Below are 71334 nucleotides of genomic sequence, written 5' to 3'. Positions count from 1 at the left end.
TTAATTTTGTTATAAATTTTGGCCAAAATGTATTCCGCTCCGTGTCTTAAAAAAAAAAAAATCGATAATTTAGAGAAAAAAAATATTTTGGACTTTTTGCTATTAAACACGTTCAGTAAAAAAATTATAAAAATTAAAATTTCGTTATAAATTGCGGCCAAAATGTATTCCGCTCCGTGTCTTCGCTAAAAAAAAAAATCCCAATACGTGTCAATTAATTGGCTTACGTGAAAGTTATAGCGTCTACAAATGGCGGTGGAGATACTGGAATTTTTAAAAACTTTTTTTGCTAGTAATGGCAGCAATCAGCGACTTAAAAAAAAAAATTGATAATTTGGAGAAAAAAAAATATTTTGGACTTTTTGCTATTAAACGTGTTGAGTAAAAAAATTTTAAAAATTCAAATTTCGTTATAAATTTCGGCCAAAATGTATTCCGCTCCGTGTCTTCGCTAAAAAAAAAAAATCCTGATACGTGGAAATTAATTGGCTTACGTGAATGTTATAGCGCCTACAAATGGCGGTATAGATACTGGAATTTTTAAAAACATTTTTTACTAGTAATGGCAGCGATCAGGGACTTAAAAAAAAAAATCGATAATTTGGAGAAAAAAAAATATTTTTCACTTTTTGCTATTAAACGTGTCCAGTAAAAAAATAAAAAAAATTTCATTATAAATTTCAGCCAAAATGTATTCTGCTCTGTGTTTTCATTAAAAAAATCCCAATCTGTGTAAATTAATTGGTTTACGTGAAAGTTATAGCGTTTACAAATGGTGGTATAGATACTGGAATTTGTAAAAAAAAAAAAATTTTTCACTTTTTGCTATTAAATGTGTCCAGTAAAAAATTTTTCAAAATTTTAATTTTGTTATAAATTTTGGCCAAAATGTATTCCGCTCCGTGTCTTAAAAAAAAAAAAATCGATAATTTAGAGAAAAAAAATATTTTGGACTTTTTGCTATTAAACACGTTCAGTAAAAAAATTATAAAAATTAAAATTTCGTTATAAATTGCGGCCAAAATGTATTCCGCTCCGTGTCTTCGCTAAAAAAAAAAATCCCAATACGTGTCAATTAATTGGCTTACGTGAAAGTTATAGCGTCTACAAATGGCGGTGGAGATACTGGAATTTTTAAAAACTTTTTTTACTAGTAATGGCGGCGATCAGCGACTTAAAAAAAAAAATTGATAATTTGGAGAAAAAAAAATATTTTGGACTTTTTGCTATTAAACGTGTTGAGTAAAAAAATTTTAAAAATTCAAATTTCGTTATAAATTTCGGCCAAAATGTATTCCGCTCCGTGTCTTCGCTAAAAAAAAAAAATCCTGATACGTGGAAATTAATTGGCTTACGTGAATGTTATAGCACCTACAAATGGCGGTATAGATACTGGAATTTTTAAAAACATTTTTTACTAGTAATGGCAGCGATCAGGGACTTAAAAAAAAAAATCGATAATTTGGAGAAAAAAAATATATTTTGGACTTTTTGCTATTAAACGTGTCCAGTGAAAAAATTTTAAAAATTCAAATTTTTAATTTGAAAAAAAATCCCAATACGTGTAAATTAATTGGCTTACATGAAAATTATAGTGTCTACAAATGGCGGAATATATACTGGAATTTTTTTTTTTTAATTTTTATTAGTAATGGCAGCGACCAGCGACTTAAAAAAAAAAAATCGATAATTTGTAGCAAAAAAATTTTTTTTCACTTTTTACTATTAAACGTGTCAAGTAAACAAATTTTAAAAATTAAAATTTTGTTATAAATTTTGGCCAAAATGGATTCCGCTCCGTGTTTTCGCTAAAAAAAAAAAATCCCAATCTGTGTAAATTAGTTGGTTTACGTGAAAGTTATAGCACCTACAAATGGCGGTATAGATATTGGGATTTTTAAAAACATTTTTTTACTAGTAATGGCAGCGATCAGCGACTTAAAAAAAAAAAATCGATAATTTGGAGAAAAAAAATATATTTTGGACCTTTTGCTATTAAACGTGTCCAGTGAAAAAATTTTAAAAATTCAAATTTTTAATTTGAAAAAAAATCCCAATACGTGTAAATTATTTGGCTTACATGAAAATTATAGTGTCTACAAATGGCGGAATATATACTGGAATTTTTTATTTTTTTATTTTTTATTAGTAATGGAAACAATCAGCGACTTAAAAAAAAAATCGATAATTTGGATAAAAAAATTTTTTTTTTCACTTTTTGCTATTAAACTGTAATTAATATTTTATTGGATGGAAGGTCACCTTCGGATTTCTCAAAAGCTAAATATCACCGGCAAGGAAATCAAAGGGGATTTCCTCCCACAAAATAGTTCCTCTGCAATGAATTTAGAAACCACTTCTGATATCTCAGCAGGAAGCGAGCAGATTATCAGCAAAGCCACGGGGGGGATCCACGGAATTATTCGATGGAGCGGTGTGAGGACGATGGATGCCAGCCGAGGTCTGAGTTCTTCTGCTGAGATAGGAGGGCGTACATCAGATTATTGAGGTCGGGTTCCTCGCTGGGAGGTGATGTTTAGGTGGTGAGGAGCCGGGAGGTCCAAGGTCTTTGTGTCTTCACACCTCACAGGATTCCTTGTTGAGGAGCAATGAATTTTCCCGTATTGCAGACCTTGCCTGGACTTGTCCGTGAAGGTTCTCATTTATCCAGGACATGGAAGGTCCACTGCTAGCTGGTCCAATTTCTCCAGGTCATGGAAGGTCCACTGCTAGCTGGTCCCATTTCTCCAGGTCATGGAAGGTCCACTGCTAGCAGGTCCCATTTCTCCAGGTCATGGAAGGTCCACTACTAGCTGGTATCCTTTATCCAGGTCATGGAAGGTCCACGACTAGCTGGTCCCATTTCTCCAGGTCATGGAAGGTCCACTACTAGCTGGTCTCCTTTATCCAGGTCATGGAAGGTCCACGACTAGCTGGTCCCATTTATCCAGGTCATGGAAGGTCCACTACTAGCTGGTCCCATTTATCCAGGTCATGGAAGGTCCACTATTAGCTGGTCCAATTTATCCAGGTCATGGAAGGTCCAGTACTAGCTGGTCCCATTTATCCAGGTCATGGAAGGTCCACTATTAGCTGGTCCAATTTATCCAGGTCATGGAAGGTCCAGTACTAGCTGGTCCCATTTCTCCAGGTCATGGAAGGTCCACTACTAGCTGGTCCCATTTCTCCAGGTCATGGAAGGTCCACTACTAGCTGGTCCCATTTCTCCAGGTCATGGAAGGTCCACTACTAGCTGGTCTCATTTCTCCAGGTCATGGAAGGTCCAGTACTAGGTGGCCCCATTTATCCAGGTCACGGAAGGTCCAGTACTAGCTGGTTCCATTTATCCAGGTCAGGGAAGATCCAGTACTAGCTGGTCCCATTTCTCCAGGTCATGGAAGGTCCACGACTAGCTGGTCCCATTTATCCAGGTCATAGAAGATCCAGTAATAGCTGGTCCTATTTCTCCAGGTCATGGAAGGTCCACAACTAGCTGGTCCCATTTATCCAGGTCATGGAAGGTCCACTACTAGCTGGTCCCATTTCTCCAGGTCATGGAAGGTCCACTACTAGCTGGTCTCCTTTATCCAGGTCATGGAAGGTCCAGTACTACGAGGTCCCATTTCTCCAGGTCATGGAAGGTCCAGTACTAGCTGGTCCCATTTATCCAGGTCATGGAAGGTCCACTATTAGCTGGTCCAATTTATCCAGGTCATGGAAGGTCCAGTACTAGCTGGTCCCATTTATCCAGGTCATGGAAGGTCCACTATTAGCTGGTCCAATTTATCCAGGTCATGGAAGGTCCAGTACTAGCTGGTCCCATTTCTCCAGGTCATGGAAGGTCCACTACTAGCTGGTCCCATTTCTCCAGGTCATGGAAGGTCCACTACTAGCTGGTCCCATTTCTCCAGGCTGGTCCCATTTATCCAGGTCATGGAGGGTCCGCTACTAGCTGGTCCCATTTATCCAGGTCATGGAAGGTCCACTACTAGCTGGTCCCATTTCTCCAGGTCATGGAAGGTCCACTACTAGCTGGTCCCATTTCTCCAGGCTGGTCCCATTTATCCAGGTCATGGAAGGTCCAGTACTAGCTGGTCCCATTTATCCAGGTCAGGGAAGATCCAGTACTAGCTGGTCCCATTTCTCCAGGTCATGGAAGGTCCACGACTAGCTGGTCCCATTTATCCAGGTCATAGAAGATCCAGTAATAGCTGGTCCTATTTCTCCAGGTCATGGAAGGTCCACAACTAGCTGGTCCCATTTATCCAGGTCATGGAAGGTCCAGTACTAGCTGGTCCCATTTCTCCAGGACATGGAAGGTCCACTACTAGCTGGTCCCATTTCTCCAGGTCATGGAAGGTCCACTACTAGCTGGTCTCCTTTATCCAGGTCATGGAAGGTCCAGTACTACGAGGTCCCATTTCTCCAGGTCATGGAAGGTCCAGTACTAGCTGGTCCCCTTTATCCAGGTCATGGAAGATCCAGTACTAGCTGGTCCCCTTTATCCAGGTCCAGGAAGGTCCACTATTAGCTGGTCTCATTTATCCAGGTCAAAGAAGATCCAGTACTAGCTGGTCCCATTTCTCCAGGTCACGGAAGATCCTCTACTAGCCGGTCCCATTTATCCGGGTCATGGAAGGTCCAGTACTAGCTGGCCCCATTTATCCGGGTCATGGAAGATCCACTACTAGCTGGTCCCATTTATCCAGGTCCAGGAAGGTCCAGTACTAGCTGGTCCCATTTATCCAGGTCCAGGAAGGTCCAGTACTAGCTGGTCTCATTTATCCAGGTCAAAGAAGATCCAGTACTAGCTGGTCCCATTTCTCCAGGCTGGTCCGATTCATCCAGGTCACGGAAGATCCTCTACTAGCCGGTCCCATTTATCCGGGTCATGGAAGATCCACTACTAGCTGGTCCCATTTATCCAGGTCATGGAAGGTCCGCTACTAGCTGGTCCCATTTATCCAGGTCATGGAAGATCCAGTACTAGCTGGTCTCATTTCTCCAGGTCATGGAAGGTCCAGTACTAGCTGGTTCCATTTATCCAGGTCATGGAAGGTCCACTACTAGCTGGTCTCATTTCTCCAGGTCATGGAAGGTCCAGTACTAGCTGGTTCCATTTATCCAGGTCACGGAAGATCCAGTACTAGCTGGTCCCATTTCTCCAGGTCATGGAAGGTCCACGACTAGCTGGTCCCATTTATCCAGGTCATAGAAGATCCAGTAATAGCTGGTCCTATTTCTCCAGGTCATGGAAGGTCCAGTACTAGCTGGACCCATTTATCCAGGTCATGGAAGGTCCAGTACTAGCTGGTCCCATTTATCCAGGTCCAAGAAGGTCCAGTACTAGCTGGACCCATTTATCCAGGTCCAGGAAGGTCCAGTACTAGCTGGTCTCATTTATCCAGGTCAAAGAAGATCCAGTACTAGCTGGTCCCATTTCTCCAGGCTGGTCCGATTCATCCAGGTCACGGAAGATCCTCTACTAGCCGGTCCCATTTATCCGGGTCATGGAAGATCCACTACTAGCTGGTCCCATTTATCCAGGTCATGGAAGGTCCGCTACTAGCTGGTCCCATTTATCCAGGTCATGGAAGATCCAGTACTAGCTGGTCTCATTTCTCCAGGTCATGGAAGGTCCAGTACTAGCTGGTTCCATTTATCCAGGTCATGGAAGGTCCACTACTAGCTGGTCTCATTTCTCCAGGTCATGGAAGGTCCAGTACTAGCTGGTTCCATTTATCCAGGTCACGGAAGATCCAGTACTAGCTGGTTCCATTTATCCAGGTCACGGAAGATCCAGTACTAGCTGGTCCCATTTCTCCAGGTCATGGAAGGTCCACGACTAGCTGGTCCCATTTATCCAGGTCATAGAAGATCCAGTAATAGCTGGTCCTATTTCTCCAGGTCATGGAAGGTCCAGTACTAGCTGGACCCATTTATCCAGGTCATGGAAGGTCCAGTACTAGCTGGTCCCATTTCTCCAGGACATGGAAGGTCCACTACTAGCTGGTCCCATTTCTCCAGGTCATGGAAGGTCCACTACTAGCTGGTCTCCTTTATCCAGGTCATGGAAGGTCCAGTACTACGAGGTCCCATTTCTCCAGGTCATGGAAGGTCCAGTACTAGCTGGTCTCATTTATCTAGGTCATGGAAGGTCCAGTACTAGCTGGTCCCATTTATCTAGGTCATGGAAGGTCCAGTACTAGCTGGTCCCATTTATCCAGGTCATGGAAGATCCAGTACTAGCTGGTCCCCTTTATCCAGGTCCAGGAAGGTCCACTATTAGCTGGTCTCATTTATCCAGGTCAAAGAAGATCCAGTACTAGCTGGTCCCATTTCTCCAGGTCACGGAAGATCCTCTACTAGCCGGTCCCATTTATCCGGGTCGTGGAAGGTCCAGTACCAGCTGGCCCCATTTATCCGGGTCATGGAAGATCCACTACTAGCTGGTCCCATTTATCCAGGTCATGGAAGGTCCAGTACTAGCTGGACCCATTTATCCAGGTCCAGGAAGGTCCAGTACTAGCTGGTCTCATTTATCCAGGTCAAAGAAGATCCAGTACTAGCTGGTCCCATTTCTCCAGGCTGGTCCGATTCATCCAGGTCACGGAAGATCCTCTACTAGCCGGTCCCATTTATCCGGGTCATGGAAGATCCACTACTAGCTGGTCCCATTTATCCAGGTCATGGAAGGTCCAGTACTAGCTGGACCCATTTATCCAGGTCATGGAAGGTCCACGACTAGCTGGTCCCATTTATCCAGGTCATGGAAGGTCCACGACTAGCTGGTCCCATTTATCCAGGTCATGGAAGGTCCAGTACTAGCTGGTCTCATTTATCCAGGTCATGGAAGATCCAGTAGTAGCTGGTCCCATTTCTCCAGGTCATGGAAGGTCCACTACTAGCTGGTCCCATTTCACCAGGTCATGGAAGATCCAGTACTAGCTGGTCCCATTTATCCAGGTCATGGAAGGTCCAGTACTACAAGGTCCCATTTCTCCAGGTCATGGAAGGTCCAGTACTAGCTGGTCCCATTTCTCCAGGTCATGGAAGGTCCAGTACTAGCTGGTCCCATTTATCCAGGTCATGGAAGGTCCACGACTAGCTGGTCCCATTTCTCCAGGTCATGGAAGGTCCAGTACTAGCTGGTCCCATTTCTCCAGGTCATGGAAGGTCCACTACTAGCTGGTCTCCTTTATCCAGGTCATGGAAGGTCCAGTACTACGAGGTCCCATTTCTCCAGGTCATGGAAGGTCCAGTACTAGCTGGTCCCATTTATCCAGGTCATGGAAGATCCAGTACTAGCTGGTCCCCTTTATCCAGGTCCAGGAAGGTCCACTATTAGCTGGTCTCATTTATCCAGGTCAAAGAAGATCCAGTACTAGCTGGTCCCATTTCTCCAGGCTGGTCCCATTCATCCAGGTCACGGAAGATCCTCTACTAGCTGGTCCCATTTTTCCAGGTCATGGAAGGTCCACTACTAGCTGGTCTCCTTTATCCAGGTCATGGAAGGTCCAGTACTACGAGGTCCCATTTCTCCAGGTCATGGAAGGTCCAGTACTAGCTGGTCCCATTTATCCGGGTCATGGAAGGTCCAGTACTAGCTGGCCCCATTTATCCGGGTCATGGAAGATCCACTACTAGCTGGTCCCATTTATCCAGGTCATGGAAGGTCCAGTACTAGCTGGTCCCATTTCTCCAGGCTGGTCCCATTCATCCAGGTCACGGAAGATCCTCTACTAGCCGGTCCCATTTATCCGGGTCATGGAAGATCCACTACTAGCTGGTCCCCTTTATCCAGGTCCAGGAAGGTCCACTATTAGCTGGTCTCATTTATCCAGGTCAAAGAAGATCCAGTACTAGCTGGTCCCATTTATCCAGGCTGGTCCCATTCATCCAGGTCACGGAAGATCCTCTACTAGCCGGTCCCATTTATCCAGGTCCAGGAAGGTCCACTATTAGCTGGTCTCATTTATCCAGGTCATGGAACATCAAGTACTATTTGGACCGATTTACCCAGGACATGAAATATCTAGTACCGATTGGTTTCTTTTTAACCGCCCGTCAGGGCGGGCCTGCGTGCAATACATCCTGCCCATCAAGTCATTTTCATATTTGCATAACTCCTCCCACTGCTTGTGTTAGGGCTGACAGCTGAAGGCTCTTTCTTCCCCAGCCCGACTCTCCTTGGCCCGCCCCTTTTCATTGATTGGATTTCAATTCTTTCAATCATGGAAGCGCAGCATGTTGGCCGCTACTCAGGGCGGGCCAGCATGCAATAAATCCTGCCTATCAAGGCATTTTAATATTTGCATACCCCCCTCCCACTGCTTGCATCAGGGCTGAGGGCTCTTGAGAAGAGTACTGAGGCGGGGTGCTGTGATGTTTTCAGGAAGCTATGTACAGCGCCCAGCCAGCCCCTCCCACCAGCCATGATCTGCCTGCATTGCATAGAGAAGCACAGAGACCTAGCTTTATTTAAAAATATTGATGGACGGGGGGAGGAGTCATGTGCAGGGAAAGGGCGGGGACAACTCAATATTCAACCCTACGGACGAAGACTGGGTGGCCATTAAAGGTCATGTGCGTGGGAAGGGTGGGGCCAACTCAATATTGAACCCTACGGACGAAGACTGGGAGGCCATTAAAGGTCATGTGCGTGGAAAGGGCGGGGCCAACTCAATATTGAACCCTACGGACTAAGACTGGGAGGCCATCAAAGGTCATGTGTGTGGGAAGGGCGGGGCCAACTCAATATTGAACCCTACGGACTAAGACTGGGGGGCCATTACAGGTCATGTGCGTGGAAAGGGCGGGGCCAACTCAATATTGAACCCTACGGACTAAGACTGGGTGGCCATTAAAGGTCATGTGCGTGGAAAGGGCGGGGCAAACTCAATATTGAACCCTACGGACTAAGACTGGGTGGCCATTAAAGGTCATGTGCGTGGAAAGGGCGGGGCCAACTCAATATTGAACCCTACGGACTAAGACTGGGTGGCCATTAAAGGTCATGTGTGTGGAAAGGCCAGGGGACCAATATTGAACCCTACGGACGAAGACTGGGAGGCCATTAAAGGTCATGTGTGTGGAAAGGGTGGGGCCAACTCAATATTGAACCCTACGGACTAAGACTGGGGGGCCATTAAAGGTCATTTGGGTTTCTTGGCAGATTGGGGACAAACTCCTGGTCAGCCAAGAGAGGGGCCCCGTGTGATGGGTTTAAGTGAGGTCTCTGTTCTTGTTGGAAGCCACAAACATCTGACATTCCAGAGAACTTCCAAGCCCCCGAATGTATATACAACAAATGTGATGTGTGGACTTTGCAGAAAGCAGTCTGGAGCCCGGCAAGGTAAATAGTGAATAGAGGGGAGGAGTTAAAGAGCAAACAAAAGCTAAATTTAACAAGAAAAGAGCAAAACAGACACCTTTCCGATGTACTATACATCGCAATATCCAACGTGGAGCACCACAGCAGTGTGACCACGGGCCAGATAAATGTCCAAACCAGCACACCCTCCATGTTCTCCCATTGGAGGGCGATCCATTGTGCTCCTCCTCCAGAATTGTATCAGCGCAGCTGTCATGGAAAACAAAATCCTTTATTGGAACCCCTTTAGAAAACAATGTAAGGCCGTCCAAAAAACACTCCTCTGTAGGACCCCATCCAACCCCTCACTGTACGACCTTGCACTGTGGTCTCCTCTGTTATAGGACCCTAGTGGTCTCTTCTGTAATAGGAACCTGGTGGTCTCTTCTGTCATAAGATCCTAGTGGTCTCTTCTGTCATAGGACCCTAGTGGTCTCTTCTGTCATAGGAACCTAGTGGTCTCTTCTGTCATAGGAACCTAGTGGTCTCTTCTGTCATAGGAACCTAGTGGTCTCTTCTGTCATAGGAACCTGGTGGTCTCTTCTGTCAGAGGAACCTGGTGGTCTCTTCTGTCAGAGGAACCTGGTGGTCTCTTCTGTCAGAGGAACCTGGTGGTCTCTTCTGTCAGAGGAACCTGGTGGTCTCTTCTGTCAGAGGAACCTGGTGGTCTCTTCTGTCAGAGGAACCTGGTGGTCTCTTCTGTCAGAGGAACCTGGTGGTCTCTTCTGTCATAGGAACCTGGTGGTCTCTTCTGTCATAGGACCCTAGTGGTCTCTTCTGTCATAGGACCCTAGTGGTCTCTTCTGTCATAAGATCCTAGTGGTCTCTTCTTTCATAGGTACCTGGTGGTCTCTGTCATAGGAACCTGGTGGTCTCTTCTGTCATAGGAACCTGGTGGTCTCTTCTGTCATAGGAACCTGGTGGTCTCTTCTGTCATAGGAACCTGGTGGTCTCTTCTGTCATAGGAACCTGGTGGTCTCTTCTGTCATAGGAACCTGGTGGTCTCTTCTGTCATAGGAACCTGGTGGTCTCTTCTGTCATAGGAACCTGGTGGTCTCTTCTGTCATAGGAACCTGGTGGTCTCTTCTGTCATAGGAACCTGGTGGTCTCTTCTGTCATAGGAACCTGGTGGTCTCTTCTGTCATAAGATCCTAGTGGTCTCTTCTTTCATAGGTACCTGGTGGTCACTTCTGTCATAGGAACCTAGTGGTCTCTTCTGTCATAGGACTGGCTTCCATTCAGTGTCCTCCACCCCTCTCTGCCAATCCCTTCACTGGCCTCCACTCAGTGTCATCCATCCCTCTCTGCCAATCCCTCCACTGGCCTCCACTCAGTGTCGTCCATCCCTCTCTGCCAATCCCTCCACTGGCCTCCACTCAGTGTCGTCCATCCCTCTCTGCCAATCCCTCCACTGGCCTCCACTCAGTGTCCTCCACCCCTCTCTGCCAATCCCTTCACTGGTCTCCACTCAGTGTCGTCCATCCCTCTCTGCCAATCCCTCCACTGGCCTCCACTCAGTGTCCTCCAACCCTCTCTGCCAATCCCTCCACTGGCCTCCACTCAGTGTCCTCCACCCCTCTCTGCCAATCCCTCCACTGGCCTCCGCTCAGTGTCCTCCACCCCTCTCTGCCAATCCCTTTACTGGCCCCCACTCAGTGTCCTCCACCCCTCTCTGCCAATCCCTTTACTGGCCTCCACTCAGTGTCCTTCACCCCTCTCTGCCAATCCCTCCACTGGTCTCCACTCAGTGTCCTCCACCCCTCTCTGCCAATCCCTCCACTGGCCTCCACTCAGTGTCCTCCACCCCTCTCTGCCAATCCCTCCACTGACCTCCACTCAGTGTCCTCCACCCCTCTCTGCCAATCCCTCCACTGGCCTCCACTCAGTGTCCTCCACCCCTCTCTGCCAATCCCTCCACTGGTCTCCACTCAGTGTCCTCCACCCCTCTCTGCCAATCCCTCCACTGACCTCCATTCAGTGTCCTCCACCCTCTCTGCCAATCCCTCCACTGGCCTCCATTCAGTGTCCTCCACCCTCTCTGCCAATCCCTCCACTGGCCTCCATTCAGTGTCCTCCACCCTCTCTGCCAATCCCTCCACTGGCCTCCATTCAGTGTCCTCCACCCTCTCTGCCAATCCCTCCACTGGCCTCCATTCAGTGTCCTCCACCCTCTCTGCCAATCCCTCCACTGGCCTCCATTCAGTGTCCTCCACCCTCTCTGCCAATCCCTCCACTGGCCTCCATTCAGTGTCCTCCACCCTCTCTGCCAATCCCTCCACTGGCCTCCATTCAGTGTCCTCCACCCTCTCTGCCAATCCCTCTACTGGCCTCCATTCAGTGTCCTCCACCCCTCTCTGCCAATCCATCCACTGGCCTCCACTCGCCCAACGAACAAAATTCTAAATACTAACAACAACTTACAAAGCCATCCACAACTCTGCCCCCAGCTACATCACCAACCTGGTCTCAAAATATCAACCAAACTGCTCTCGTCGATCTTCTAAAGACCTTCTGCTCTATAGTTCCCATGTCACCTCCTCCCATGCTCACCTCCATGACTTCTCCTGAGCTTCCACCATCCTATGGAACTCCCTACCCTAATCTGTCTTACTATCTCCTAATCTATCCACCTTTAGACGATCCCTGAAAACCTTTCTTTCTAAAGAAGTCTATCCTGCTTCTACCTAGTAAACCGCCATTTATTTCCTCCATCAGCTCATCCCCCCACAGCTATCACTCAACCTTTCCTCCTAGATTGTAAGCTCCCAGGATCAGGGCCCTCTGTCTCCTCTTGTACCAAATGGTATTGTACCTGTAATGTCTGCCTTCATTTTGTACAGCGCTGAGCAAACTGTTGGCGTTTTATAAATCCTGTATAATAATTAAAAGAAAGACTGTGCAGCGCAGCCCACATTTATGGTCCTGTAGCTGACAGGGGAGAGATTGTTTACAAACAGACCTCTCCCCTGTCAGTGATACTCGGCAATCGCCGGGTGCCGGCGGAGAATCTCCTTCCGGGACCCGGTGATCGACAGCTGCAGCCACCAATGGCGGCGCGGGTTAGGGTGCGTGCAGACAGGGAGCTCACAGGGGAGAGATCTGTATTGTTTATACACAGACCTCTCCCCTGTCAGTGATACTCGGCGATCGCTGAGTGCCGGCGGAGAATCTCTGGCCGGGACCCGGTGATCGACAGCTGCAGCTACCAATGGCGGCGCGGGTTAGGGTGCGTGCTGACAGGTTAGAGATCTGTATTGTTCACACACAGACCTCTCCCCTGTCAGTGATACTCGGCGATCGCCGGGTGCCGGCGGGGAATCTCCGGCCGGGAGCTGGTGATTGACAGCTGTAGCCACCAATGGCGGCACGGGTTAGGGTGTGTGCAGACAGGGAGCTGACAGGGGAGAGATCTGTATTGTTTATACACAGACCTCTCCCCTGTCAGTGATACTCGGCGATCGCCGGGTGCCAGCGGGGAATCTTTGGCTGGGATTCGGTGATCGACAGCTACAGCTACCAATGGTGGCGTGGGTTAGGGTGCGTGTGGACAGGTTAGAGATCTGTATTGTTTATACATAGACCTCTCCCCTGTCAGTGATACTCAGCGATCGCCGGGTGCCGGCGGGGAATCTCCGGCTGGGACCTGGTGATCGACAGCTGCAGCTACCAATGGTGGTGCGGGTTAGGGTGCATGCTGACAGGTTAGAGATCTGTATTGTTTATACACAGACCTCTCCCCTGTCAGTGATACTCGGTGATTGCCGGGTGCCGGCGGAGAATCTCCTTCCGGGACCCGGTGATCGACAGCTGTAGCCACCAATGTTGGCGCGGGTTAGGGTGCGTGCAGACAGGGAGCTGACAGGGGAGAGATCTGTATTGTTTACACACAGACCTCTCCCCTGTCAGTGATACTCGGCGATCGCCGGGTGCCAGCGGGGAATCTTTGGCTGGGATTCGGTGATCGACAGCTACAGCTACCAATGGTGGCGTGGGTTAGGGTGTGTGTGGACAGGTTAGAGATCTGTATTGTTTATACATAGACCTCTCCCCTGTCAGTGATACTCAGCGATCGCCGGGTGCCGGCGGGGAATCTCCGGCTGGGACCCGGTGATCGACAGCTGTAGCCACCAATGTTGGCGCGGGTTAGGGTGCGTGCAGACAGGGAGCTGACAGGGGAGAGATCTGTATTGTTTACACACAGACCTCTCCCGTCAGTGATACTCGGCGATCGCCGGGTGCCGGCGGGGAATCTCCAGTCGGGACCTGGTGATTGACAGCTGTAGCCACCAATGTTGGCGCGGGTTAGGGTGCGTGCAGACAGGGAGCTGACAGGGGAGAGATCTGTATTGTTTACACACAGACCTCTCCCGTCAGTGATACTCGGCGATCGCCGGGTGCCGGCGGGGAATCTCCAGTCGGGACCTGGTGATTGACAGCTGTAGCCAACAATGGCGGCGCAGGTAGGGTGCGTGTATATCTACGTGATTTTGCACAGCCTTGCCGCCCTGTAGCAGTATTTCTGCCATAAGGTGGTCAGGAAGCAGTTAATCTCCTCCATGCAGGGGCAGACCGACCATTCGGAAACTCTGGCACTGCCCGAGGGCCCGGGGTCAGTAAGGGGCCCCATGAGATGCCCCTGGTACCTTTCATAGGCTTTTTTTTTGGGTGCGGTTTGAGTGTGGGCAAGGACACAGGGGCCCCATGATCCCCTGTTGCCTGGGGGCCCCATGAGTTGTCAGTCCGCCCCTGCCTCCATGCCCATATTATCGGGAAGGTGCCCCATTTACGCCGCGCAGGCCGGCACGTCGCAGTATAACCGTGATGCGTCGTTAACGGAAAAAAAAAACAAAGACATTATTCCTCCTGCAAAGTGCATCCTTCACCTCTGTGGTCTCGATATTCCCATTTAAATGTCTCCTGTTCCATATCTGAGGTGAAAGAGCGAAGGGGGTCGGAGTGCGGCGATGGGAAACTCCGTCTGCAAACGCGCCAGACAGGAGCGGCGACGTAAAAATAAATACATAGAAGGCCCGCCGGTGGTGATGGTGCCGAGGACCATGTTCCCGGGGTCATACTGAGCCCCCCCCCTCTACGGGAGCGCGCCAACGCGCTAAAAGCACGGCCTGCGAAGTGTGAGAAGTCTGCGCTCAATCCTCAGCCACCGGGGACATATGGAACACAATCGCATTGTTGCTGCTAAAAGCATTTTTTTTCTTTTTTTTTTGAATGTCAAGGAAAACATACGTGAGAGGAACGCGTGTAATCTGCTACACGTGAAGAGATGGAACCTCGCCCGGCTCTTCCTGGCTCTTCCCGCACCTTTTATATGCTGACATGCAGAACCCGCAAATTGCTGCTTTTTTTAACTTCCTTCGTTACTGAGAGTCAGCAGCGCACTCTGAGCGTAGATGACAGGGACACCTAAACATGAGCCATGGGGCCCCGCGGTAAGGTGTTGATGTGGCCCCCGTAGCAGCCGGCAGTGCCAACAGGGGTCATTGATCTTCACATAAGGTGGAACGAAATCAATCAACTCACCAACGTGATGAAGTCACATAACAAATGACAGCCACTTGGTACAATGTCCGGTGGGGGCCAATGGGCCCCGACGTCTACATAAGAACCATCTTAGGGCCAAATACAGCTGACGCGTTTCAAGGGCAGCCCCCTTCCTCAGAGCTGTACTGACAGGATCCTGCTATCATCTTGTATCCCCTGATGTCTCTGACAGATGATCAAAAACTATATCCCTGTATGCCTAATGCAGTCTCGATCCCAGGGTTTCTCCTCTGCTATATCCCTGTATGTCTAATGCAGTCCCAATCCCAGAGTCTCTCCTCTGCTATATCCCTGTATGTCTAATGCATTCCTGATCCCAGAGTCTCTCCTCTGCTATATCCCTGTATGTCTAATGCATTCCTGATCCCAGAGTCTCTCCTCTGATATATCCCTGTATGTCTAATGCAGTCTCGATCCCAAAGTTTCTCCTCTGCTATATCCCTGTAGGTCTAATGCGATCCCGATCCCAGGGTTTCTCCTCTGCTATATCCTGTATGTCTATTGCAGTCCTGATCCCAGAGATTCTCCTCTGCTATATCCCTGTATGTCTAATGCAGTCCCGATCCCAGAGTTTCTCCTCTGCTATATCCTTGTATGTCTAATGCAGTCCTGATCCAGGGGTTCTCCTCTGATATATCCCTGTATGTCTACTACAATCCCGATCCCAGAGTTTCTCCTCAGCTATATCCTTGTATGTCTAATGCAGTCCAGATCCCAGAGTTTCTCCTCTGCTATATCCCTGTGTGTCTAATGCGATCCCGATCCCAGGGTTTCTCCTCTGCTATATCCCTGTGTGTCTAATGCAGTCCTGATCCCAGAGTCTCTCCTCTGCTATATCCTGTATGTCTAATGCAGTCCTGATCCCAGAGTTTCTCCTCTGCTATATCCCTGTATGTCTAATGCAATCCCGATCCCAGAGTTTCTCCTCTGCTATATCCCTGTATGTCTAATGCAGTCCTGATCCCAGAGTCTCTCCTCTGCTATATCCCTGTATATCTAATACAGTCCTGATCCCAGAGTTTCTCCTCTGCTATATCCCTGTATGTCTAATGCAGTCCTGATCCCAGAGTCTCTCCTCTGCTATATCCCTGTATATCTAATACAATCCTGATCCCAGAGATTCTCCTCAGCTATATCCCTGTATGTCTATTGCAGTCCTGATCCCAGAGATTCTCCTCTGCTATATCCCTGTATGTCTAATGCAGTCCTGGTCCCAGAGTTTCTCCTCAGCTATATCCCTGTATGTCTAATGCAGTCCTGGTCCCAGAGTTTCTCCTCAACCATAACCCTGTATGTCTAATGCAGTCCCGATCCTCGAGATTCTCCTCTGTTATATCCCTGTATGTCTAATGCAGTCCTGATCCCAGAGATTCTCCTCTGCTATATCCCTGTATGTCTAATGCAGTCCTGATCCCAGAGATTCTCCTCTGCTATATCCCTGTATGTCTAATGCAGTCCTGGTCCCAGAGTTTTTCCTCTGCTATATCCCTGTAGGTCTAATGCAGTCTCGATCCCAGAGTTTCTCCTCTGCTATATCCCTGTATGTCTAATGCAGTCCTGATCCAGGGGTTCTCCTCTGATATATCCCTGTATGTTTAATGCAGTCTCGATCCCAGAGTTTCTCCTCTGCTATATCCCTGTATGTCTAATGCAGTCCTGGTCCCAGAGTTTTTCCTCTGCTATATCCCTGTAGGTCTAATGCAGTCCTGGTCCCAGAGTTTCTCCTCTGCTATATCCTGTAGGTCTAATGCAGTCTCGATCCCAGAGTTTCTCCTCTGCTATATCCCTGTATGCCTAATGCAGTCCTGGTCCCAGAGTTTCTCCTCTGCTATATCCCTGTATGCCTAATGCAGTCCTGGTCCCAGAGTTTTTCCTCTGCTATATCCCTGTAGGTCTAATGCAATCCCGATCCCAGGGTTTCTCCTCTGATATATCCCTGTATGACTACTACAATCCCGATCCCAGAGTTTCTCCTCAGCTATAACCCTGTATGTCTAATGCAGTTCTGATCCCAGAGTTTCTCTTCTGCTATATCCCTGTATGCCTAATGCAGTCCTGATCCAGGGGTTCTCCTCTGATATATCCCTGTATGTCTAATGCAGTCTCGATCCCAAAGTTTCTCCTCTGCTATATCCCTGTATGTCTAATGCAGTCCTGGTCCCAGAGATTCTCCTCTGCTATATCCCTGTATGTCTAATGCAGTCCTGATCCAGGGGTTCTCCTCTGATATATCCCTGTATGTCTAATGCAGTCTTGATCCCAGAGTTTCTCCTCTGCTATATCCCTGTATGTCTAATGCGATCCCGATCCCAGGGTTTCTCCTCTGCTATATCCTGTATGCCTAATGCAGTCCTGATCCAGGGGTTCTCCTCTGCTATATCCCTGTATGTCTATTGCAGTCCTGATCCCAGAGATTCTCCTCTGCTATATCCCTGTATGTCTAATGCAGTCCTGGTCCCAGAGTTTTTCCTCTGCTATATCCCTGTAGGTCTAATGCGATCCCGATCCCAGGGTTTCTCCTCTGATATATCCCTGTATGTCTAATGCAGTCTCGATCCCAGAGTTTCTCCTCTGCTATATCCCTGTAGGTCTAATGCAGTTCCGATCCCAGAGTTTCTCCTCTGCTATATCCCTGTAGGTCTAATGCAGTCCCGATCCCAGAGTTTCTCCTCTGCTATATCCCTGTAGGTCTAAGGCAGTCCCGATCCTAGAGTTTCTCCTCAGCTCTATTAGGCATATTAATAATAATCATCATAAGAATTAGAACTATAATTATACATTTTAAGAGACTCCATAACTCTACACAGGCCATGTTCTAACATCTATGCTGGAGGACCTGTGTAGAAAAGAGGTATATACCTACCTATTTTCAGGCTGCTGTGGTCCAATCACGTGATCTCCCCTGTGTCAGCCAGAGGCAGGGGAGAGGAGGGAGCTCTTGATAACTGCTGGAATACCTGGGAGTGGTGACATCAACCGTATGGTACCATGGGCCATCCATTGCCAAAGCTCAACAGCAGTCAAACCAATGTGTTTCAGGGGCTTCAAAAGTCCCCCTTCATCAGGGTTCTATTTTTCGTGAAAACCAGTAATTCAGCATCTGAACCCAATCACATGACCGTTTTGACTGGCCATGGTTGTGGAATGCGATGTCCAACAAGCTCCAAGTCTTGACCTCAACCCTACTGAACACCTTTGGGATAATTTGGAATGCCAACTGTGAGCCAGTTTTTCTCATTCAACATCAGTAACTGACCCCCAAGATCTTTTTGATCTGATGGGAATTAGAAAAATTGACTCACAGTTGGCATTCCAATTCATCCCAATGGTGTTCAGTAGGGTTGAGGTCAGCACTTGGAACTTGTTGGATATCTCATTCCAAAACCATGACCTCCACTCTTCTGGGAAGGCTTTACACAAGATCTTGGAGGACAGATGCTGATATTGAACGAGAAGACCTGGCTCATGATTGGTACTCAAATTCATCCCAAAGGTGTTCATTAGGGTTGAGGTCAGGGCTCTGTGCAGGACACTTGAGTTCCTCCACACCTGTAGGGTTGAGGTCCAAAGTTGTTCATTAGGGTTGCAGTCCAAAGGTGTACATTAGGGTCGAGGTCCAAAGTTGTTCAGTACGGTTGCAGTCCAAAGTTGTTCAGTACGGTTGCGGTCCAAAGGTGTTCAGTTGGGTTGAGGTCCAAAGTTGTTCAGTAGGGTTGAGGTCCAAAGGTGTTCAGTACGGTTTCAGTCCAAAGTTGATAAGTAGGGTTGAGGTCAAAAGGTGTTCAATGGAGCTGAGGATCAAAGTTGTTCAGTAGGGTTGAGGTCCAAAGTTGTTCAGTAGGGTTGAGGTCCAAAGGTGTTCAGTAGGGTTCAGGATCAAAGTTGTTCAGTAGGGTTGAGGTCCAAAGATGTTTAGTACGGTTGAGCTCCAAAGGTGTTCAGTAGGGTTGAGTTCCAAAGTTGTTCAGTAGGTTTGAGATCCAAAGTTGTTCAGTAGGGCTGAGGATCAAAGTTGTTCAGCAGGGTTGTGGTCCGAAGCTGTTCAGCAGGGTTGAGGATCAAAGGTGTTCAGTAGGGCTGAGGTCGAAAGTTGTTCAGCAGGGTTAAGAATCAAAGTTGTTCAGGAGGGTTAAGAATCAAAGGTGTTCAGTAGGGCTGAGGTCGAAAGGTGTTCAGTAGGGCTGAGGATCAAAGTTGTTCAGGAGGGCTGAGGATCAAAGTTGTTCAGCAGGGTTGAGGTCCAAAGTTGTTCAGCAGGGTTGAGGTCCAAAGTTGTTCAGCAGGGTTGAGGTCCAAAGTGGTTCAGCAGTGTTGAGGTCCAAAGTTGTTCAGCAGGGTTGAGGTCCAAAGTTGTTCAGCAGGGTGGAGGTCCAAAGTGGTTCAGCAGTCTTGAGGTCCAAAGTGGTTCAGTAGGGTTGAGGATCAAAGTTGTTCAGCAGGGTTGAGGTCCAAAGTGGTTCAGCAGGGTTGAGGATCAAAGTTGTTTAGTAGGGTTAAGGATCAAAGTTGTTCAGTAGGGTTGAGGATCAAAGTTGTTCAATAGGGCTGAGGTCAGGGCTCTGTGCAGGCCACTTGAGTTCCTCCACACCAAACTGGACCACGATGCCAGGGCCATGGTCAGTAGGCAAGAGGCTAGCCTGCAGTCCCCTCCAAACGCCCCTGTTCCGGTTGGGTCTGTCACACCAAGTCTTTATGGAGCTGGCTTTGTACACAGGGGACAGTCATGCTGGAACAAAAAAGGGTCTTCAGCAAACTGCTACCACAAGGTTGGAAGAGCACAATTGTCTACAATGTCGTTGTATGTTGGAGAATTACCGGGACCTTTCACTGGAGACACCTGAACTCCATCATTTGGAAGGGGGTTCACATTCTTTTGACCATACAGTGTATGGTTGCAATAGTCATTAAAAGAGGGTGCCTCATACTTTCGGTCATACGTTGTACATTTCGCTGAAAGAATAAAAAAAGATCCATACCTAATCTTGTTATGTCTCTGAGTGCACTTACATGGAGTATTATCGATCGAAGAGCAAAGCTTCGGCATTGCACGAAAAAAAAAGCCTCCATTGATATCTTAATAGCTGGAGCCCGCCATATCAATCATCTCATTGACTAAGGATCAGAAGAACGAAAAGTAAAGTGGAGGGTCTACTCTAAGTTCGGTTTCCAATCCTGAAGGACATGAAAGCGCCATAATGCATTCTGTAGAGAATTAGACCTACGACGGAGGTGGAGATGGACATCCCGAAGACCTTCACCGCTCAAAAATAACGTTTTCCAGCCACACTTTGTTTCAAGTCAACATTGAAAATACAAAGAGCCTCTCGGAGGTCAAGCCTACCCTGGTGATATTGACTGAAACCATCCTGAGGAACGGGAGGCTCAGATGATTGATTTTAGAGGAAGCAATCTAGGAGGCTGGTGGATGGTGTTTCAAGAAATCTTTAAATTCAATATTCCCACGTACCTGCTAAGTCAAACCCGTTCCGTATGAAAAAAAAAAGGTCTAATTATGCCGGAGAGCCTGAGTACCGAGTGACCTTGTTCTGATGTGCACTCCATGGAAACTCGATGCGCTCAATAACCAGCTCGCGTGTGCGCCCCTCCCCAACGGCGAGTGCAGAGCACACACGGTATATCACCTTCTTTTTTTGCAGTGAAGTCTTTAGAATATTTAACCATGTAGGGTGCACCGAGGACGGGTGGCCAGGACAGGGACAACGACGCTGGCCCCTTACCAGTACAGGGCGCGCGCGCGCGCCTGCCAACTCCCGCCGTATTTGGACACAGCGGAGGTTTGTCGATGCTTCACGGCCGGGACCCGCTGATCGGCTGTGTCCAATCACAACCCGATGTAGTTGCAAAATCCCAACTCACACGTTCCTGTAGAGACCAACGGCTGGAACCGAGGTACTTCGAGAAATAGAAACGTCGACGGCACACCGGGTTTCTCCAAAACGCGTCCGAAGCAGGGGCGGATTGACCATTTGGAAACTGCCCGAGGGCCCGGGGTCAGTAACGGGCCCCATGAGATGCCCCTGGTACCTTTTTCATAGGCTTTTTTTAGTTTGGGCAAGAACACAGGGGCCCCTTGATCCCCTATTGCCCGGGGGCCCCATGAGTTGTCAGTCCGCCCCTGGTCCGAAGCCTTTCATAGTTACAAGAAAAGCCACGTTTCGGAGTCTCGCAGGACCCCCTTCACTAGGCATGCGACCCCCTTCATCAATCACAGTCCAGAGCCCTGTGCTCAGCTCCCGCTCGAGCAATCACCGCGGTACCGATATTTTACCGCAAGAGTTATTTACCGCAAAATTCTTAGTGAATTGCACATTTGCAAAAGATTTAGCGCCTGCGTTATTTTACCGCTTTTTCCTCAGCCGGTATTTAACTCTTAGTGAATGGACCCCTCCGGGTCTGGTATGGATTTTAAGGAAAACCCCACGCCAAAATAAAAAAAAAAAACAGCCCTTAGGACTGGGATGGATTTTAACCTCTTGGCGCCGGCCGAACGCAAATGTGAGGCCTCCCGGCGTCTGGGCCTAAACGCAGAGTGGCCGCACATTTGCGTTCTATTAAAAAAAAAAAAACATATGTGCTGAGAGCGTGCGCCCTGCGGTACTCACGGAATGGTCCCGATCTCCCCTTTCGATCGGGACCTTTCCCGATCATGTGACCGCCGTGATGGCGTGTCACAGGGGTCACATGACCCTAAACCCCACCTTGCCTCCCGGCTTCTGAAACCCTTAAAGGGCCGGGAGGCGCCGGCGCCAAGGGGTTAAGGGGAACACCACGCCAAAATTAAAAAAAAACAGCCCTTAGGACTGGTATAGATTTTAAGGGGAACCCCACGCCAAAATAAAAAAAAAACAGCCCTTGGGACTGGGATGGATTTTAACCTCTTGGCGTCGGCCGAATGCAAATGTGAGGCCTCCCGGTGCCTGGGTTAAGGGGAACCCCACACCAAAATAAAAAAAAAACAGCCCTGAGGACTGGTATGGATTTTAAGGGGAACCCCACGCCAAAATAAAAAAAAAAGCCCTGAGGACTGGTATGGATTTTAAGGGGAACCCCACGCCAAAATAAAAAAAAACAGCCCTGAGGACTGGTACGGATCTTAAGGGGAACCCCACGCCAAAATAAAAAAAAACAGCCCTGAGGACTGGTATGGATTTAAAGGTGAACCTCGCACCATAATTTAAAAAAAACCCCAGCTCTTAGGACTGGTATGGATTTAAGGGGAACCCCATGCCAAAATTAAAACAAAAAAACAGCCCTTAGGACTGGTATGGATTTTAAGGGGAACCCCACAACAAACTGTAAAAATAAAAATCGGCCCCATAGTGTCCTCTTTACCATTATCAGTGTAAAAAAAAATTTGGGGTCGCCACCAGAACAGGAATTGAGGGGAAATCTTGCAATGGGGACACTAGTTCTGGTGACAACTCACTTTGGAGAGATTTCCTCTCACTTCCTGTTTTGGCTATGAGACAGGAAGTGATGGGAATTCTTCCCCCCCCCCCCCAATGGAAAACCAACGGCACAAAAAAAAAAAAAAACAGCCCTTAGGACTGGTATGGATTTTAAGGGGAACCCCACGCCAAAATGTAAAAAATAAACAGCCCTTAGGACTAGTGTGGATTTTAAGGGGGACCTCGCACCATAATTTAAAAAAAACCCCAGCCCTTAGGACTGAGAGCGTGCGCCCTGCGGTACTCACGGAATGGTCCTGATCTCCTCTTTCGATCGGGACCTTTCCCGATCATGTGACCACCGTGATGGCGTGTCACAGGGGTCACATGACCCTAAACCTGACCCTGCCTCCCGGCTTCTAAAACCCTTAAAGGGCCTGGAGGCGCCGGCGCCAAGGGGTTAAGGGGAACACCACTCCAAAATTTAAAAAAAACAGCCCTTAGGACTGGTATGGATTTTAAGGGGAACCCCATGCCAAAATAAAAAAAAAAACAGCCCTTAGGACTGGTATGGATTTAAAGGTGAACCTCGCACCATAATTTAAAAAAACCCAGCTCTTACGACTGGTATGGATTTTAAGGGGAATCCCATGCCAAAATTAAAAAAAAAAAAACAGCCCTTAGGACAGGTATGGATTTTAAGGGGAACCCCACGACAAACTTTAAAAATAAAAATCAGCCCCATAGTGTCCTCTTTACCATTATCAGTAAAAAAAAATTTGGGGTCGCCACCAGAACAGCTATTGAGGGGAAATCTTGCAATGGGGACACTAGTTCTGGTGACAACTCACTTTGGAGAGATTTCCTCTCACTTCTTGTTTTGGCTATGAGACAGGAAGTGATGGGAATTCTCCCCCCCCCCCCCCAATGGAACACCAACGGCAAAAAAAAAAAAAAACAGCCCTTAGGACTGGTATAGATTTTAAGGGGAACCCCATGCCAAAAAAAAAAAAAACAGCCCTTAGGACTAGTGTGGATTTTAAGGGGAACCCAAATGCCAAAATAAAAAAAAAAACAGCCCTTAGGACTGGTATAGATTTTAAGGGGAACCCCACACCAAAATGTAAAAAAAAAACAACCCTTAGGACAGGTATGGATTTTAAGGGGAACCCCACACCACAAAAAAAAACCAGCCCTTAGGACTGGTATAGATTTTAAGGGGAACCCCACACCAAAATAAAAAAAAACAACCCTTAGGACAGGTATGGATTTTAAGGGGAACCCCACACCACAAAAAAAAAACCAGCCCTTAGGACTGGTATAGATTTTAAGGGGAACCCCACACCAAAATGTAAAAAAAAAACAACCCTTAGGACAGGTATGGATTTTAAGGGGAACCCCACACCAAAATAAAAAAAAACAGCCCTTAGGACTGGTATAGATTTTAAGGGGAACCCCACGCCAAAATAAAAAAAAACAACCCTTAGGACAGGTATGGATTTTAAGGGGAACCCCACACCAAAATAAAAAAAAACACCAGCCCTTAGGACTGGTATAGATTTAAAGGTGAACCTCGCACCAACTCACTTTGGAGAGATCTCCTCTCACTTCCTGTTTTGGCTATGAGACAGGAAGTGATGGGAATTCTCCCCCCCCCCCAATGGAACACCAGCGGCCAAAAAAAAAAAAAAAACTGTCCAAAATGGAAAGTTTGCTTTTAGCTTCTACTTTATCTTATCACTGTTTTCATTTGTTTTTAATTGTCCTTCTTTAGGCCATTTTTTGCGTTACGGCGCTGCGTTACTTTGACAACTGCGCGGTCGTGCAACGCCGCACCCAAATGAAATTTACGGCCTTTTTTCCCTACGAATGGAGCTTTATTTCAGTGGTATTGGATCGCCTGTGCGGTTTTTATTTTTTGCGCTATGAGCAAAAAAAACCCGACAATTTTGAGAAAAAAAACTATATTTTTGACTTTTTGCCATTTAAAAAAAAAAAAATCAAATTTCATCATAAATTTTGGCCGAAATGTATTCCGCTCCGTGTCTTCACTAAAAAAAAAATCCCGATACTTGTAAATGAATCGGTTTACGTGAAAGTTATGGCGTTTACAAATGGCGGTGTAGATACGGGGATTTTTGTTTTCTACTAGTAATGGCGGCGATCAGCGACTTATAGCGGGACTGCAGCGGGGCATTCTGACTCTGGGGGGGGGGGGGAGGGGAACTGACTTGGTGTCACTGAAAAGTGCTAAAAAACAGCACTGACACTATTAATGGCACTGGGCAGGAAGGGGTTAATGTGAGGGGCGATCAAAGGGTTAACTGTGTGCCGGGAGTGTTTTACTAGGGGGCGGGGTCTGTGTTTTTCACTGTAATCACACTGCTCTGGATGGCTGTGCTGTGCGCCCGAGTAAACAAAACAGTCTTCCTCCCCGCCGGTGATTGTTGGTAATCACCAGGCGCCGGTGGGTAATCACCGATCGGGACCCGGTGATTGACACCCGCGTCTGGGAATGATGGTGCAGTTAGGGCGCACGTGCGTCCCCTACCCGGAAATGCGCAATCACATACATATACGTGATTTTGCGCACCCGTGCCGCCGTGTAGCAGTATATATGGTATACGGCGCCAGGGAAGCGGTTAACCACCTGAGCTTTCATGAGCAGCCATATTTTGCTATTTGGCACTGCGCTACTCTAACTGGTAATTGCGCGGTCACGCAACGCTGCACCCAAACAAAATTTGTATAGTTTTTTTTTTTCCCCACACAAATAAAGCCTTCTTTTGGTGGTATTTAATCACCACTGTTTTTTTTTTTTTTTTTCTATTATTATATAAATGAAAAAAGATTTAAAATTTTTGGGGAAAAAAATTATATTTTTTTTAATACTTTCTGCTATAAAACAAACCCATTAAAAAAAATAATATTCATACATTTTGGACAAAATGTATTCTGACGCATGTTTTTGGTAAAAAAAAAAAAAAATCCCAATAAGTGTATATTGATTGGTTTGTGTGAAAATTATAGCGGGATATACGTGGGATTTTTTTTTTTTTTCAATACATGTGATCAGCGATTTATAGTGGGACTGTGATAGTGCGGCGGGCAATCTCACACCAACTGACACATCTCCAGTGACACTAATACAGTGATCAGTGATAATACTATACAATGACACCGGCTGGGAAGGGAGAAGAGACAAAGAGATCGTTCCCTCTCTACCAGGGGCGGACTGACAACTCATGGGGCCCCCGGGCAATAGGGGATCATGGGGCCCGTGTCCTTGCCCAAACTCAAAAAAGCCTATGAAAAAGGTACCAGGGGCATCTCATGGGGCCCCCTACTGACCCCGGGCTCTCGGGCAGTGCCCGAGTTGCCAAATTAAAAGGAGGCCCATGCGACATGGTGACAACATTCAGTGGGGAAACCCTGCAGATTTTGTTGGTTTGCCCCCTTACAGAGAAATGGAGGGTCTATCATTTTTATCATAGGTGTATCTTCAATGATAGAGACAGAATAACAACCAAAATTCCAGAAAATAACCACGATACAAATGTTATAAATGGAGTTGCAGTTCAGTGAGTAAAATAAATATTTGATCCCCCAAGCAAAACATGACTTAGTACTTGGTGGAGGAACCCTTGCTGGCGAGCACAGAGGTGAGACGTTCCTTGTAGTTGGTTCTCTGGTTTGCAGACATCTCAGGAGGCATTTTGGTCCACTCTTCTTTACAGATCTTCTCTAAATCCTTGAGGTTTCCTGGCTGTCGCTTGGCAACTCGAAATTTTCTATCGGATTCAGGTCTGGAGACTGGCTAGGCCACTCCCTGACCCTAATGTGCTTCTTTTTGAGCCGCTCCTTTGTTGCCTTGGTGGTATGTTTTGGGTCATTGTCATGCTGGAACACCCATCTGTGACCCATCGGTCATTGTCATGCTGGAAGACCCATCCACTGGAACACCCATCTAAGACCCATCGGTCATTGTCATGCTGGAAGACCCATCCACTGGAACACCCATCCATGACCCATCGGTCATTGTCATGCTGGAACACCCATCTATGACCCATCGGTCATTGTCATGCTGGAAGACCCATCCACGACCCATCGGTCATTGTCATGCTGGAAGACCCATCTACGACCCCTCGGTCATCGTCATGCTGGAACACCCATCTACGACCCATGGGTCATTGTCATGCTGGAACACCCATCTGTGACCCATCGGTCATTGTCATGCTGGAACACCGATCCACGACCCATCGGTCATCGTCATGCTGGAACACCCATCTACGACCCATCTGTCATCGTCATGCTGGAACACCCATCTACGACCCATCTGTCATCGTCATGCTGGAACACCCATCTGTGACCCATCGTCATGCTGGAACACCCATCTATGACCCATCGGTCATTGTCATGCTGGAACACCCATCCATGACCCATCGGTCATTGTCATGCTGGAACACCCATCTATGACCCATCGGTAATCGTCATGCTGGAACACCCATCCACGACCCATCGGTCATTGTCATGCTGGAACACCTATCTACGACCCATCGGTCATCGTCATGCTGGAACACCTATCCACGACCCATCTTCAGTGTTCTGGCTGAGGGAAGAAAGTTCTCATCCAAGATCTTACAGTACATGGCCCCATCCGTTGGCCCCTCAATGCGGCAAAGTCGGCCTGTACCTTTGGCAGAGAAACAGCCCCAAAGCATAATGTTTCCACCTCCGTGCTTGACTGTAGGGATGATGTTCTTGGGGTCATAGTCAGCATGTTTCTTCCTCCAAACACTATGAGTCGAGTTAAGGCCAAAAAGCTCCATTTTGGTCTCATGTGACCACGCCACTTTCTCCAAATCCTTCTCTGAATCATTTAGATGTTCATTGGCAAACTTCAGATGGGTGTGTAGATGTGCCTTCTTGAGGAGGGGGACCTTAATAAGATAAGTGTTCAGTATTCAGTCAGAGACAGATGTTCACCAATTAGCATCTGAAAGGACAGAGCAGCTTCTAGGCTGGAGGTGACACCTGGATGCCAATAAAACGTTGTCACCTATGTAGCCAGAGTTTGCCACCTTCTTGAAATCTAAAGGAAGAGCCCTAGCCAATTCGGCTTCGGGAAGCAGCAGGAGACCAGGAGTGGCTCCGATCTGTCTGCCAGCTATAATTTATACCGGCAGATCAGAGGAATCTATTTAATCTCTCATAAAAGCTAAAATATTAGTTCCAGAGAGATGAAAATACTTCCTTCTGATTGGACACAATGTGGGCTACATCTGCATGTAAAACTGTATTTGTAGCCCCTGTGGAATCCCAGAGAAACGCAGAAAACAGTTATATGGCGCCTGATTGCGACAGCTGAACAGTGATTGGTACTGTCGCGATCGGACTGATGCGCTGGTGTCAGAAATTCTACCCCTGACTTGGTGATTCAAACCGTTCCTGGTCCAATCGACTTTGGGCACTTCAGTACCCGGAACGTCCTGTGGGCTGGTACAGGAACACCCGCCAGGGTTGATTGGCCAAGAGATTCTGTGGACAGGTGTCTTGTCGGTAGGAGCACCTTCTTCCATTGGCAGGACTGATCTGTGTACCACATGAGCCCATAGCCGGTCTGCGGGAGCCAGAATCATTGCCTGCTGGTGGGGGATCAAATACTTATTTTACTCACTCAACTGCAACTCCATTTATAACATTTGTTCGTGTTTTTTCTGGATTTTTGGTCGATATTCTGTCTCTGTCATTTACAATACACCTAGGATAACAATTATAGACCCTCCATTCCTTTGTAAGTGGGCAAATGTACAAAATCTGCGGGGGAGCAAATCATTATTTTCCACCCCGTAGAGTACAGGGGCCCTTGTGGGCCTCCTCAGGGGGTCTGTATTTGTACAGGGGACCCTGTCAGAGGTTGGGGAATGGTCTGTATTTGTACAGGGGCTCCTCCCAGAGGCTGGGGGAGGGGTCAGTATTTGTACAGGGGCTCCTCCCAGAGGCTGGGGGTCAGTATTTGCACAGGGGCTTCTCCCAGAGGCTCGGGGAGGGGTCTGTATTTGTACAGGGGACCCTCTCAGAGGTTGGGGGTCTGTATTTGTACAGGGGCCCCTCTCAGAGTTTGGGGGAGGGGTCTGTATTTGTACAGGGGCCCCTCTCAGAGGTTGGGGGAGGGGGTCTGTATTTGTACAGGGGCTCCTCCCAGAGGCGGGGGGAGGGGTCAGTATTTGTACAGGGGCTCCTCCCAGAGGCTGGGGGAGGGGGTCAGTATTTGTACAGGGGCTCCTCCCAGAGGTTGGGGGTCAGTATTTACACAGGGGCTTCTCCCAGAGGCTCGGGGAGGGGTCTGTATTTGTACAGGGGACCCTCTCAGAGGTTGGGGGTCTGTATTTGTACAGGGGCCCCTCTCAGAGGTTGGGGGTCTGTATTTGAACAGAGGGCCCTCTCAGAGGTTGGGGGAGGGGGGCAGTATTTGTACAGGGGCTTCTCCCAGAGGCTGGGGGAGGGGTATGTATTTGTACAGGTGCCCCTCTCAGAGGTTGGGGGTCTGTATTTGTACAGGGGCCCCTCTCAGAGCTTGGGGGTCTGTATTTGTACAGGGGCCCCTCTCAGAGGTTGGGGGTCTGTATTTGAACAGAGGGCCCTCTCAGAGGTTGGGGGTCTGTATTTGAACAGAGGGCCCTCTCAGAGGTTGGGGGAGGAGTCTGTATTTGTACAGGGGCTCCTCCCAGAAGCTGGGGGAGGGGGTCAGTGTTTGTACAGGGGGCCCTCTTAGAGGTTGGGGGAGGGGCCTGTATTTGTATAGGGGCCCTTCTTAGAGGTTGGGGGAGGGGACTGTATTTATACTGGGGCCCTTCTTAGAGGTAGGGGAATGTATTTGTAAAGGGGCCCCTCTCCTGGTTGGGGGAGGGGTATGTATTTGTACAGGGGCCCCTCTCCTGGTTGGGGGAGAGGTCAGTATTTGTACAGGGGCCCCTGTGACCTCATAGGCTGGGGGAGGGGTCTGTATTTGTACATGGGCCCCTGTGGTCCCTCCCAGAGAACGGGGGAGGGGTCTGTATGTGTACTGTGGCCCCTGTGTAGGGCCCCAGTGATATCACCAGGTATCTCAGGCCCTCTGTCTACGCGGTGGGCGGAGTTTCCTTGGCTGTGTAGATTTGTGAATTGTCAATAAAGCTGTGCGGGGCGGAGGGACGTTCGGAAGCTGCGGCGGCCGGAAGTGGGGCGTGCCCTGTGTGTGTTGCCGGAAGTGGCGGAGAAAGAGAGAAGCGGGGATGCCGAAGGTGGTTTCCCGGTCGGTGGTGTGCTCGGACACCCGGGACAGGGAGGAGTACGATGATGGGGAGAAACCCCTCCATGTCTACTACTGTCTGTGCGGGCAGATGGTGCTGGTCCTGGGTGAGTGGGTCACAGGAATAGAGGGGGTCACCGGAATAGAGGGGGTCACACAGGAGGGGGGAGGGGATATCTCCTATAAACCATCATTATGTGTAAGATTACATTTCAGATTTTTATTTCTGCCTGTGTCACCCATTGGGGAGATTCTCCCTCACTTCCTGTCCCTGTGACACCCTTATAGGAAGCGGCATGGTTGTCACCGGCACAGGAAGCCACAGGCAAAGGTGACAACATTGCCAGAATTTCCGTCCTTTCCCCTTATAATGATAAAAAAAAAGTTTTGTATGGTGGCTCCATTGTAGAGATTTACAGTCACTTCCTGCCCTGGTGACTCTTTTAACAGAAATGGGTTGTCACCGGGACAGGAAGTCACAGACAGCAGTGATAAGATTGCCAGAATTTCTGTCCTTTCTGCCGCTATGCTAACAAAAAAAATTATTACATTTTTTCTCTGCTGGAGAGATTGACCTTCACTTCCTGTCCAGGTGACAACCTTATACAAAATGGGAAGTGTGGTGGTCACCGGGAGATTGACCCTCACTTCCTGTCCAGGTGACAACCTGCTACAGAATGGGAAGTGTGGTTGTCACCGGGAGATTGACCCTCACTTCCTGTCCAGGTGACAACCTTATACAAAATGGGAAGTGTGGTTGTCACCGGGAGATTGACCCTCACTTCCTGTCCAGGTGACAACCTTCTACAGAATGGGAAGTGTGGTCACCGGGAGACTGGCCCTCACTTCCTGTCCAGGTGACAACCTTATACAAAATGGGAAGTGTGGTGGTCACCGGGAGATTGACCCTCGCTTCCTGTCCAGGTGACAACTTATACAGAATGGGAAGTATGGTGGTCACCGGGAGATTGACCCTCACTTCCTGTCCAGGTGACAACCTTCTACAGAATGGGAAGTATGGTGGTCACCGGGAGATTGACCCTCACTTCCTGTCCAGGTGACAACCTTCTACAGAATGGGAAGTATGGTGGTCACTGGGAGATTGAGCCTCGCTTCCTGTCCAGGTGACAACCGAATACAAAATGGGAAGAGTGGTGGTCACCAGGACAGGAAGTCACAGGCAGGATTTTTTTGATATGGCTCCATTGGAGAGGGAGATTTACAATCGCTTCCTGTCCCTGTGACACTCCTGTACAAAATGGGAAGTAAGGTTGTCACCGGGACAGGAAGTGAGGAGGATTCACAGCTGGCAAACTTGACAAATGTTCCAAGGCTTCCTCACTCTGTCCAAATACAGTTTTGTCTGGTGAAGGAAAGCTGGACATCGGTCTGTTCCTGCAAAGTAACAATGTCTCTAAGGGGTGTGTCTATAGAAGGGGTTTGTAGGAGGTTGGGGTGTCGGGGGTCTGTAGGAGGTTGGGGTGTCGGGGGTCTGTAGGAGGTTGGGGTGTCGGGGGTCTGTAGGTGGTTGGGGTGTCGGGGGGTCTGTAGGAGGTTGGGGTGTCGGGGGGGTCTGTAGGAGGTTGGGGTGTCGGGGGGGTCTGTAGGAGGTTGGGGTGTCGGGGGTCTGTAGGAGGTTGGGGTGTCGGGGGTCTGTAGGAGGTTGGGGTGTCGGTTCCTGTAGGAGGTGTCGGGTCTGTAGGAGGTTGGGGTGTCGGGGGTCTGTAGGAGGTTGGGGTGTCGGGGGTCTGTAGGTGGTTGGGGTGTCGGGGGTCTGTAGGAGGTGTCGGGGGTCTGTAGGAGGTGTCGGGGGTCTGTAGGAGGTTGGGGTGTCGGGGGTCTGTAGGTGGTTGGGGTGTCGGGGGTCTGTAGGAGGTGTCGGGGGTCTGTAGGAGGTGTCGGGGGTCTGTAGGAGGTTGGGGTGTCTGTGTAGGCGGTGTCTGTAGGAGGTTGGGGTGTCGGGGGTCTGTAGGAGGTTGGGGTGTCGGGGGTCTGTAGGAGGTTGGGGTGTCGGGGGTCTGTAGGAGGTTGAGGTGTCTGTAGAAGGTGTCGGGGTCTGTAGAAGGTTGAGGTGTCGGGGTCTGTAGGAGGTTGAGGTGTCTGTAGGAGGTTGAGGTGTCTGTAGGAGGTTGAGGTGTCTGTAGAAGGTGTCGGTGTCTGTAGAAGGTTGAGGTTTCGGGGTCTGTAGGAGGTTGAGGTGTCTGTAGAAGGTGTCAGTGTCTGTAGAAGGTTGAGGTTTCGAGGTCTGTAGGAGGTTTCGGGGTCTGTAGGAGGTTGAGGTGTCTGTAGAAGGTGTCGGTGTCTGTAGAAGGTTGAGGTTTCGGGGTCTTTAGGAGGTTGAGGTGTCTGTAGAAGGTTGAGGTTTCGGGGTCTGTAGGAGGTTGAGGTGTCTGTAGAAGGTGTCGGTGTCTGTAGAAGGTTGAGGTTTCGGGGTCTTTAGGAGGTTGAGGTGTCTGTAGAAGGTTGAGGTTTCGGGGTCTGTAGAAGGTTGAGGTTTCGGGGTCTGTAGGAGGTTGAGGTGTCTGTAGAAGGTGTCGGTGTCTGTAGAAGGTTGAGGTTTCGAGGTCTGTAGGAGGTTGAGGTTGAGGGGTCTGTAGGAGGTTGAGGGGTCTGTAGGAGGTTGAGGGGTCTGTAGAAGGTGTCGGTGTCAGTAGGAGGTTGAGGTGTCTGTAGGAGGTTTCGGGGTCTGTAGGAGGTTTCGGGGTCTGTAGGAGGTTGAGGTGTCTGTAGAAGGTGTCGGTGTCTGTAGGAGGTTGAGGTGTCTGTAGGAGGTTTCGGGGTCTGTAGGAGGTTTCGGGGTCTGTAGGAGGTTTCGGGGTCTGTAGGAGGTTGAGGTGTCTGTAGAAGGTGTCGGTGTCGGGGTCTGTAGGAGGTTTCGGGGTCTGTAGAAGGTTGAGGTTTCGGGGTCTGTAGGAGGTTTCGGGGTCTGTAGGAGGTTTCGGGGTCTGTAGGAGGTTTCGGGGTCTGTAGGAGGTTTCGGGGTCTGTAGGAGGTTTCGGGGTCTGTAGAAGGTGTCTGTAGAAGGTTGAGGTTTCGGGGTCTGTAGGAGGTTTCGGGGTCTGTAGGAGGTTTCGGGGTCTGTAGGAGGTTTCGGGGTCTGTAGGAGGTTGAGGCGTCTGTAGGAGGCGTCTGTATAAGGTTTGAGTGTTGATGTCTGTAGAAAGTTGTCCATGTCTGTAGGGGGGGAGGGGTTCTGTAGGGGGGGGAGGGGTTCTGTAGGGGGAGGGGTTCTGTAGGGGGGGAGGGGTTCTGTAGGGGGGTCTGTAGGAGGTATATAGGTGTGATGGTCAGGCGTCCTCCATCTACATTGTGGGTTATATTTGGACACCTCAGCGGTTTTGTCAGCAGAATCCACAGACCAGTTCTGATTGGACGTCTGCTTTACATTCATTAGTTGGGGGGAATATTTTGTATCTTCTCGGCGGAGATATTTTCTCTCCTCCTCAGACAACAATGGTAGAAAGTTTCCTTTTTTCCCCCCTCCCCCCCCCCCCCCCCCCCCTGGGGTTGCGGTGCCGCACATGTGGGACTCGGTTTGCTCTGAATCAGCGTCATGAGCTCTTATTATGCAAACAGAATAAGAGCTCCTCCGAGGTGGCCCCTTCCTCCGAGGTGGCCCCTTCCTCAGACGTGGCCCCTTCCTCAGACGTGGCCCCTTCCTCAGACGTGGCCCCTTCCTCAGACATGGCCCCTTTGTTAGGGGCCCTCTTGGTCTGATAGGGGGACACTCTATGGCAGCCTTTCTCAACATTTTCAACAATGGAACCCCTGCAACAAATGACTGTCATGATACAATAGTGTGATGGTCGGGGGAGGAACGCTCCTCACACTTGTGTCATCGGGAAGAATTACCCCGTACAGGTGGCTACAACCATCCATGGTGTCAGTAGAAATGTGTCTGAGAGTCAGAAATTACTCATTGCTCGAGGAACCTCCTAGCAACCTCTGGAGGAACCCTGGTTGAGAAACCCTACTCTATGGTGATGGAGAACTCATAGGGGGAACCCTCCTGGTGTGATAGGGGAGCACTCTAAGGTGATGGGGAACTCCTAGGGGCACCTACCTGGTGTGATGGTGGGGGACCCTCCTGGCGCGATAGATGGTACACTCTAAAGTGATGAGGAACTCCTAGGGGGAACCCTCCTGGTGTGATCGGGGAGCACTCTAAGGTGATGGGGAACTCCTAGGGGTACCCTCCTGGTGCGATGGTGGGGGACCCTCCTGGTGCGATAGGTGGGACATTCTAAGGTGATGGGGAACTCCTAGTTGGACCCTCCTGGTGCGATAGATGGGACATTCTAAGGTGATGGGGAACTCCTAGGGGGACCCTTCTGGTGCGATAGGTGGGACATTCTAAGGTGATGGGGAGCTCCTAGGGGTACCCTCGGGGTGCGATGGTGGGAACCCTCCTGGTGCGATGGTGGGACACTAAGGTGATGAAGAAACCCTAATGGGACCCTCCTGGTGCGATGGTGGGGGTCCCTCCTGGTGTGATAGGTGGGACATTCTAAGGTGATGGGGAACTCCTAGGAGGACCCTCCTGGTGCGATGGTGGATGGTGGGGGGTCCTTCCTGGTGTGATGGTGGGGGACCCTCCTGGTGTGATGGTGGATGGTGGGGGTTCCTCCTGGTGTGATAGATGGGACACTCTCTAAGGTGATGGGTGGGGGACCCTCCTGGTGCGATGGGTGGGACACTCTAAGGTGATGGGGAACTCCTATGGACGACCTCCTGATGAGATGGAGCAATCTCTGGTGTCAAGGGCGGGGTTCTAATTAGAGATGAGCGAATCGAAGTATCCGAAGTGGAATTCGAGTCGAATATCGGAAAAATTTCGATTCGTGCCGAATCCGAAAAATAGCCTAATTCGGACGCGCGAATCGAAATTTTTCAGAAAATGGCGGCTGACATGTGCGGCGACGGAGCGGGGATGTCTGGGAAGGCGCGCAGACAAGGCGCGCTGACCCATAATGCATTCCTCAACTACATGTGATCGCATCAGCCTATCAGCAGCCAGCCAGCCAGCACTGTGTAATGGTCGAGCTATAAATAGCGGCCATTTTGGAATTCTTCATTTGCCTGCAGTCATTGAACAGAGGCAGACCGCTCTGTACTAGGGACAGGGACAGAGTTAGGGCCACAGAAACGATAATTGGGGACAGAGAAAAGTTACTTAGGGACAGAGAACCATTACTCAGGGACACAGACTTGTTAATGAGGGCCACAGAATCGTTATTTAGGGACAAAGAAACGCTAGTTAGGGCCACAGAATTCATAATCAGGGACAGACAGAATTGTTACTGAGTGCCAGAGAATTGTTACTTAGGGCCACAGAAACTTTACTTAGGGCCACAGAATTGTTACTCGCACAGACACAGAACTGTTACTGAGGGCCACAGAACTGTTACTTAGGGCCACAGAATTGTTACTCGCACAGACACAGAATTGTTACTCAGGGCCACAGAACTGTTACTTAGGGACAAAGAAACGCTAGTTAGGGCCACAGAATTCATACTCAGGGACAGACAGAATTGTTACTGAGTGCCAGAGAATTGTTACTTAGGGCCACAGAAACGTTATTAGGGCCACAGAATTGTTACTCAGGGACAGACAGAATTGTTACTCAGTGCCAGAAAATTGTTACTTAGGGCCACAGAAACGTTATTAGGGCCACAGAATTGTTACTCAGGGACAGACAGAATTGTTACTGAGTGCCAGAGAATTGTTACTCAGGGACAGACAGAATTGTTACTGAGTGCCAGAGAATTGTTACTTAGGGCCACAGAAACTTTACTTAGGGCCACAGAATTGTTACTCGCACAGACACAGAACTGTTACTGAGGGCCACAGAAACTTTACTTAGGGACAAAGAAACACTAGTTAGGGCCACGGAATTCATACTCAGGGACAGACAGAATTGTTACGGAGTGCCAGAGAATTGTTACTCAGGGCCACAGAAACTTTACTTAGGGCCACAGAATTTTTACTCAGGGACAGACAGAATTGTTACTGAGTGCCAGAGAATTGTTACTTAGGGCCACAGAAACTTTACTTAGGGCCACAGAATTGTTACTCGCACAGACACAGAATTGTTACTCGCACAGACACAGAATTGTTACTCGCACAGACACAGAATTGTTACTGAGGGCCACAGAACTGTTACTGGGGGCCACAGAAACGTTAATCAGGGACACAGAATTGTTACTGAGGGCCACAGAACTGTTACTTAGGGCCACAGAATTGTTACTCGCACAGACACAGAATTGTTACTCAGGGACACAGAATTGTTACTCAGGGACACAGAATTGTTACTCAGGGACACAGAATTGTTACTCAGGGACACAGAATTGTTACTCAGGGACAGACACAGAATTGTTACTGAGGGACACAGAATTGTTACTCAGGGACAGACACAGAATTGTTACTCAGGGACACATAATCGTTGAATTAAAGAGTATGTCAGACAACATGCAGAGGAGTGGCAGAGGAGGCAATGTTTTAGGAGCGAGCAGACGTGGCAGCAGAGGAAGGGGTCGAGGCAGCAGTATTCGCAGCCAGAGGCCAGTGCTCCCGGTGTCATCCAGCGGTCGTGTCTCCACCGACAACCCTGCCGTCATCGATTGGTTGGCTCGGTCGTCTTCCTCTTCCCAGGTCACCTCTGACACCTACAGCCAATGGTCGGTGGGTACGTCAGACACAACCGTTAGTTGGCATGGCCCGGGAGCAAGCCCACTGAAATCACGTGTCCTCTACCTGCCCCTGTCCTTTGCTGTTCCCTCACCAAGCGAAGTATCGCATGCTGTGGGCTCAGCCCCACTGTACAGTGAGGAAGAGCTAACAGAGGGCGGTCAGGAACGGGGGGAGACATCCGCCTCTTCAGCAGCCAGGCGAAGAAGTAGTGGCGAGGAGAGTGGCCCGGTAGCCGGTCTAGAGACAGGTCTGTCTCCTGACCCAGACGCAGCCGAGGGGGCTAGTAGTGAGGCGGAGACCCTACTTGATGATGAGGAGGTTGATCGCACTTGGCAGCCTCGTCGTCATCAGGCTATTGCTTCCGCATCATCAGGAGAAGAGGGTGGCAGCTTGGCAGTGAGCGAAACAGTCGGTGGGTTGCCCAGGAGACAGCAGCAGGGTCGCAGCAGTGTCAGTGGAAGCAGTGTCAGTGGAGCCAAACGTCCACGGAGTAGAGCACCAGCTCCACTGCAGCCTACCACCACGGCCAGTAGTGGTACCGGTGTGCACGGAGGAAGCAGCAGTCAGCCAGTGAGGAGTATCGGGGGCAAAGTTTCCTACTCGGCGGTGTGGCAATTTTTCGTCAAGCCGCCCGAGGAAGTAAACGTAGCCGTATGTCGACTATGTGGCCAGAAAGTCAAGCGTGGCCAGGGGGCCCATGTTGGGACTATTTGGGCCATGTTGGGACAATGGGAGACCTCCCATTGCTGCTGTCTCCATCGCCACACTCTGCCATGTGCCACTTTCAGGTCTCCTCACACACTGCTGGTGTGTTCAGTTTTTTGACATAGGGTGCTGGCAGATTACGGGCCTCCCATAGCTGCTGCCAGGCCCCTAATCTGCCATGGGCCCCTATATACCGCCTCCTCATGCTGCTGCCAGGTCCAGAGTCTGTCATGGGTCCCTGTACGGCCTCCCATTGCTGCTGTCTCCATCGCCACACTCTGCCATGTGCCACTTTCAGGTCTCCTCACACTGCTGGTGTGTAGAATTTTTTGACATAGGGTGCTGGCAGATTACGGGCCTCCCATTGCTGCTGCCAGGCCCCTAATCTGCCATGGGCCCCTATACCGCCTCCTCATGCTGCTGCCAGGTCCAGAGTCTCTCATGCCATGTGCCACTTTCAGGTCTCCTCACACTGCTGTTGTGTTGAATTTTTTGACATAGGGTGCTGGCAGATTATGGGCCTCCTATAGCTGCTGCCAGGCCCCTAATCTGCCATAGGCCCCTATATACCGCCTCCTCATGCTGCTGCCAGGTCCACAGTGTCTCATGCCATGTGCCACTTTCAGGTCTCCTCACACTGCTGGTGTGTTGAATTTTTTGACATAGGGTGCTGGCAGATTATGGGCCTCCCATTGCTGCTGCCAGGCCCCTAATCTGCCATGGGCCCCTGTACCGACTCCTCATGCTGTGACGTTGCAACAAGGTGGAATTCAACCCTACACATGTTAGACCGCCTTTACGAGCAGCGAAAGGCCATCACAGATTTCCTGATGTTACAAGCGGATAAAGGTATTCCCTGTGTAACTTAGATGTCAGCCATTGGCAGCTCATGCGTGACACCTGCCGCTTGCTCAGGCCCTTTGAGGAGGCCACGCTATTCGTGAGTCGGCAGGACTATGGGATGAACGACGTCATTCCTCTGTTGCACGTCCTGGAACAAATGCTGTTAACAATGGCTGGTCAGGGTGCGGTAGACGTGGCGCACAGATCTCAACGCCACATGACCCCTGTGGGGGCAGGACAGGAAGAAGAGGAGGAGGTAGAGGAGGACATTGGTGCTCAGGAATTATTGAGTGAAATGGGTGGTTTTTCCACTCAGCGGACAGGAGTGGAGGAGCAGGAGCATCTGGTAGAGGAGGAGGAGGAGACAGAGGACCCAGACGCACCGTGGCAGTATGCTGTGGAGATGGAGGCAGGGAGTCCCTCGCATTCCTTGGCACAAATGGCCCATAGCATGCTCGGTTGCTTGCGTAGCGACAGCCGAATAATAACCATCAGACAGAGGGATGACTTTTGGCTGTCCACCTTGTTGGACCCTCGCTACCGGTCCAAAATGGTGGCCTTTTTCACACCTGCTGAGAGGGAGGCCAAAATTACGTACTATAAAAACCACCTATGTAGTCAGCTGGTCTCTGCCTGTCTGCGCCAACGTCCATCCTCAGACACTGTGGGCCCTGTGCGCTCGCGTTCCGCTGCCATGGCAGCAGGGGAGGGGTGGGGTGGTAGGAGCAGTGGCAGCTCCACCAGCAGCGGCTGCCTCAGTCTGCAGTCGATGATGAGTAGCTTTCTTCACCAGCGCAGTGAGGAAACTACTAACCAGCCGCAGCAGCAGCAGCAGCAGCAGCAGCATCAGGTGGACCTGGAGCAGGACCTCAAACAACAGGCTTGGGCCTACTTGGACAGCACCCTGCCAACCGAGGTAGACAATCCCCTTGACTACTGGGCAACGAAACTTGACCTTTGGCCCCAACTAGCTGAATTTGCCCTTGAAAGGCTGTCATGCCCGGCCAGTAGCGTGGCATCGGAGCGCGTGTTTAGTGCGGCAGGAGGTATTGTAACTCCGCGGAGGACACGACTGTCCACCCAAAGTGTGGAGAGACTGACGTTTGTGAAAATGAATCAGGCGTGGATTAGTCTGGATTTCAAACCACCAGTTCCTGACACAACTGACTAAATCCGCCATGAATCATGCCCCAAACATGTGCCACTTTCAGGTCTCCTCACACTGCTGGTGTGTTCCATTTTTTGTCATAGGGTGCTGGCAGATTACGGGCCTCCCATAGCTGCTGCCAGGCCCCTAATCTGCCATGGCCCCCTGTTGTCGCTTGTTGGCATATTCCGCTCGTTCAGATGCTCCTTCTCCTGCTACTCCTCTTCACGGATTCCGTCAGCAGTCTTTCTTGGAATCCGTTTCCAAGAGACAACAGTTTGCGAGCACGCACCAGACGGTGCAGAAACTGAACGTCCTCCTGTCCAAGTTGCTGCTGCCAGGCTCGTAATCTGTCATGCGCCCCTGTACCGCCTCCTCATGCTGCTGCCAGGTCCAGATTGTGTCATGGGCCCCCGTACCGACTCCAAATGCTGCTGCCAGGCCCGTAATCTGTCATGGGCCCCTGTACCGCCTCCCCATGCTGCTGCCACGTCCAGATTGTGTCATGGGTCCCTGTACGGCCTCCCATTGCTGCTGCCAGGCCTGTAATCTGCCATGGGCCCCCGTACCGACTCCTCATGCTGCTGCCAGGCCCGTAATCTGCCATGGGCCCCCGTACCGCCTCCTCATGCTGCTGCCAGGTCCAGAGTCTGTCATGGGTCCCTGTACGGCCTCCCATTGCTGCTGTCTCTATCGCCACACTCTGCCATGTGCCACTTTCAGGTCTCCTCACACTGCTGGTGGGTTCCATTTTGTCATAGGGTGCTGTATGGCCTCCCATTGCTGCTGCCTCCACCGCCACACTGTGGCGCCACACTCTGGTTTTGGCCCCGTGACTGCCCAAATGAGTGAAGTGTGCGGTGATTCTAAGATCGACGGCACTCATCTGCATGTCATACTGACTGACAGTATTATTTCTCTTCCCCAGCAGACTCCAAGGGCATTTAAATTAAAGGTACAGTGTTCTGCACTAATATAAAGGCTCTCTGAAGCCTAGAAACACCCTTTTTATAAGTTAAATTCACAGCGAATATATTCAACTCGAATCGAAATTTTTCTACGAATTCGCCGAATCAGTCGAATCGAATTTTTGAATACTTCGCTCATCTCTAGTTCTAATGTAAACCGAGGTCTTTCCCACCTCTAACCCCCCCCCCCCCCCCCCGTGTTTCCCCAGCAGTGGTGTGGGGGACCTGTGACAGGACCAGTCAATAGTGCCCACCCTTTGCACCCCCCTCCTCCATTCTGAATGCTGTACAGTCTCTGTTTTCAGGATGTGTATCATGTATTGAACTGTGATTATGTATTGAACGGTTGGGGCCACTTTCCCGGGTCGGTCCGCGGAGGAGAAGTCTTTTATGTTGAGGACAATCATTTATTTAGAAAAAAAAAAAAAAAGTGTGGAGCGGCGTCCTGGAGGCGGAGCTCGATCCCTCCCCCGGCGTCCTCCTGTCAGGCGTTGTGGCTGGTTCTGTGGTGGGTGTCCTGTCTGGAGGAGGACCTTCAGCACATCTCATCCTTCCCTCTATAAATCTGTTTATTCCCAGATGATGCTCAGATGGTCCCATCTCCCGGTGAAGTCGTCTGATGAGGGGGGGAGGGGAAAAGGGGGGGTAGCGGCACTCCAGCCCTCTGAGGATGTAATTGGATTTCAGCCTGTGTGTGCCGCTCCCCGCCGCCCGCTGAGACGCTGTAATTATTTATTTCGCTGATAAGGAGCGTCTGCTTCGATGGCGTTTCATGGAATGTCCTTTACAGATTGGGAACGTCGGCATTTCACAGGAAGATGCAGGAAGTATACAAACACCCCAGAGAGGTGAAGGGGGTTCTATTGTGCCCCCCCCCCCCATCAACACGCTAAGAAAAAAGAACAAAAAAAAAAACCCTTCTGTTTTTTTATTTCATACTTTGTTTTAGTCCCAGTGAGGTCTCTGTGCTTCTCTATGCAAGGCAGGCAGATCGTGGCTGGTGGGAGGGGCCAGCACGGGGCTGTACATACCTTCCTGAACAAAAAACATCACCGCACCCTGCCTAAGTACTGCTCTGTCCTGATGGTGGGAGGAGTTGGGCCAATATCAGAATGCCTTGTTGGGTGTCAGTCTGCAGGAGTGGGCGTTCCTAGGTGGGCTGGATTTGCATAGGTAACGCCCACATGTGATGCTATGCCTTCATGATTGAAAGACCTGGAATCCAATGAATGAAAGGGGCGGGGCCATGGACAGGCAAGCTGGGGAGGAAAGTGCTAGATGATGGCAGGATGTCCTCCGGCCAGGAAAGGAGGTGGAGCTTTATCTGACTGGCTGCAGCTTTTAGTGCACATTGTGAGAAGCTCAAAATGTCCAGGAGAAGAGAAGGTACACCTGTGCAGGACTGAAGGGGAGGAGCTGGTACACCTGTGCAGGACTGAAGGGGAGGAGCCGATACACCTGTGCAGGACTGAAGGGGAGGAGCCGGTACACCTGTGCAGGACTGAAGGGGAGGAGCTGGTACACCTGTGCAGGACTGAAGGGGAGGAGCTGGTACACCTGTGCAAGACTGAAGGGGAGGAGCCGGTACACCTGTGCAAGACTGAAGGGGAGGAGCCGGTACACCTGTGCAAGACTGAAGGGGAGGAGCCGGTACACCTGTGCAGGACTGAAGGGGAGGAGCCGGTACACCTGTGCAGGACTGAAGGGGAGGAGCCGGTACACCTGTGCAGGACTGAAGGGGAGGAGCCGGTACACCTGTGCAGGACTGAAGGGGAGGAGCCGGTACACCTGTGCAGGACTGAAGGGGAGGAGCCGGTACACCTGTGCAGGACTGAAGGGGAGGAGCCGGTACACCTGTGCAGGACTGAAGGGGAGGAGCCGGTACACCTGTGCAGGACTGAAGGGGAGGAGCCGGTACACCTGTGCAGGACTGAAGGGGAGGAGCCGGTACACCTGTGCAGGACTGAAGGGGAGGAGCCGGTACACCTGTGCAGGACTGAAGGGGAGGAGCCGGTACACCTGTGCAGGACTGAAGGGGAGGAGCCGGTACGCCTGTGCAGGACTGAAGGGGAGGAGCCGGTACGCCTGTGCAGGACTGAAGGGGAGGAGCCGGTACGCCTGTGCAGGACTGAAGGGGAGGAGCCGGTACGCCTGTGCAAGACTGAAGGGGAGGAGCCGGTACGCCTGTGCAAGACTGAAGGGGAGGAGCCGGTACGCCTGTGCAGGACTGAAGGGGAGGAGCCGGTACGCCTGTGCAGGACTGGAGGGGAGGAGCCGGTACGCCTGTGCAGGACTGGAGGGGAGGAGCCGTACGCCTGTGCAGGACTGGAGGGGAGGAGCCGTACGCCTGTGCAGGACTGGAGGGGAGGAGCCGTACGCCTGTGCAGGACTGGAGGGGAGGAGCCGCTACGCCTGTGCAGGACTGAAGGGGAGGAGCCGCTACGCCTGTGCAGGACTGAAGGGGAGGAGCCGCTACGCCTGTGCAGGACTGAAGGGGAGGAGCCTTGCGCCTGTGCATGACTGAAGGGGAGGAGTCGGTACGCCTGTGCATGACTGAAGGGGAGGAGCCGTACGCCTGTGCAAGACTGAAGGGTGGAGCCGCTGCAACTGGGCAGGGTGACACTGGTTGGCATTTTAGTGCAGTGAAGGCTTTTTTTTTTTTTTTTCTTTTTTTTCAAATGTTTACAGTTTTTTAACCCTTTTCCCTCCTAATTCTGCAGCTAATTGTAAATGAACGCCGTCACTCCCTGAGCTGTATAGACTGCGGACAGATCTCCTCACACCGCCATCCCGGCTCAGCCTTCTGAACGGTTCTTTCTCCATCTGAGGGCTCGAGGTCTTCATTTGTGTTCTTTTTTTTTTTTTTGCTCAGATTGCCAGCTGGAGAAACTTCCCATGAGGCCTCGGGACCGAGCCAGAGTCATCGATGCAGCAAAACACGCTCACAAGTTCTGCAACACGGAAGAGGAGGAGGCGGTGTATCTGCGCAGGTATCCCCCCCCCCCCCCCCCCCGGGGACTCGTTCTCCTTTTATCTGCTTCCATTTATACCGCCACTCACCGAGGAATCGCCTTCTGCAGACATCAGACGTCATCATGCTGGGGGAGCACATGGCTGAAAGTGGTATAAAAGGTTCAGATTTAACCCCTTCCGGTCCGACGCTTCCCCCCCCCCCCCTTCCGGTCCGGACGCTTCCCCCCCCCCCCTTCCGGTCCGGACGCTTCCCCCCCCCCCCCTTCCGGTCCGGACGCTTCCCCCCCCCCCCCCTTCCGGTCCGGACGCTTCCCCCCCCCCCCCCCCTTCCGGTCCGGACGCTTCCCCCCCCCCCCCCTTCCGGTCCGGACGCTTCCCCCCCCCCCCTTCCGGTCCGGACGCTTCCCCCCCCCCCCCCCCCCCCTTCCGGTCCGGACGCTTCCCCTTCCGGTCCGGACGCTTTCCCCCCCCCCCCCTTCCGGTCCGGACGCTTTCCCCCCCCCCCCCTTCCGGTCCGGACGCTTTCCCCCCCCCCCCCTTCCGGTCCGGACGCTTTCCCCCCCCCCCCCTTCCGGTCCGGACGCTTTCCCCCCCCCCCCCCTTCCGGTCCGGACGCTTTCCCCCCCCCCCCCTTCCGGTCCGGACGCTTTCCCCCCCCCCCCCCTTCCGGTCCGGACGCTTTCCCCCCCCCCCCCTTCCGGTCCGGACGCTTTCCCCCCCCCCCCCCTTCCGGTCCGGACGCTTTCCCCCCCCCCCCTTCCGGTCCGGACGCTTTCCCCCCCCCCCCCTTCCGGTCCGGACGCTTTCCCCCCCCCCCCCCTCTTCCGGTCCGGACGCTTTCCCCCCCCCCTCTTCCGGTCCGGACGCTTTCCCCCCCCCCCCCTTCCGGTCCGGACGCTTTCCCCCCCCCCCTTCCGGTCCGGACGCTTTCCCCCCCCCCCCTCCGGTCCGGACGCTTTCCCCCCCCCCTTCCGGTCCGGACGCTTTCCCCCCCCCCCCTTCCGGTCCGGACGCTTTCCCCCCCCCCCCTTCCGGTCCGGACGCTTTCCCCCCCCCCCCTTCCGGTCCGGACGCTTTCCCCCCCCCCCCCTTCCGGTCCGGACGCTTTCCCCCCCCCCCCCTTCCGGTCCGGACGCTTCCCCCCCCCCCCTTTCCGGTCCAGACGCTTCGTCCGCTTTCCCCCCCCCCCCCCTTCCGGTCCGGACGCTTTCCCCCCCCCCCCTTCCGGTCCGGACGCTTTCCCCCCCCCCCTTCCGGTCCGGACGCTTTCCCCCCCCCCCCTCTTCCGGTCCGGACGCTTTCCCCCCCCCCCCCTTCCGGTCCGGACGCTTTCCCCCCCCCCCCTTCCGGTCCGGACGCTTTCCCCCCCCCCCCTTCCGGTCCGGACGCTTTCCCCCCCCCCCCCTTTCCGGTCCGGACGCTTTCCCCCCCCCCCCCTTTCCGGTCCGGACGCTTTCCCCCCCCCCCCCTTTCCGGTCCGGACGCTTTCCCCCCCCCCCCCCTTCCGGTCCGGACGCTTTCCCCCCCCTTCCCGGTCCGGACGTTTCCCCCCCTTCCAGTCCGGAACACATCGTGTTTACTGCTGTTCATGTGATCACTGATTGGCCAACCAGCCCACCTTAGCAGCGCTCCCGTCCGGTTGTTTATAGACATTAATAAAACAAAAAAAATCACAGACGTCGCCCTTCTCTGCTCTGTAATGGTTTTGCACGGAGCAGCCTGGATTCTCCTCTGCTTGGTCCCCCGCAGGCTCTCTGGGCTCCTTCCTCTTCACCAGCCGCTTGCTATGGGGGCACTCATGCATGCTTGCTCTCGAGTCTGGCTCTATGCTCTATTAGACACACAGAGCTGCAGCTTGGATCCACCCCAGCACTCCCCCCCCCGCTCACTCGCTGTTCATTGGCTCAATGGCTCCCGCTGCTGTCTCAGCCAATGAAAAGAGGGATCCCCAGGACAGGTGAGGCTCTCGTCCACGTCACTGGATTTAGAGGGGGCTCAAGTAAGTATGTGGGGGAGGGGCGGCAGCACACAGAAGCTTTTTTCCCTTCATGCATAGGTGCTTGTCACCTCCAGGACTTCTCTAGTACTTATACGTGACAGGTGTATTGCACTGCGGCTGTGCGAGGAGAGAAGCACAGAAACGATGCTTTCCCCTCCCCTCTGCTGCCCAATCACAGAAGCCTTTGTATTTTGTTCACATAATACAAAGGCTTCTGTGAATGGGCGGAAGGGAGGGGCAGGCATAGCAGGAACTGTGACCGCAGTGAGCAGAGTTAGAGCTCCCAAAGTTATCTTCCTGTAGCACCTCGTTAGAGTTAACCCCTTCCTTACCGCGCTATAGCTGACGGGTACAGCGTGATCGTCCAGTTCCGGGAGGGCATCATATGACTTCCTCCCAGAAGCCGCCCTCCCAGCGGCGCACACCCGGCTCTCTGTGTTCTCTGTGATTGGCCTTTTACCGTGTCATGTGATCAGCTGTGTCCACCTGTCTCACAGCGTGAGGAAAGTACTGCTGATAACCGGCAGCTGTTTAAAGGAGATATCTGCAGTGATTATCAGTGCAGCTCCAAAAGTGCCCATCGTTGCCGCCCATCGTTGCCGCCCATCGTTGCCGCCCATCGTTGCCGCCCATCAGTTCCCCTTGTTGCCGCCTATCAGTGCCCATCATTGCCGCCTATCAGTTGCCCTTGTTGCCGCCTATCAGTGCCCATCATTGCCGCCTATCAGTGCCCATCATTGCCGCCTATCAGTTTCCCTTGTTGCCGCCTATCAGTGCCCATCTCTGCCCATCATTGCCGCCTATCAGTGCCGCCCATCGTTGCCCATCATCGCCGCCTATCAGTTCCCCTTGTTGCCGCCTATCAGTGCCGCCCATCGTTGCCCATCATTGCCGCCTATCAGTTCCCCTTGTTGCCGCCTATCAGTGCCCATCTCTGCCCATCATTGCCACCTATCCGTTCCCATCGTTGCCGCCTATCAGTGCCGCCCATCGTTGCCCATCATTGCCGCCTATCAGTGCCCATCATTGCCGCCCATCAGTTCCCCTTGTTGCCGCCCATCAGTGCCGCCCATCGTTGCCCATCATTGCCGCCTATCAGTGCCCATCATTGCCGCCTATCAGTTCCCCTTGTTGCCGCCTATCAGTGCCCATCTCTGCCCATCATTGCCGCCTATCCGTTCCGATCGTTGCCCATCATTGCCGCCTATCAGTGCTTCCTCATCAATGCCCACCAGTGCCGCCTCATTAGTGCCCATCAGTGCCCTTCGTTGCCGCCTCTCAGTGCTTCTTCATCAATGCCCATCATCAGCGCAGCCTATCAGTGCCGCCTCATCAACGCTCATCACTGAAGGGAAAAAATTACCTGTTGCAAAATGTTATAATAGCCCCGGGCGAGGGTTGCGGGTGTGCCCAGGGAGAGTGTCTCCAGTTCTAGAAAATTCCCCTCATTGTGTTTACATCCACTTATAGGTCCTCTGCTTTTAGAAAATATATAATGTTTGAGGTTTCTAAAAAAAAAAAAAAAAAAAAAAATATCCAATTTTTTTTTTAACGTGTGTGTGAAACCTTTTTTTTTTTTAATTTTTTTTTCTTCTATGTTTTATAGGCCGGATGGGATAGAACGACAATATAGGAAAAAATGCAGCAAGTAAGTAATCTGCTTTAATATAATTTCAGGATTATTATAAAATATTATTATTATAGGATTATTAAAAATAGAACAACAATAGTAACAATAATTATTGTTACTATTGTTCTATTTTTATTATTTTTATATTTTATTTTTGTATTAAGTTCAGGATTATTATTATTACTATTATTCTATTTGTATTATTTTTATATTTTTATTTTTGTATTAATTTCAGGATGATTATTATTATTATTACTATTTTATTTGTAGTATTTTTATATTTATTTTTGTATTAATTTCAGGATTATTATTATTACTATTCTATTTGTAGTATTTTATATTTTTATATTAATTTCAGGATTATTATTATTATTACTGTTCTATTTTTAGTATTTTTATATTATATTTTTATTTTTGTATTTAATTTCAGGATTATTATTACTATTCTATTTGTATTTTTTTAAATTTTTATTTTTTATTAATTTCAGGATTATTATTATTACTATTCTATTTGTATTTTTATTTTTTATTAATTTCAGGATTATTATTACTATTCTATTTATATTATTTTTATATTTTTATTTTTGTATTAATTTCAGAATTATTATTATTATTACTGTTCTATTTGTGTTTTTATATTATATTTTTATTTTTGTATTAATTTCAGGATTATTATTATTACTATTCTATTTGTATTATTTTTATATTTTTATTTTTGTATTAATTTCAGGATTATTATTATTATTACTGTTCTATTTTTAGTATTTTTATATTATATTTTTATTTTTGTATTTAATTTCAGGATTATTATTACTATTCTATTTGTATTTTTTATATTTTTATTTTTTATTAATTTCAGAATTATTATTATTACTATTCTATTTGTATTTTTATTTTTTATTAATTTCAGGATTATTATTACTATTCTATTTATATTATTTTTATATTTTTATTTTTGTATTAAATTTCAGGATTATTATTATTATTACTGTTCTATTTGTGTTTTTATATTATATTTTTATTTTTGTATTAATTTCAGGATTATTATTTTTACTATTCTATTTATATTATTTTTATATTTTTATTTTTGTATTAATTTCAGGATTATTATTATTATTACTGTTCTATTTTTAGTATTTTTATATTATATTTTTATTTTTGTATTTAATTTCAGGATTATTATTACTATTCTATTTGTATTATTTTTATTTTTTATAATTTCAGGATTATTATTATTACTATTCTATTTGTATTATTTTTATTTTTTATTAATTTCAGGATTATTATTATTACTATTCTATTTGTATTATTTTTATTTTTTATTAATTTCAGGATTATTATTACTATTCTATTTGTGTTTTTATATTATATATTTTTTATTTTTGTATTTCAGGATTATTATCATTACTATTCTATTTGTAGTATTTTTATATTAGATTTTTTTTTTTTTTTTTTTTTTTTTTAAATTTTGCGGACTGTCCGCCCACACTTTTTTTTTTTTTTTAATTTATTTTTTTTAAGGTTTTATATTTAACTATCCTTTAAAATCTTCTGTGCATGCTTCTGAAAATGTAAGTAAATGTCAAATAAAAGTTAAACTCCAGGCAAACGGCTAAATGCACAGATACATACATGAGAGCGGTTTTATCTGACGTAGGATTTGTATTCCTGTCCATCCAGTTCTGAGACTTCCATCCATCCTGGAGACCGGATTTCTGACAGCTCCAGTTACGTGATACAATTAGGTCTTGTCGGGGTACTGCACTAACGAGCAGCAGCCGTGTTTTCTCCGTGTTTTCTGACAACCGTACCGGGAAGGATGGTCTCGGCATACTTTTATCCCGGTCTTGGGCTCCATGATACAGACACTGAAGAGAGCCCGGGGAAGGGGGAGCTGGCTTTGCATTCAGAATGCATCTAAAAGGTTGGAACATTTTGTCCCCGTGGACATGTGTTCGCTGGGCAGCGATAACTTGGATCCGAAGGTCGGAGCCTACAGATGGTTTACCTGAGACGAACTGAGCGGGGAATGCGCAATTCGGGTGGTAAATGAGATTTCTGTGGCTCCACCTTAACCCTTTCAACGTCTAGGATGTATAATGGCTTTCTACTCCTTATCTTGGACCTCCTATTCCAAAACCATGGCCATTAATACGGCGTTGCCCCCATCCAATTCCAAAACCGTGGCCATTAATACGGAGTTGCCCCCATCCTATTCCAAAACCGTGGCCGTTAATACGGAGTTGCCCCCATCCAATTCCAAAACCGTGGCCGTTAATACGGCGTTGCCCCCATCCAATTCCAAAACCGTGGCCGTTAATACGGAGTTGCCCCCATCCAATTCCAAAACCGTGGCCGTTAATACGGAGTTGCCCCCATCCTATTCCAAAACCGTGGCCGTTGATACGGCGTTGCCCCCATCCAATTCCAAAACCACGGCCGTTGATACGGCGTTGCCCCATCCGATTCCAAAACCACGGCCGTTGATACGGCGTTGCCCCCATCCGATTCCAAAACCACGGCCGTTGATACGGCGTTGCCCCCATCCGATTCCAAAACCACGGCCGTTGATACGGCGTTGCCCCCATCCGATTCCAAAACCACGGCCGTTGATACGGCGTTGCCCCCATCCGATTCCAAAACCACGGCCGTTGATACGGCGTTGCCCCCATCCGATTCCAAAACCACGGCCGTTGATACGGCGTTGCCCCCATCCGATTCCAAAACCACGGCCGTTGATACGGCGTTGCCCCCATCCGATTCCAAAACCACGGCCGTTGATACGGCGTTGCCCCCATCCGATTCCAAAACCACGGCCGTTGATACGGAGTTGCCCCCATCCGATTCCAAAACCACGGCCGTTGATACGGCGTTGGCCCCATCCGATTCCAAAACCACGGCCGTTGATACGGCGTTGGCCCCATCCGATTCCAAAACCACGGCCGTTGATACGGCGTTGGCCCCATCCGATTCCAAAACCACGGCCGTTGATACGGCGTTGGCCCCATCCGATTCCAAAACCACGGCCGTTGATACGGCGTTGGCCCCATCCGATTCCAAAACCACGGCCGTTGATACGGCGTTGGCCCCCATCCGATTCCAAAACCACGGCCGTTGATACGGCGTTGCCCCCATCCGATTCCAAAACCACGGCCGTTGATACGGCGTTGGCCCCATCCGATTCCAAAACCACGGCCGTTGATACGGCGTTGGCCCCATCCGATTCCAAAACCACGGCCGTTGATACGGCGTTGCCCCCATCCGATTCCAAAACCACGGCCGTTGATACGGCGTTGGCCCCATCCGATTCCAAAACCACGGCCGTTGATACGCGTTGGCCCCCATCCGATTCCAAAACCACGGCCGTTGATACGGCGTTGCCCCCATCCGATTCCAAAACCACGGCCGTTGATACGGCGTTGGCCCCATCCGATTCCAAAACCACGGCCATTTAATACGGAGTTGCCCCCATCCATGCTCATTATTATGTGGAGTTCCCCATACCTCCCTCCCCAATGGCCACCAATATGGAGTTGCCCCCTTTGTTGGCTAGAACAGCCTCCACTCTTCTGCAAAGTCTTTTTACAAGATTGTGGACGGTGTTTGTAGGAATTTGGGCCCATTTGTGAGGTCAGGTAGCAACGTTAGAGGAGACTGTGACGGAGGGTAGGCAGGACAGAACACACAAAGCTTTATTGAGACAAAATGACAGTCACTCAATGGAGGGATTGCGGGGAGGGTGACCTCGCCAGTAGGGGAGTAGTAAGGAGAGGGCCAAAACACTTGTAGGCCAGCCCCAAGGGCAAGTTAAGGTCTCTGCAGACCGTTTGTAATCCAACAGTGAGGCAGAGGAACAGTTCAAGAACAGTTCAGGCAAAACACGGGAAGCATGTACTCACGAATCAAACAGGGTGCCCGGTCTCTCAGGGGACAAGATAGGATGACACCTGCCGTAGACCGCGTGTGGTCTCTCCCTTGGCTGGGGTCTCAGGCAGGGCTGGCATGCGGTCTCCCCTCTGGCTGGGGTCTCGGGCAGGGCTGGTGTGCGGTCTCCCCTCTGGCTGGGGTCTCAGGCAGGGCTGGCGTGCGGTCTCCCCCTTGGCTGGGGTCTCAGGCAGGGCTGGCGTGCGGTCTCCCCTTGGCTGGGGTCTCAGGCAGGGCTGGCGTGCGGTCTCCCCTCTGGCTGGGGTCTCAGGCAGGGCTGGCGTGCGGTCTCCCCCTTGGCTGTGGTCTCAGGCAGGGCTGGCGTGCGGTCTCCCCTCTGGCTTGGGTCTCAGGCAGGGCTATCATGCGGTCTCCCCCTTGGCTGGGGTCTCAGGCAGGGCTGGCGTGCGGTTTCCCCCTTGGCTGTGGTCTCAGGCAGGGCTGGCGTGCGGTCTCCCCCTTGGCTGTGGTCTCAGGCAGGGCTGGCGTGCAGTCTCCCCCATGGCTGGGGTCTTGGGCAGGGCTGGCGTGCGGTCTCCCCTCTGGCTGGGGTCTCGGGCAGGGCTGGCGTGCGGTCTCCCCCCCTCGGCTGGGGTCTCAGGCAGAGTTTAGCCATGAGGGTCCCGCCGCAGCTGGGCTCCCTCAATGGCTGCGCAGCAGAAGAGGATGATCGGGGAGAGCCCAGCACTGGCCTCTTAAACCGGTGTAGGACGCTTTCTGGTCGCCCTGACAACCAGGGGCGGGCTGTGGGTGGCGTGCCTCCTTGCTCAGCTGCAAAGAGCTGAGGCAGGACAAGAGACAGCAGGGGGCCAGTCATCCTGAAAGGGGGGGATGTGGTTAACAAAGTTTGGATTGAATACACACATGACAGAGAGGAAATTAACGAAGGAATCTAACGAAGTTTGGATTGGAATGCATTATTGCAGGGGAGGAAAGGCATTCATTGAATTTGGGAACATAAAGCAGGATGACCGTGGAGGAAATACATTGATTGAATTTGGGAACATTTGGCAGGATGACAGTGGAGGAAATACATTGATTGAATTTGGGAACATTTGGCAGGATGACAGTGGAGGAAATACATTGATTGAAGTTGGGAACATTTGGCACAAGAACGTAAGGAATTAATTAAGGATGTACTTCATTTGGGCACAAGGAATTCAGTATGGGATTAAGGACGAAATTAATAATTGGGCTGGCAGAGCACCTATAGTGTGACAGAGACTTTGCTCACATGTTGGGCCTCACTTTGGGCACCTAAAAACAAAAGAGAGACCTGGTTTTCAACTAGTGTTCCAGTTCATCCCAAAGGTTCAGGGAGCGTGCATGTCGGGTGGTAATTTTCCACGACTTGTATTTCGTATTCACGGTCTAAGATGTAATATGTGTCACGGCTCTTTTATATGACCAATAGTCTGAACATCTGACCATCACACCTGTATGACCTTGTTAGACCTCCCATTGCAAAACCACGGCCATTAATACGGCGTTGGCCCAATCCATGCTCATTATTATGGAGTTCCCCATACCTCCCTCCCCAATGGCCACCAATATGGAGTTGCCGCGTTTACAGCTAGAACATCCTCCGCTCTTCTGGGAAGGCTTTCCACAAGATTTTGGAGGGTACCTGTGGGAATTTGTTCCCGTTGGCGAGGTCAGGTAGCAACATTGGATGAGAAGACAATGTTAGGCCTCACAGAAAAAAGACTTGGCTCACAATTGGCATTCCAGTTCATCCTGAAGGTGTTCAGTAGGGTTGAGGTCAGGGCTCTGTGCCGGACAATCGAGTTCCTCAAAAACCAAGTCCTTATGGAGCTGGCTCTGCTCTTTTGGGAAGAATTGTGGGGTATGGCGGCTAAAAGAACATTTGTGAGGTCAGGTACTGATGTTGGATGGGAAGACCTTGTTCTCCACCAGCATTCCAATTCATCCCAAAGGTGTTCAGTAGGGTTGAGGTCAGGGCTCTGTGCAGGACACTCGAGTTCCTCAAAAACCATGTCCTTATGGAGCTGGCTCCGCTCTTTTGGGAAGAGGTCAAGGCTGAGTGCTGGACAATAGAGTTCCTCAAAAACCAAGTCATTATGGAGCTGGCTCCACTCTTTTGGGAAGAGGTCAAGGCTCTGTGCTGGACAATCGAGTTCCTCAAAAACCAAGTCCTTATGGAGCTGTCTCCGCTCTTTTGGGAAGAATTGTGGGGTATGGCAGCTAAAAGAACATTTTGTGAGGTCAGGTACTGATATTGGATGAGAAGACCTTGTTCACCACCAGCATTACAATTCATCCCAAAGGTGTCCAGTAGGGTTGAGGTCAGGGCTCTGTGCAGGACACTCGAGTTCCTCAAAAACCAAGTCCTTATGGAGCTGGCTCCACTCTTTTGGGAAGAGGTCAAGGCTCTGTGCAGGACAATAGAGTTCCTCAAAATCCACGTCCTTACGGAGATGGCTCCGCTCTTTTGGGAAGAGTTGTGGGGTATGGCGGCTAAAAGAACATTTGTGAGGTCAGGTACTGATGTTGGATGAGAAGACCTTGTTCACCACCAGCATTCCAATTCATCCCTAAGGTGTTCAGTAGGGTTGAGGTCAGGGCTCTGCGCCGGACACTCGAGTTCCTCAAAAACCATGTCCTTATGGATCTGGCTCCGCTCTTTTGGGAAGAGGTCAGGGCTCTGTGCAGGTCACTTGAGTTTCTACATCACACTTACATGAGCTTGTTGGACGTCCAATTCTAAAATCATGTCTATTCTTATGGAGTTGCCCACCTCTTCGAATGGCCATTAATTTGAAGCTGCCCCACCCCCCATGGCCATTAATGTGGAGTTCCCCTTCCTTTTATTACTTTACCATCCTCCACTCTTCTGGGAAGGCTTTCCACAAGATTTTGGAGGGTGTCTGTCAGAATTTGTACCCATTTGTGAAGTCGGGTACTGGTAATGGAGGAAACCTGCCTTACATGTTGGGCCTCAAGTTGGGCGCCAAAAAAGAAAGAGACCTGGTTCACAGTTGGCATTCCAATTCGTCCCTAAGGTGTTCTGTAGGGTTGAGGTGCCCTGTGCAGGACAATCGAGCTCCTCAAAAACCAAGTCCTTACGGAGCTGGCTCTGCTCTTTTGGGAAGAATTGTGGGGTATGGCGGCTAAAAGAACATTTGTGAGGTCAGGTACTGATGTTCGATGAGAAGACCTTGTTCACCCCACCATTCCAATTCATCCCTAAGGTGTTCAGTAGGGTTGAGGTCAGGACTCTCAAGTTCCTCCATGACCTCAACCCTACTGAATACCTTTTGGGAAAATACCTCATCCCAAAGGTGTTCTGTAGGGTTAAGGGCAGTTGCTGATGTTACATAAGACCTTAGTCTTTCAAAAGTAGGGTTGAGGTCAGGGCTCCATGTAGGACACTCAAGTTGCTCCACACCAAACTGGTCAAACCACGTCTTTATGGGGCTGGCTTTGTACACGGGGGACAGTCATGTTGGAACAGAAACCGGTCTTCACCAAACTGTCTCCACAAGGTTGAAAGAGCCCAATCATCTAAAACGAGGGTAGACAACCTCAGCACTCCAGCCATGATGAAACTACAAATCCCATAAGCCAGGGAGGTCCAAACTATGGCTCTTCATCTGTTGAAGTACTACAAGTCCCATCATGCATCTGCCTCTGAGTTTCTTGCCTGTGGATGTCAGAGTCTTGCAAGGCCTCATGGGACTTGCAGTTCCTCAACAACTGGAGGTCCATAGTTTGGACACCCCTGCCATAAGCATTGCACGACTCTGGCAGCCACCGTCTTGACCCCCAGAGGCTTGATAACGCATAGAAGGGGCCCCAATGGTGCAGTAATGTCAGCAATAGACTTCTTTATTTAACCCCTTCATGCCGCCCGCGTGCAAATGTGCGACCTCCCGGCGTCTGGGCCTAGAGGCCGAGCGGCCGCACATTTGCATTCATGTAACAAAAAACGCGCGCGCTCCCAACACACATGTGAGGTACTTCCATAAAGGTCCCGGTCCGCTCTTTCGATCGGGACCTTTCCCGATCACGTGACCGGCCGTGACGTCACGGCGGCCACATGACACTAAGACCCGCTCTTTCGATCGGGACCTTTCCCGATCACGTGACCGGCCGTGACGTCACAGCGGCCACATGACACTAAGATCCGCTCTTTCGATCGGGACCTTTCCCGATCATGTGACCAGACGTGACGTCACAGCGGCCACATGACACTAAGACCCGCTCTTTCGATCGGGACCTTTCCCGATCATGTGACCGGTCGTGACGTCACAGCGGCCACATGACACTAAGACCTGCTCTTTCGATCGGGACCTTTCCCGATCATGTGACCGGTCGTGACGTCACGGCGGCCACATGACACTAAGACCTGCTCTTTCGATCGGGACCTTTCCCGATCATGTGACCGGTCGTGACGTCACGGCGGCCACATGACACTAAGACCTGCTCTTTCGATCGGGACCTTTCCCGATCATGTGACCGGTCGTGACGTCACGGCGGCCACATGACACTAAGACCTGCTCTTTCGATCGGGACCTTTCCCGATCATGTGACCGGTCGTGACGTCACGGCGGCCACATGACACTAAGACCCGCTCTTTCGATCGGGACCTTTCCCGATCACGTGACCGGTCGTGACGTCACGGCGGCCACATGACACTAAGACCCGGCCACCTCCCGGCGCAGGAACTCCTCTTCACACCGGGACGATTCGGCGTGAAGGGGTTAATAGACAGTCCTACTTACATCAGGTATAAAAACCACAAGATCACATACAGCATGGAGCAGACACCCACACGGGGCCACACACGTGACGTCATTCCGCACGCTGGGAGGAAACTCTGGCAGTATCTTCCATTCCGTATGTGATCTAGCGGTTGTGCCTGTTTATCTGCAGCCCTCTCACCTCTACAGCCCCCTAAACCGCACATTTTGCGCAGCATTTCTGATCATTAGAAGGCAGGGGGTGGGGTTCTGACGTCACAAACCGCACATCATAGAGCAGGGAGCCTAGTGTAATCTGGGACCTAAAAAAAAAAAAAAAAGTCCCCGACCCTGTCCGAAAGGCTGAAAACGCGTAGATGCGAGCGTGTCCCATAGGAAACCATGGACTGTAGCACTACAAAAAAACGCATAGGTGTGATCCAGGCCTGAGACCGGATGGAGCGAACTGATCGACTTTTGGCAGATAAAGCCGCTCTTCTCCTGTCTCATCTGTGTATTCGGCGGTTGGCCTGGAGTTCAGCTTTAGATCCGGCACGGCTCATGCTGCATTCTGCCGTAGTATGGCGCTCCATGCGCATCGACGTGCCTCTCTGCGACCCTGCGTTTCTACTTTTGGTCCTCCGCATAGACACTTTTAGCGATTTTTTTTTTTTTTTTTTTTTTTTTTTTTTTTTTTTTTATCCGTTCCGTACAGAAACACGCCGCATTCTTGACATTTCTATAATCTCCGTGCAAGCTGAAAGGGCAGCGAGGTCCTAAAAAAAAAAGGGGGATAAGATTGGAAATTCGATGGAATATCCTGTGCGGCGGCGTGCTGACCGCATGAAACTACCATTAACCTCTTCCCGTCCGGCCGTTGTATATAAACGGCCAGATGGTGGCAGTGCAGGAGCGGGTGGACGTTTATAAACGGCCTCCCCGCCCCGTGCTTGTGCGCGCTCCCTGGGAGCGTGCAGCACCGCGATCTGGTGCCCACCGGATACAGCGGAACACCGATTGTCGTACGGGACCTCTGTGCGAGGTCCCGATCATGTGATCACTGATTGGCCAATCAAAGATCACATGGAGAGTAGTAAGCAAGAGGTCACTTCTGATATCATTGCTTACTACATGTGAAATCTGTGAGTGATCACAAAGATCACATGGTACAGGGCCATTCACAGCAGCCTTGTACCATGTGACAAGCTGTGACCAATCACAGCTCACACAGTAGTTCTCAATGGCTGCAGGAATGCAGCCACAGAGAAGGAGAAATGATTGCTTTTACAGCCTTTATGGGTGTAAAAGCAATCAGTGTAAAAAAAAAAAACCCATCTTTATCACCCCCCACAAGTAGTACAGTGTCACCATGGTGACACCGTACTGCTAGGGTGATAGTATGTAAAAAAAAAAAAATATATAACAATGTAAAAAAAAGTTTCAAAATTATATATTTTGGTTATAAACTAATTTGGGTTATTTTTTATTTATTTATTTTATTACTAAAAAGATAACGGAATAAATTTTGGCTAAGATTTATGATGAAATCTTATTTATTTTCAAAATTGTATAAGAAAAACACTTTTTTTTTTTTTTTTTTTTTTTTTTTTTTTTTCCCCCCAAAATTTTTGGACTTTTTCATTTATATAGCAAAAAAATAAATAAAGTTTATTTTGTGGTGAATAAATACCACCAAAATAAAGCTTTATCTGTCTCAAAAAAATGCTAAAAAATTCATATGGGTACAGTGTTGCATGACCGCGCAATTGTCATTCAAAGTGTGATAGCGCTGAAAGCTGAAAATTGGCCTGGAGAGGAAGGGGGTGAAAGTGTCCGGACTGGAAGGGGGTGAAAGTGTCCGGACTGGAAGGGGGTGAAAGTGTCCGGACTGGAAGGGGGGTGAAAGTGTCCGGACTGGAAGGGGGGGAAAGTGTCCGGACTGGAAGGGGGGGAAAGTGTCCGGACTGGAAGGGGGGGAAAGTGTCCGGACTGGAAGGGGGTGAAAGTGTCCGGACTGGAAGGGGGTGAAAGTGTCCGGACTGGAAGGGGGTGAAAGTGTCCGGACTGGAAGGGGGTGAAAGTGTCCGGACTGGAAGGGGGTGAAAGTGTCCGGACCGGAAGGGGGTGAAAGCGTCCGGACCGGAAGGGGGTGAAAGCGTCCGGACCGGAAGGGGGTGAAAGCGTCCGGACCGGAAGGGGGTGAAAGCGTCCGGACCGGAAGGGGGTGAAAGCGTCCGGACCGGAAGGGGGTGAAAGCGTCCGGACCGGAAGGGGGTGAAAGCGTCCGGACCGGAAGGGGGTGAAAGCGTCCGGACCGGAAGGGGGTGAAAGCGTCCGGACCGGAAGGGGGTGAAAGCGTCCGGACCGGAAGGGGGTGAAAGCGTCCGGACCGGAAGGGGGGGATAGCGTCCGGACCGGAAGGGGGGGATAGCGTCCGGACCGGAAGGGGGGAAAGGGTCCGGACCGGAAGGGGGTGAAAGCGTCCGGACCGGAAGGGGGGGAAGTGTCTGGACACTAACGTTCGGAAGAACTCCTCTGGAATTTGTGGTTCAGTTTTGGACTTCAGTTCATATGGTGGAAAAAAAAACTGGAGAGAAAGTGCAGGGATGGAGAATTAAACGAGTGGTGCCTGGTTGGGCTGGGTGGGGCATGGTGGTGGCTGACGTTGGTTGTGGTTGAGGGGACCGGGGGGGGGTTTGCTAGGTTCTAGGTTTAGGGTTCCAAGACCCTTCCAGTGTTGAATTGTTCCAATTCATGCCGAAGGTCTTCAATAGGTTTGAGGTCAGGGATATGTGTAGGACACTCGAGTTCCTTCACATGAAACTGGTCAAACCACGTCTTTATGGATCTGGCTTTCATCTTCTGGGAGCAGGGGTCTCCAAACTGCGGCCCATAGGCCGGATTTGGCCCTTTGCTTGCTTTTATCCGGCCCTCCACTGGTAGGATGCACTATCCCCCCACTGACTGACCCCAACGATGGGGCGCCAGTCCTCCCCACTGACCCCAACGATGGGGCGCCAGTCCTCCCCACTGACCCCAACGATGGGGCGCCAGTCCTCCCCACTGACCCCAATTATGTAAATATTTTTACCTCCATTTAGTAAACCAAGCCCAAGGCATTTTCTATTCCCACTGGCCCCAGTCCGGCCCCCCTAAATATCGAAGGACGGTAAACTGGCCCTTTTTGTTTCAAAAGTTTGGAGACCCCTGTTGTAGAGCCACGATGGAGTAAGATGGGGAAAGGTGTCGGTCAGTGGAGCTAGGTGCAGTGTCGTTAACAACCCTGGAACAATAAAGTTGTTCTGCCTAACAAAGCCGTAGCTTCTATGATGTGCGTGTAACAAAGATCCAGAAATCGATCGATTCCATGCTCCTCCTCCACGCTATGTATGAGCTCAGCGATTGGATGCGTTTGTGTTTTGGCAGGTGCAGCCTCCCCCTCTTCTACCAGCACTCTCAGAAGAATATTCCGGCGACGTTCATCTTCAGTGGAGCCTTGGTGAAGTTCGGACAAGGATTTGGGAAAACAAATATATTTACTCAGAAGCCCGACCCCCCTAAAAAGGTGATTATTACAGACACCGATCGGTGTCATCCTGGGGTATCCTGGAGGCTCTGGACTCTGCAGTGTGTCTTCCATAGTGGGGTAAAACTGGACTCTGGGGCCTGCTCGTGGAGGTCCTGTTGTGGGGCCTGCTCGCGGAGGTCCTGTTGTGGGGCCTGCTCGCGGAGGTCCTGTTGTGGGGCCTGCTCGCGGAGGTCCTGTTGTGGGGCCTGCTCGCGGAGGTCCTCTTGTGGGGCCTGCTCGCGGAGGTCCTCTTGTGGGGCCTGCTCGCGGAGGTCCTCTTGTGGGGCCTGCTCGCGGAGGTCCTCTTGTGGGGCCTGCTCGCGGAGATGCCTCTCTAGGAGTAAGCTCATTTGGGTTGAAACCCACTGGGGGGGGAAGGTTTCAAGGGCAGGGGACTCCATAGTGACTGTTGGCTTCAATTCCTAGCCAGGTTGCTCCTCTTCTGCTCACTGCACCAGATGAAGATCAATTGCCATCTGCTCTCCAACACGCCTTTTGAGACCCCCCTCTAATGAACTTCACCTGAAAGGGCATACTCCGGAGGTCATTTCTAGGCCTGCTCGTGGAGGTCCTGTTGTGGGGCCTGCTCGCGGAGGTCCTGTTGTGGGGCCTGCTCGCGGAGGGCTTCTAGTGGGGCCTGCTCGCGGAGGGCTTCTAGTGGGGCCTGCTCGCGGAGGGCTTCTAGTGGGGCCTGCTCGCGGAGGTCTTCTAGTGGGGCCTGCTCGCGGAGGTCTTCTAGTGGGGCCTGCTCGCGGAGGTCTTCTAGTGGGGCCTGCTCGCGGAGGTCCTCTGGTGGGGCCTGCTCGCGGAGGTCCTCTGGTGGGGCCTGCTCGCGGAGGTCCTCTGGTGGGGCCTGCTCGCGGAGGTCCTCTGGTGGGGCCTGCTCGCGGAGGTCCTCTGGTGGGGCCTGCTCGCGGAGGTCCTCTGGTGGGGCCTGCTCGCGGAGGTCCTCTGGTGGGGCCTGCTCGCGGAGGTCCTCTGGTGGGGCCTGCTCGCGGAGGTCCTCTGGTGGGGCCTGCTCGCGGAGGTCCTCTGGTGGGGCCTGCTCGCGGAGGTCTTCTGGTGGGCCTGCTGCTATAGGTCGGGCAGGACACTTGCTGTTGCAACTGGGCATCATATGACGTCCTGTCCAAAACGAGTCGCTAATGCGTCCGCAGTGCGATCTGTCACCAGCGGTGTCCACGGGACACAGCCAATGACCTATCACTGGTCAAGGCAGTCACATGATACAGACAGGGCCAATCACAGCCCATCTGTATCATGTGATCAGCTTTGCCCAATCACAGCTAATCACAACAAAAGACTGAATCTGTTTCATTCAGTAACAATTGTTGCAAATATCAGTGAAATACATCCGCAATTATAATGTGTTTTAAAAAAAAATAAGAAAAAATGTAATAAAATAAATAATAGAAATGTTTGAAAAAAAATTATTTCTTTGGTCACAGTGTGCTGAAAAATAAAATGGTAAGAAAAAAATGTAATAAAAAATAGAAACATTTGTAAAAAAAAATTGCTTTGGTCACAGTGTGCTGAAAAAGAAAATGGTGAAAAAATGTATTAAAAAAATAATAATAAACATTTGGAAAACAATATTGCTTTGGTTAATGTGCTGAAAAATAAAATGGTAAAAAAAAGAAAAAAAAATTAATAAATAAATTAAGAGAAACATTTGGAAAGAAAATATTGATTTGGTCACAGTGTGCTAAAAAATAAAATGGTGAAAAAAGGTAACAAAAAAATAAATAGAAACATTTGGAAAAAAAAAATTGCTTTTGGCACAGTGTGCTGAAAAATAAAATTAGTAAAAAAAAACGAAAACATTTAATAAAAAATAAATAGGAATATTTGAAAGAAAAATATTGCTTTTGTCAGTGTGATGAAAAATAAAATAGTAAAAAATAAATTAGAGAAACATTTGAAAAAAAATATTGCTTTGGTCACAGCGTGCTGAAAAATAAAATGGTGAAAAAATTTATTAAAAAAAAATAATAGAAACATTTGGAAAACAATATTGCTTTGGTTAATGTGCTGAAAAATAAAATGGTAAAAAAATTAATAAATAAATTAAGAGAAACATTTGGAAAGAAAATATTGATTTGGTCACAGTGTGCTAAAAAATAAAATGGTGAAAAAAGGTAACAAAAAAATAAATAGAAACATTTGAAAAAAAAAAATATTGCTTTGGGCACAGTGTGCTGAAATATAAAATCGTAAAGAAAAAGAAAAAAATGTAATAAAAAATAAATAGAAACATTTGGAAAAAAAATATTGCTTTTGGCACAGTGTGCTGAAAAATAAAATTAGTAAAAAAAAACGAAAACATTTAATAAAAAATAAATAGGGATATTTGAAAGAAAAATATTGCTTTTGTCAGTGTGATGAAAAATAAAATAGTAAAAAAAAAAAAATTAGAGAAACATTTGAAAAATAATATTGCTTTGGTCACAGCGTGCTGAAAAATAAAATGGTGAAAAAATTTATTAAAAAAAAAATAATAGAAACATTTGGAAAACAATATTGCTTTGGTCACAGTGTGCTGAAAAATAAAATGGTAAAAAAATTAATAAATAAATTAAGAGAAACATTTAGAAAGAAAATATTGATTTGGTCACAGTGTGCTAAAAAATAAAATGGTGAAAAAAGGTAACAAAAAAATAAATAGAAACATTTGAAAAAAAAAAATATTGCTTTGGGCACAGTGTGCTGAAATATAAAATAGTAAAGAAAAAGAAAAAAATGTAATAAAAAATAAATAGAAACATTTGGAAAAAAAATATTGCTTTTGGCACAGTGTGCTGAAATATAAAATAGTAAAGAAAAAGAAAAAAATGTAATAAAAAATAAATAGAAACATTTGGAAAAAAAATATTGCTTTTGGCACAGTGTGCTGAAAAATAAAATTAGTAAAAAAAACGAAAACATTTAATAAAAAATAAATAGGGATATTTGAAAGAAAAATATTGCTTTTGTCAGTGTGATGAAAAATAAAATAGTAAAAAAAAAAAAATTAGAGAAACATTTGAAAATAATATTGCTTTGGTCACAGCGTGCTGAAAAATAAAATGGTGAAAAATGTAATAAATAAATTAAGAGAAACATTTGGAAAAACAATTATTGCTTTGGTCACAGTGTGCTGAAAAACAAAATAGTAAAAAAAAGAAAATGTAATAAAAAATAAATAGAAACTTTTGAAAAAAAAATACAAATTCTATTATTATTTTCACCAAATGTAGCAGAATACATTTTGACCTACATTTTATGAAGAAAGATTATTTATTTGCAAAATTTTATAACAAATAAAGAAAGGTGTGTGTGTGTTTGTTTTTTTTTTTTTTTTTTTTTTTTTTCAAAAGTTTCAGGTGTTTTGTTTTATTTAGCAAAAAATAAAAAAACTCAGCGGTGATTAAATACCACCAAAATAAAGCTCTATATGTGTGAAGAAACAATGCTAAAAATGTCATCTGGGTACAGTGTTGCATGACCGCGCTATTGTCATTCAGAGTGCGACAGCGCTGAAAATTGGGTAGGAAGGGGGTAGAAGTGCCCGGTAGGCGAGGGGTTCAGGACACCCCAAAACAGATCTCAAAACGCAGTGCGGTTGCTGGATATCCCATCGCGGTCTCGGGTGCCCCTTTTTGGTGCGGAGGCGACGTGATTTGAGCCACATGAAATGTATGGTTCAGATCGCACTGCGCAGACATCTTGTGTGGAATTCCATTACATGCGTCGTCCCGCATCGTGGGAACCCGCGCCGAATTACAGTACGACTTGTATCACAATTGTATTATAGAAGATTTTTTTTTTCTATATAAATGGACTTCCCTCTTAAGTGCGGCCGATTTACTTGCATATAGATAGGTTTTTTTCTGTGGGTTTATTTTTCTGTTTCTTCTTCTCCGGTTTTTTGTTTTCTGTTTCTGTGTTTTTCTTTGTTTTTTTTTTTGTTCATTTTTTTTCTATTTTTTTTCTTAGTTTTTCTTTTCTGTTCTGTTTCTTTTTTTCTGTTTTTTTTCGTTTTTTTCTGTTTTTTTCTTAGTTTTTCTTTTCTGTTCTGTTTCTTTTTTTCTGTTTTTTTTTTTCTTTTTTTTTCTTCGTTTTTCTTTTCTGTTTCTTTTTTCTTTGTTTTTTTTTTTTTCTGTTTGTTTTTTTCCTTTTTTCTTTTTTTTTTCGGATTCATTTTTCTGTTTTTTTTTTTTTTGTTTTCTGTTACTTTTCTTCGTTTTTTTTTTGTGTCCTTTTTTTTGCCTTTTTTTTTAGTTTTTCTTTTCTGTTCTGTTTCTTTTTTCTGTTTTTTTTGTTTTCTGTTACTTTTCTTTGTTTTTTTTTTGTGTCCTTTTTTTTTGCCTTTTTTTTTAGTTTTTTTTTTCTGTTCTGTTTCTTTTTTCTGTTTTTTTTGTTTTCTGTTACTTTTCTTTGTTTTTTTTGTCCTTTTTTTTTCTTTTTGTTTTTTGTTTTTTTTTTGTTTTTTTGTTCTTTTTTTTTTTATCTGTTTTTTTTTCTTAGTTTTTCTTTTCTGTTCTGTTTCTTTTTTTCTGTTTTTTTTCTTCGTTTTTGTTTTCTGTTCTGTTTCTTTTTTCTTTGTTTTTTTTTTTTCTGTTTTTTTTCCTTTTTGTTTTTTTTCGGATTCATTTTTCTGGGGTTTTTTTTGTTTTCTGTTACTTTTCTTCGTTTTTTTTTTTTTTGTGTCCTTTTTTTTGCGTTTTTTTTTTCTTTGTTTTTCTTTTCTGTTCTGTTTCTTTTTTCTGTTTTTTTTTTGTTTTCTGTTACTTTTCTTTGTTTTTTTTGTGTCCTTCCTTTTTTTTTTTTTTTTCTTTTTGTTTTTTTTTGTTTTTTTGTTTCTTTTTTCTTAGTTTTTCTTTTCTGTTCTGTTTCTTTTTTTCTGGTTTTTTTTTTTTCGGATTAATTTTTCTGTTTTTTTTTTTTTGTTTTTGTTCTGTTTTTTTTGTTTTTTTTTATTTATTTATTTTTTGTTCATTTTTTTTTCTGTTTTTTTTCTTAGTTTTTCTTTTCTGTTCTGTTTCTTTTTATCTGTTTTTTTTTTCATTTTTTTCTTTTTTTTTCTTCGTTTTTGTTTTCTGTTGTTTCTTTTCTCTTTGTTTTTTTTTTTTTTTCTGTCTGTTTTTTTCGGATTCATTTTTCTGTTTTTTTTTTTTTTTTGTTTTCTGTTACTTTTCTTCGTTTTTTTTTTCTTGTGTCCTTTTTTTTGCGGTTTTTTTTTTTTAGTTTTTCTTTTCTGTTCTGTTTCTTTTTTCTGTTTTTTTTGTTTTCCGTTACTTTTCTTTGTTTTTTTTGTCCTTTTTTTTTTTTTTTTTTTTTTGTTCTTTGTTTTTTTTTTTTTTATCTGTTTCTTTTTTCTTAGTTTTTTCTTTTCTGTTCTGTTTCTTTTTTTCTGTTTTTTTTCTTCGTTTTTGTTTTCTGTTCTGTTTCTTTTTTCTTTGTTTTTTTTTTTTTTTTCTGTTTGTTTTTCTTCCTTTTTGTTTTTTTTCGGATTCATTTTTCTGGGTTTTTTTTGTTTTCTGTTACTTTTCTTCGTTTTTTTTTTTGTGTCCTTTTTTTGCGGTTTTTTTTCTTAGTTTTTCTTTTCTGTTCTGTTTCTTTTTTCTGTTTTTTTTGTTTTCTGTTACTTTTCTTTGTTTTTTTTTGTGTCCTTCCTTTTTTTTTTTTTTTTTTTTTTTTTTTTTTCTGTTTCTTTTTTCTTAGTTTTTCTTTTCTGTTCTATTTCTTTTTTTCTTAGTTTTTCTGTTCTGTTTCTTTCTGTGTTTTTTTTTCTTTTGTTTTTTTTTGTTTTTCTTCGTTTTTTTTCTGTTTCTTTTTTCTTTTTTTTTTTTTGTTTTCTGTTTCATGTTTTTTGTTTTCTGTTCGTTTTATTTTTGTGTCCTTCTTTTTTTTCTTTTCGTTTTTTTTTCAGTTTTTTTGTACTTCGTTTTTTTTGTTTTTTCTTTCTTTTTTTTCTTAGTTTTTCTTTTCTGTTCTGTTCCTTTTTTCTGTTTGTTTTTTTTTTGTTTTTTTCTTGAAGCTGAAGTGGGAATGGATCTGGGGTGAGAACGCTGTGATGTTTGGTGAAGTGGGGAAGCTCGCCGCGTTGTCACCCGGAGGAATTGATGGAAATCAGGTTCAGGGTCATTGTAGTGTTACATCTAAACAAAGCAGACAAACAGAAGACTCCGGATCTGTCCTGACGTGACGCAGGACCCCTTTGTGGAGGGGGGGGAGGGGGGCAGCAAGTCTGAAGTCACATGGGTGGGAGAGGGATAGGTGAGCGTGGGGTTGACCTCCTCCGTCCAATCACAGCTCGCCGTCTTTGTCTGCGGTTTTGTTTTATCGTCATTTTTTTCCTGTAATCTCACGGCGGAATCTCTCACATGTGAAGGTGATGATGACCAAACGCACGAAGGACATGGGCAAGTTCAGCTCCGTCACCGTCTCCACCATCGATGAGGAGGAGGAGGAGATCGAAGCTGTGAGTAGAACCACCGGGGACACTATTCTGTCCACTGACACCAACAGAGGGGCACTGGTTTTCCTCACTGACACCAATGATGGGACACTATTCCTCCCACTGACACCAATGATGGGGCACTATTCCTCCCACTGACACCAATGATGGGGCACTATTCCTCCCATTGACACCAATGATGGGGCACTATTCCTCCTACTGACACCAATGATGGGGCACTATTCCTCTCACTGATACCAATGATGGGGCACTATTCCTCCCATTGACACCAATGATGGGGCACTATTCCTCCCACTGACACCAATGATGGGGCACTATTCCTCCTACTGACACCAATGATGGGGCACTATTCCTCTCACTGATACCAATGATGGGGCGCTATTCCTCCCACTGACACCAATGATGGGGCACTATTCCTCCCACTGACACCAATGATGGGGCACTATTCCTCCCACTGACATCAATGATGGGGCACTATTCCTCCCACTGACACCAATGATGGGACACTATTCCTCCCACTGACACCAATGATGGGACACTATTCCTCCCACTGACACCAATGATGGGACACTATTCCTCCCACTGACACCAATGATGGGACACTATTCCTCCCACTGACACCAATGATGGGGCACTATTCCTCCCACTGACACCAATGATGGGGCACTATTCCTCCCACTGATACCAATGATGGGGCACTATTCCTCCCACTGATACCAATGATGGGGCACTATTTTTCCCACTGATACCAATGATGGGGCACTATTCCTCCCACTGACACCAATGATGGGGCACTATTCCTCCCACTGATATCAATGATGGGGCACTATTCCTCCCACTGACACCAATGATGGGGCACTATTCCTCCCACTGACACCAATGATGGGGCACTATTCCTCCCACTGACACCAATGATGGGGCACTATTCCTCCCACTGACACCAATGATGGGGCACTATTCCTCCCACTGACACCAATGATGGGGCACTATTCCTCCTACTGACACCAATGATGGGGCACTATTCCTCCCACTGACACCAATGATGGGGCACTATTCCTCCCACTGACACCAATGATGGGGCACTATTCCTCCTACTGACACCAATGATGGGGCACTATTCCTCCTACTGATACCAATGATGGGGCACTATTCCTCCCACTGACACCAATGATGGGGCACTATTCCTCCCACTGACACCAATGATGGGGCACTATTCCTCCCACTGATACCAATGATGAGGCACTATTCCTCCCACTGATACCAATGATGGGGCACTATTCCTCCCACTGACACCAATGATGGGGCACTATTCCTCCCACTGACACCAATGATGGGGCACTATTCCTCCCACTGACACCAATGATGGGGCACTATTCCTCCCACTGACACCAATGATGGGGCACTATTCCTCCCACTGACACCAATGATGGGGCACTATTCCTCCCACTGACACCAATGATGGGGCACTATTCCAACCACTGACACCAATGATGGGGCACTATTCCTCCCACTGACACCAATGATGGGACACTATTCCTCCCACTGACACCAATGATGGGACACTATTCCTCCCACTGACACCAATGATGGGGCACTATCCCTCCCACTGACACCAATGATGGGGCACTATTCCTCCCACTGACACCAATGATGGGGCACTATTCCTCCCACTGACACCAATGATGGGGCACTATTCCTCCCACTGACACCAATGATGGGACACTATTCCTCCCACTGATACCAATGATGGGGCACTATTCCTCCCACTGACACCAATGATGGGGCACTATTCCTCCCACTGACACCAATGATGGGGCACTATTCCTCCCACTGACACCAATGATGGGGCACTATTCCCCCCCACTGACACCAATGATGGGGCACTATTCCCCCCCACTGATACCAATGATGGGACAATGATTGCCTTTGTCTGTCATTTAGAGGGAAGTTGCAGACTCTTATGCCCAGAATGCCAAAGTCATTGAGAAGCAACTGGAAAGGAAAGGAATGAGCAAGAGGAGGCTCCAGGAACTGGTACGTGGAACTGTGACAATACGCTGTGTATATATAGGAGGTTCTTCCCACCCCCAAAAAAAAAAAAAGCTACAAATACTGCAGTGACTCACAAGGTCAGCCCCCTGCTCCTCCCTCCCTGCGGTGACTCACAAGGTCAGCCCCCTGCTCCTCCCTCCCTGCGGTGACTCACAAGGTCAGCCCCCCTGCTCCTCACTCCCAGCGGCGACTCACAAGGTAAGGTCAGCCCCCCCTGCTCCTCCCTCCCAGCGGTGACTCACAAGGTCAGCCCCCCCTGCTCCTCCCTCCCAGCGGTGACTCACAAGGTCCGCCCCCCCCCGCTCTTCCCTCCCAGCGGTGACTCACAAGGTCAGCCCCCCCCTGCTCCTCCCTCCCAGCAGTGACTCACAAGGTCAGCCCCCCCCCCTGCTCCTTCCTCCCAGCGGTGACTCACAAGGTCAGCCCCCCCCCTGCTCCTCCCTCCCAGCGGTGACTCACAAGGTCAGCCCCCCCCCTGCTCCTCCCTCCCAGCGGTGACTCACAAGGTCAGCCCCCCCCCCTGCTCCTCCCTCCCAGCGGCGACTCACAAGGTCAGCCCCCCCCCTGCTCCTCCCTCCCAGCGGCGACTCACAAGGTAAGGTCAGCCCCCCCCTGCTCCTCCCTCCCAGCGGCGACTCACAAGGTCAGCCCAGCCCCCCCCTGCTCCTCCCTCCCAGCGGCGACTCACAAGGTCAGCCCAGCCCCCCCCTGCTCCTCCCTCCCAGCGGTGACTCACAAGGTCAGCCCCCCTGCTCCCTCCCAGCGGCGACTCACAAGGTCAGCCCCCCTGCTCCCTCCCAGCGGCGACTCACAAGGTCAGCCCAGCCCCCCCCCTGCTCCTTCCTCCCAGCGGCGACTCACAAGGTCAGCCCAGCCCCCCCCCTGCTCCTTCCTCCCAGCGGCGACTCACAAGGTCAGCCCAGCCCCCCCCTGCTCCTCCCTCCCAGCGGCGACTCACAAGGTCAGCCCAGACCCCCACTCGCTCCTCCCTCCCAGCGGCGACTCACAATGTCAGCCCCCCCCTGCTCCTCCCTCCCAGCGGTGACTCACAAGGTCAGCCCCCCTGACAGCTTCACAGCCGGTCTCCTACTGTGCATGCGCGCAGCACACTGGAAAGGGTCCCAGAGGGCTACAGGGGTGGGGAGACAAACTTTGGGCTCATTTTGCCATTGCAAAGCTGGTACCCCAACCAACCCCCCCCCCCCCCCCCCCCGTGGTGTATTCCCCCCCCCCCCCATGTGCTAATTGGACATAAGAGCAGTCTGACCCATGAGGTTATCCTTCTGTTCACTTGACTTGCGTGCAAACAGGAGACCCGACTTTTAGCACGTTTGCATCGATCGCCGGATTTCTTCAGCAGGACAGCTGAATATAAACCGTCACAATTATCGGAGCGACAGACCGCGTTCAGGTCACAGGCGGCAGACGTTCCCTCCCGTAGAATCCTTCCATTCCCCCACGCGGGGAGGGGGCTTCGCCAGCGCCATATGTTTTCGTCTCCTCGCTCAGACGACGCCGATTTAATATATTCGCTTCATTTTCTCAACAGGCTGAACTGGAGGCAAAGAAAGCCAAAATGAAGGGAACGCTGATTGACAACCAGTTCAAGTAGAAGAGGCGACGGCGTTCTTGCGGGACCCACCAGGCGTAACGCGCTCTTTACAAGCTCATTGACAGGTGTGTGTGGCAGGATGGCGCACCTTCCTCCGCTATTGTGTACCGCTGGGAGGATATCCGTGTGTGGACTGACGGCGCTGCGGAGCTATGCCAATTTTTTTTTTTTTTCTTTGTATATACTAGTACATGTTTTATAAAAGGGGGCGCAACATGTCGGACGGATGCACGAGTACACCTCTGTTTTGTTGGGAGGGGACCGGAATCTTTGCCCCAATCACAATAACATGGCCGTGTCTCTCCCTGTAGGAACGATTTTATTCTCGTTAAAAACGGTCAAAGCTGAATCTCCAGGCTCAATAAAAGTTATAATTATTGTTTTTTTGGTCTCGTTTTACTTATTTTCAGAGAAATTGGCATTTAAAATGTCTGGGAGATCATTGACTGCAAAGCGCGGGTCTGCCGGGGCCACTGGCGGGGGGGATCGGTCAGGGGTTAATGTCTCCTAGGCGACATCAACCCCCGACCAATCCCTCCTCCTAGGTGACATCAACCCCCGACCAATCCCTCCTCCTAGGCGACAACCCCCGACCAATCCCTCCTCCTAGGCGACAACCCCCGACCAATCCCTCCTCCTAGGCGACAACCCCCGACCAATCCCTCCTCCTAGGAGACAACCCCTGACCAATCCCTCCTCCTAGGAGACATCCCTTGACCAATCCCTCCTCCTAGGAGACATCCCCCGACCAATCCCTCCTCCTAGGAGACAACCCCTGACCAATCCCTCCTCCTAGGAGATAACCCCCCGGCCAATCCCTCCTCCTAGGGGATATCAACCCCTGACCGACTTCTCCTAGGAGACATCAACCCCTGACCGACTTCTCCTCCTAGGAGACAACCCCTGACCAATCCCTCCTCCTAGGGGACATCAACCCCCGACCGATCCCTCCTCCTAGGAGACGGCAACCCCCGACCGATCCCTCCTCCTAGGAGACGGCAACCCCCGACCGATCCCTCCTCCTAGGAGACGGCAACCCCCGACCGATCCCTCCTCCTAGGAGACGGCAACCCCCGACCGATCCCTCCTCCTAGGAGACGGCAACCCCCGACCGATCCCTCCTCCTAGGAGACGGCAACCCCCGACCGATCCCTCCTCCTAGGAGACGGCAACCCCCGACCGATCCCTCCTCCTAGGAGACGGCAACCCCCGACCGATCCCTCCTCCTAGGAGACCTCAACCCCTGACCGACTTTTCCTCCTAGGAGACCTCAACCCCTGACCGACTTCTCCTCCTAGGAGACCTCAAGCCCTGACCGATCCCTCCTCCTCGGAGACCTCAAGCCCTGACCGATCCCTCCTCCTCGGAGACCTCAAGCCCTGACCGATCCTTCCTCCTCGGAGACCTCAAGCCCTGACAGATCCCTCCTCCTCGGAGACCTCAACCCCCCTGACCGATCCCTCCTCCTCGGAGACCTCAACCCCCCTGACCGATCCCTCCTAGAGGGGTAGGAATCCCAGGTTTGGTTTTTAGCCAGTGAAGTTCTTGATTCCCAGCCTGAATTTCTAGCATACATCAGATGTGATATATTTGACCTATCAGATAGGGAGGAGGGTAGGTATTCCAGGGCTGGTTATTGGGCAGTGAGGTCCTTGATGACACACCTAAATGATCAGCATGCAAAGGTTGGTGGAGCAATCTCATCAGGTGGAGCAGAGGATAGGTTGTTGGGTGTTGAGGTCCTTGATTCCCAGTCTGAATTTCCAGCATATACTGTACCTTAGTTGTAAGATGTCAGAGCAGACCCATCGAGGGAGAGGCGAGTTGGGACTCCCAAGGTAGGTTATTGGTCAATGAGGTCCTTGTTGGCAAACTTACATTTCCAGCATTCTAAGGTTGGAAGAGCAACCTCATCAGGTGGGTAAGAATCTCAGGGTAGGTTGTTAGAGATCGAGGTCCTTGATTCCCTACCTGAATTTCCAGCATGCATCAGATGTGAGATCAGACCCATGATGGCAAGCCTACATTTCCAGGATAAAAAGGTTAAAGTCCCATGACCAATGATTTTTTTTTTTTTTCTGTGTAGATCAGACCCATTGAGGGAGAGGCGAGTGCAATTCCCAGGACTGGTTATTGGTCAGTGAGGTCCTTTTTTATGGCCAACCTAAATTACCAGCATTCTAAGGTTGGTGGAGCAGCCTCACCAGGCAGAGAGACGGGTAGAAATTCCAGAGTGGGTTGTTGGCCATGGAGGCCCTTGTTTCCCAACGTGAATTTCCAGATGTGGGATGCCAAAGCAAGACCCATCGAGCGAGAGGCGAGTGAGGCTTTCAGGGTTGGTTGTTGGTCGGTGAGGTTCCTCGAAGACTAATTTGAATTTCTAGCATGAGATAGATCTGAATGAGACGAGAAGGAGGGTAGGAATCCT

At 49.1% G+C, this 71334-nt stretch overlaps 1 protein-coding gene across 1 annotated transcript; it reads left to right on the top strand.

The window, feature by feature from the left end:
• Positions 1-29561: 29561 nt before the first annotated feature.
• On the top strand, positions 29562-69288 carry STEEP1 (STING1 ER exit protein 1). Its single transcript, XM_089664687.1, has 7 exons — positions 29562-29739; positions 42858-42975; positions 46564-46605; positions 58641-58779; positions 65156-65245; positions 67184-67276; positions 68844-69288. Exons 1-7 carry the CDS (start codon positions 29616-29618, stop codon positions 68904-68906), a joined length of 669 nt encoding a protein of 222 aa, XP_089520813.1. The 5' UTR covers positions 29562-29615; the 3' UTR covers positions 68907-69288.
• The last annotated feature ends 2046 nt before the right edge of the window (positions 69289-71334 follow it).

The sequence above is a fragment of the Staurois parvus genome, unplaced genomic scaffold (assembly GCF_062004578.1).
Source record: "Staurois parvus isolate SC_StPar_1 unplaced genomic scaffold, SC_StPar_1.0 ptg001990l, whole genome shotgun sequence".
In the NCBI taxonomy this organism is placed as follows: Eukaryota; Metazoa; Chordata; class Amphibia; order Anura; family Ranidae; genus Staurois; species Staurois parvus.
This window is presented reverse-complemented; position numbering and strand designations above follow the sequence as displayed.

What these genes read in the sequence shown, in the direction of transcription:
- STEEP1 (XM_089664687.1), top strand. Translation starts at nt 29,616, where the DNA reads ATGCCGAAGGTGGTTTCCCGGTCGGTGGTGTGCTCGGACACCCGGGAC. An exon ending in GAGGCGGTGTATCTGCGCAG is followed by an intron (nt 42,976 to 46,563) that starts GTATCCCCCCCC and finishes TATGTTTTATAG; the next exon opens with GCCGGATGGGATAGAACGAC. An exon ending in AGCCCGACCCCCCTAAAAAG is followed by an intron (nt 58,780 to 65,155) that starts GTGATTATTACA and finishes TCACATGTGAAG; the next exon opens with GTGATGATGACCAAACGCAC.